The sequence below is a fragment of the Manacus vitellinus genome, unplaced genomic scaffold (genome assembly GCF_001715985.3).
Source record: "Manacus vitellinus isolate BGI_N305 unplaced genomic scaffold, ASM171598v3 scaffold_0_pilon, whole genome shotgun sequence".
Classification (NCBI taxonomy): domain Eukaryota; kingdom Metazoa; phylum Chordata; class Aves; order Passeriformes; family Pipridae; genus Manacus; species Manacus vitellinus.
In genome coordinates, this window is record NW_021938789.1 from 41,579,873 (window position 1) to 41,651,961 (window position 72,089).

General features: G+C 39.5%; 1 protein-coding gene across 1 annotated transcript; it reads right to left on the reverse strand.

Moving 5' to 3' along the window:
- Window positions 1–8,911: 8,911 nt before the first annotated feature.
- Window positions 8,912–43,232, reverse strand: ENPEP (glutamyl aminopeptidase). Its single transcript, XM_018082437.2, has 20 exons — window positions 42,435–43,232; window positions 37,382–37,523; window positions 34,707–34,838; window positions 30,526–30,646; window positions 28,260–28,414; window positions 27,507–27,620; window positions 25,710–25,844; window positions 22,593–22,658; window positions 21,129–21,194; window positions 19,642–19,793; window positions 16,705–16,784; window positions 14,924–15,051; window positions 14,759–14,814; window positions 13,796–13,946; window positions 13,126–13,199; window positions 12,928–13,029; window positions 12,649–12,819; window positions 10,772–10,912; window positions 9,878–9,956; window positions 8,912–9,631 (listed from the first exon to the last, which is right to left on the reverse strand). Exons 1-20 carry the CDS (start codon window positions 43,064–43,066, stop codon window positions 9,491–9,493), a joined length of 2,838 nt encoding a protein of 945 aa, XP_017937926.1. The 5' UTR covers window positions 43,067–43,232; the 3' UTR covers window positions 8,912–9,490.
- Window positions 43,233–72,089: the final 28,857 nt, after the last annotated feature.

A 72,089-nucleotide genomic window follows, 5' to 3' on the forward strand; every position in this document is an offset into this window, starting at 1 on the left:
CTCAGTTGCTATAGGAGAAATAAGTTAAAAAATACTTGGCTCAGGGTGACGTAAGGGAGTTTATGGGCATTTATGATTGCTGTAAATTACACGTGACTGTTTTTGCTAGGAAGCTTGTTTTAGTTGCAAACAACTTCTTGAAGTAAAATAGCATGCCAGAATCCAGCACACCTGCTGTATACAGACATCTATGTGAGCTTGCTGTGACTGTCCTCAGTTCTGAATATTTGGCTTTTTGGTTCTTCATGGCAGTGCCCACTGCTCTTTGAAACTTAACGTGCATTTCTCCATTTCTGATGGCAAGTGGTGTTCTCCAGTGGTCAGTATTGGGACTAGTACCATTTAACATCTTTGTCAGCAACATGGACAGTGGGATTGAGTGCACTCAGACAGTTTGCCAATAACACCAGGCTGTGTGGTGCAGTCAGAACGCTGGAGGGAAGGGATGCTATCCAGAGGGACCTTGACAGTCTTGAGAGGTGGTCTTGAGTGAACCTCATGAAGTTCAAAAAGGACAAGTGCCAAGGTCCTGTACCTGAGTCAGGGCAATCCCAAGCATAAATACAGGATGGACAGAGAATGGATTGAGAGCAGCCCTGAGGGGTGTTTTTTAAAAAGAAGATCAACATGACCAGCAATGTGTGCTTGCAGCCCAGAAGGCCAACCGTGTCCTGGGCTGCATCAAAAGAAATATGGCCAGCAGGTCAAGAGATGTGATTCTGTCTTTCTACTCCACTTGCATGATATCCCACTAGGAATACTGCATCCAGCTTTGGGACCTCCAGTATAAAAAGGGCTTGGACCTGTTGGAGTGAAATTGGAGGAGGGTCACAAAGATGATCAGAGGGCTGGAGCACCTTTCCTATGAAGACAGACTGAGAGAGTTGGGGTTGTTCAGCCTGGAGAAGAGAAGGCTTCAGGGAGACCTTATAGCAAACTTCCAGTACCTAAGGGAGGCTACAAAAGAGCTGGGGATGGACTTTTTACAAGAACAAGTAGGGATAGGAAAGGGGGAATGTCTTTAAGCTGAAGAAGGGTAGGTTTATATTGGATATTAGGAAGAAATTCTTTATTGCAAGGTACTGAGACAGGTTGCTCAGAGAAGCTGTGGCTGCCCCATCCCTGGAAGTGTTCAAGGCCAGGTTGGATGGGCCTGGTCTATTGGAGGGCATCCCTGCCCACGGTAGGGGGGTCGAACTAGATGATCTTTAGGATCCTTTCCAACACAGGCCATTCTGTGATTAAAATGGCCACATGTAATCTTAAAAAGTGATGTAGAAATTTGTTTTGTGGGTTGATTCTTTTTTTTTCATACCTATAAATTTTAGAATGATTGCAATTTATTCTAGATTAAGTAGTTTTATGTGATGTTACTTAGAAGACTCTATGTGCCTAATGACTGATGCTGTTCATAAGGTCTCTAAGGCAAGTTTGGAGCTATTTTGTTTATTTTTTGAAGCTGTATTATAAATAGCTAAGGAACTGTTTCTGTAACCATGCACGCTGTGTTTAGTTATAATTAAATGCAATGGCTACCAACTGTCACTAGAGGTTGCTCTTAATACACTGTGACGAAGTAAAAATAGGGAAAAATTTACTGCATGTCTCCTGTCTCTTATAAAGTAGATTTTTTTTTTTCCTTTCTTTAATGAGAGGGGGAAAAAAAATTAATCACCATGCTGCATCTGCATGGTTATCCTATTTATTTCCATTGCTAAATATTCGTTTAACCATGAAATCATCCTAGCTATTACAATCCAATACAAGGACAAATCATATTTCCCAGACCACCAATACTCATTGTTTTTCTAGTGCACACAGGAAATAGATCAAAATTTTTCTATTGCATTGTAAGAAGTATTTGAGCAATTGCTCCTAATTATAGAAGGAAATTTTTGGTTTTGGAATAATATATTTCACATAGTAAAAAACTAATGATACTTCATTAATATGTTTTCTGGTGCTTGCTTTTTTCTGTTCCTAATCTTCCTCATCTGATTTGTCTTTGAAAGATTGTATTCATCTCCTACGCGAGGAGTCCTAGCTAAAAGATAAAAATAACTTCAATATTTTGCAAAGAACTCAAATATTTTCTACAGAACTGTTAACCTCTAAGCCAAGTGTGTTTAAATAAACAAAACATACAAGCTGTTTGTGTCACTAGGACATGGGTGTCAACCTGCTTTGGTAATTTAACTGTCTCTCTGTTCCCCTGTCCCATTGTTTCCATGTTCATTTGGACAGCCCAGAAGGTACCCCAAAAATGTCTTTTTCCTTAGTAAACCCACCCATCCATTAGACCAGAATAAGCAGTTTTGGCCAAGTGAGTTGTTCTCCATTCATTGAAAATACAAAGATGTTCAAACTTTTCTTGCCCTGCTCTGTTGTCTTCTAGCTGTGCGTCTGTAGACATGAGTAGGGGACATAGGGAGAGGTCGGTCCAGGGTGAGCAGAGGGTGCTGTATGGGAGTGTTAGTGTAGCACCATGCTTGAATGAATAGTGCCAGCTAAGACATGCTCTTCGGTGTTGTACTTGATTTCCCGCTCCTGCAACCTGATTTTAGCCACGGCTGACCTTCCCCTTGGTTGTGGTGTTTTGATGCTAAATTTGTGTTATTGGCTCTGTTAGCCGTTCCATTTTTGTAATACTTAGTGTCTGACTCAATGTTCATTAAAGCCAGCCCCGTTTGCATCAGCCCTTCTGAAATTGCTCAATTGTGTGCTTCTGTTTTGCGGCTAAGGTGATACCTGAGGGGGTAGTTTGCTCTGGTTTGCCTCCCAGTTTGCACTGGTTGACTTTCACGCCTGGAGCTTGTCTTTCCTCTGTTGCAGTCTGGCTGGGGAGCTGAGCAACTTGTCTGTGAAGCCAACAGTCGTGTTATTTTGGGGCATTCACTGGAGGAGTACAGTTCTGTTTGTTTGTTTTTCTCCTGAATTAGGGAGGAGGGGAGTGAGTCTGTACAGCTTGAATGAAGCTTTGTTTTCTGCTGAGGAAATGAAAAGCTGAAGTCTTGTCTCACCTGACACAGAAATATTCCCTTTTGCAGGAGTGAGCCCTTTGGTTTGGAGTCCTTGAGGTGGTAGAGTAAAAGAAGGGATGTATTTACAAGAGCACTGGAGAGAGGAGTGCCCCTTACATGCGGTGGTTGGAGACCTTGTGTGGGAAGTGGAAGACTTGGTGAATTATTGTTTCTGCTGGAAAGAATTTTAAACCACATGTCTGCCCTTTTAGGCTATTACTCAAACCACTGTACTGTTGAGTGGTGCTCCCCTACACTTCTAAATACTTAGGGCCTATTGATTCAGATCTCAGCTTATTAGCAGCCTCTGTTGAAGATATCCATCTTTAATTAAAGTAATAATAAAATATTCTGTTATAAAGTGTTAATAAAATAGTCTGGCAATCCTGTGTTTTCAGATGCTCATGTGAAGCACCAAACTAGGAAGTTACTAATGTGCTTTTGATTGTGGTTGTTGTTTAAGTACCACGAGAGAATGTGAAAGACCAGTCCCAGTATAGTCATGTGGAAGAGTTCATGTGCATTTCTGTGGGGGAGGCAGAGCTGAGCCTTGATCTGTTTGCTTTCTTTGCAAGTGTTTCAGCTCAAGAAAAAGTGGGGATGATGACTTTTCATCAGGGTTTATGTAACTTCAGGTCCATAGTGTTTTCTCCGGCTGAATTTGCTTAAGGAACCTGGGTGGGCCATAATTTCAGTTTGCTGAAAGTGACTGTTTGCTAAAATAAATGAATCCAATCAGGTTTTGGCTAGCTACTCACCAGACACCTGGAAAATCTGCCTCTCAGACTGCCACAGCAACGCCTTTGGCTTATGAAAGCTTGACCTACAGCTTAACACCTTTTTTTGCCATGATGTTCCGCAGCTTTTGCTCTGGCTACTAACTATGTTAGCTACCCTCCAGAGAGCATCCTGCAGTTGTTTGGTTTCAGGCTCCCTCTTAGAGAAAGACATGAAAAATAACCCCAAGTTGCAGAGCTGCTACAGGTATGAGCTCTGTAGCTCAGTGGTATGCAGTTCCTGCTTGGAGAGGCTTCTTTGCTGACCTGTGGTGCACAAATGGATTTGACAGCAGGCAAAACAGAATGGGAAATCTGGAATGGCAGAACCTCATCATCCATGCTTCGCCTTGCACTTCTTGGAAGAAATCATAGGGATGACCAGTCCCTTGTCCATTGCAAACTGTTGAAAAAAATTCAGAAGTGTTGGAAAGGATATTTAGAAGTCACCTGGCCATTTCATTAATGTCCAAAAGGAAATTAACGTTGATGGTTTAAGCTGGATGAAGGTTTTATGGTGGATATCACATATATAACTGTAACATCTATTTCAAATTTTGATTCTTACTAAGAATAATGACCCTGTATCCCCAGCCTTCCTTTTGAAGAGTTAGGCTTCAGTCCTGTCTCATGCCTGGATCTCTTCCTTTCCCGGATTTCCTGGTTTTTGAGACCATCCATACACATTGTTTCAGCATCGTTAAACCGCTAGCAAGCAGATACCAGCTTGGTATCTGGTCATCTCTTTGTGAAGAGAATATGGAAAGGTTTTCTGCAGGTGAGGGATTACTGAAAGAACTAGTGATTGCTACTTACAAATGGTGTCTCTCAGATACCGTGTCATGGTCAAATTTTTCAGAATTTGCTCTTCCCTTGTGACTCTTTAGAATAGAGGGAAGCCAGAAACTCTCAGACTTATCTGAACCATATACGTTTTAGATGCTTTTATAAATATATTTGGGCGGGGGGGTTTCTGAAATGCATCCCAGAAAAGCTCAGATATTTGGGCAGCCTTATGAACCACTGTAGTCCCTGTGAGCAGCAGAACATTTCCTTAGTCTCATGTAGCTATATCTTTCTGTACCAGTTTTCTACATACAGGCCTACATCCAGCTGCCGTAGGTGTGGATTTGAAAGCAAAATACCTCCAGGTCAACTCGCTTCTGTCTAAACACTTGGGAAAGCAAACACTACCTAATTTGACTAATTTTCATAATTGGATGCATATAGCACAAAACAAATTTTTCATCTGGCAGTATGGTATTGCTGCTGCTAACAACAGGATAAGGTCCTATCCTTTAGACTCTGTTTAAAACACATAGGCTTTCCTGTGCCCATCACAGGCTAGCTTTTTCCCTTTCACCTTGAGTCCCAAAAGCTGCTAGAAGATGCCATCCAAAATGTCAAGAAATGGCACTGGTTACTGTGGGGTATTTAGTCATGTCTTATTTCAACAGACATACCATATGTATAAGGTAGGGGTCATTTCTTATGTCTGCATACTGTGTAGGGATCTTAGCTGCTGTTTTAGGAACTGAGTTAGTTGGCGAGTTGTAGACGCCTTGGTGCTATTAATTTTTTGCTCTGTGCAGTAATACAATGTTTTCAGTTGTTTCTTTACCTGAATTATCAAGATAAAGCATTTTCATGTGCCTATCAGGCTTACAGCCTCCTGAGGCCCATGGGCTCAGGCTCTATAGGACGCACAGCTGTGGCTGATATGAGAAGGATTTACAGAGCTGGCGTAAGGCAACACTGCTACAGTTAGAAGTGGCCCCTCTAACTTCACCACATTGCACTTCAATTACTCAAAGTTTTTCTCTGCCTCACTGTGTGCAATAGCTTTTGCTGTGGTACAATAGGAACAGCAGAGCCTCAAAAAGCTGTGGGGATCTAAGGGGCCAGATGGTTCTGCACTCCCTCACTTGGCTTTATCAGTAGAAATTCCTTCCTCGCTGATCGAATGACCGAGGGAAAATTATCTCTTTTTAAAACAGTTCACATTTCTTTGGATTCAGTTTCAAATTGGCATTCTTAAGCTTATCACAGACCATTTGTAAAAGCACTAGTTCCTGACCGAAAGATTTAGCATGTACCAGATTTGTTATCCGTCTAGGACAAACAGTCTGAAAGAGGCACATGCCATACAGTACATTCTCCATGAGCCATTTAAAGGTAGCAAGAGCACTGCATAATCTAGAGAATATTATTTAAAATTGACAGAACCTTTACCCTACCATAAAAGCAGCTGCCTTCTGGGGCTTTTGGACTTAATTCCACGTTCACCTACCCACTTAAGATCAGTGTGGAAATCCAGCTAACCTTTCTGTAACACCAAAAGTATCCAAGAACTAGTAAAAAGTCTCTCTGATCCGGTGTGGCTCATGCACAAAGACTGCCCTTGGTCCCACTTTCCTTAATAGAATGAAAATCAAATGACAAGTGGCAATTGCTTGGTTCACCATTTAAATCCCTTTCTCTCCCTCATTTACTCAGGATCATGAGTCCTGTAGTTGTTCAGGTTTGCCCTCTGCTTCTCATTCTCTCTTTGCCTCAGTGGTATGTTTCTGTTCCCTCTCTCTGGTCGACCTTTTCTCTACTACAGCGATGCACAGTGCTACCAATATGCATCTTGTCTGAAACAGTGGTATGTCCAATCACTGCGTGATTTGGATGAAGGCTGTTTTAGCTATAGCTTTCCAGCATCATAGAAAACCTTTATTACTTGCTCTGTTTCTTTGACGAAAGCCTACTATTGTAGCCAACAATATTGGCCAGCCAGGGCCCGCTCAGTGGTAGTAGGGACTACATGTAACAAAGGATAAAAATCTCTTAAGGTAACTACCTAATCTTGTATCACTCCCACACTAGTCATACTTTTCTTTCTACAACAAATTATGGCAGATGTGTATGAATAATTAAAATATCAGTTCTTTTTGCCAAATTTCATTAAATCATCTCTGAAAGGGAAAACAACTGAGCTATGTGCCTGGATATTTTCATATTGGTTTTGCATTGTTGCACATCACAGCCACCTGGAGTTAAAAACTTTCAATCAAAACATACTGACAGTGCACAGAAAATTTATTGACATGATTGTACTATTGTATAGTCAAAGTGATATAGTGTGTTGATAGTATTACGGTGTGATGCTACCAAACCAGTTTGTGACCTTGAAACCAAGTTGTTATTTGACTTCTACTCCTTCAGTTCACTCATTGAAACTGTAAAGTGGTGAAGGTGAGTCGTCATATGTTGTACTGAGTAGGCAGCTGCCCGAGGACAGTCTGCTCCCTGTGTGCTGACAGTAGTTTGGATGTGGTCAGCTGCTTCATTTTCACTGTCCTCTGTGTGTGAATCTGAGCGACAAGAAAAACTGGAAGAAATTGCCTGACCCTTTGCCACTCCCTCACCTTAAAGAGCAGCTGGTATCTCTAGCAAGTTGTAACCACTGTTAGTCAAAATCCTACCATATTTTGTTTGTAGAAGGCAAATGACTGACATTTTGACAGGTCTTGTGTTTTAACCCCAGTTGGCAACTCAGCCCCACACAGCCACTTGCTCACTACCCCTCAGTTGGATGGGGGAGAGAATTGAAAAAGCAAAATTGAGAAAACTTGTGGGTTGAAATAAAAGCAGTTTAATAACTAAAGCAAAAACCACACATGCAAGCAAAGCAAAACAAGGAATTCCTTCACCACTTCCCATGGGCCAGCAGGTATTCGGCCATCCCCTGGAAAGCAGGGCTCCATCACATATAATGGTTACTTGGGAACACAAACACCATCTCTCTGAAAGTCCCTCCCTTCCTTCTTGTCCCCTGCATCTCCATATGCTGAGCATGATGCCATATGGACTATCCCTTGGGTGCGTTCAGGTCAGCTGTTCCAGCTGTGTCCCCTCCTAGCTTGTGCACCCCTAGCTTCCTCACTGGTGGAGTGGGATGAGAGGCAGGAAAGGCCTTAACTTTGTGTAAGTACTGCTAAGCAATAAGGAAAACATCCCTGTTTTATCAACACTGTTTCTAGAACAAACCTAAAAAATAGCCCATACCAGCAACTGTGAAGAAACTTGAATCTGTCCCAGCCAAAACCAGCACAACAGGACTACTGACTTGGTCATCAGATTTGTCTGGGCTTGTCTGGGCAGCTAATTGGGTGTCTAGGGAGAGGGCCAAAACAGTACCAACCCTGAATCTCCTGTGGGAGTGGGATAAAATGTTTCCATCTGGGACTGTATAAGCTCCTCTGGAGCCTTCTGTGCTGTACCAAGGCCCAGAGGCAGGCAGAGCCTGTACCCTGGAATTTCTGTACCTTAGGGCTATCTCCTCTACCCCTTGAATAGCACTGCAGGATGAAGAGAAGTGTTTTTCGCCACTTCTGTCCTCCCATCCAACTACAGAGTTTCCTGACAGCTGTGCCTAATCTCTCCCGGGGCTACCTACTGTGAGATGCTCTGTGATCCTGCTCCCAGGACATCCAGGCACTGGCTCTAGCTGGTTATGTTCTGCTGCACCTTTCCACTCAGGAGACCAGGGAGAAGGCAAGGAGGCGCTCACTTTTGCTGCCCATACAATGTCAGGACACAGTACATGGAAATCTGGGAACTCCAAAGCGCCCCAGCTTCCGGCTTGGGAGGGACAGACAGCAGCCCCACGCCCTTCTCCAGCATCACAACAGCACAGGGATTTGGGACTGAGAGTTGTTTCTTTGTGTCTGTACTTCTGCAATCGATTGAATTGCAGCAGTGGGACTCATCTGCTCCCTCTGACTGCATTTACCATTTTTTCTGTTTTCTCAGAGAAGATAATAGATGTTTCCCCTCAAAAGTTCCTGAAGCTCTCTGTACAGCATAGCTGGGCTATGTAACAGCCGCTTTTCTATATATCAGGCCATTTTATCACTTCATTAGAAAAAGACTGAGACTTCAGGTAGATTTTTTAATTTTATTTTTCCATAAGAAAAGAGACAGTGAGTAAAGTATATCTTGTTTGCAGTATTGGCTACCCCATGACCTTCTTTTTTTTTTTTTTTGAGAAGATTTAGAAATAAGACAAAAATAACCAAGACAACCCTTACCCTAAGCTACGGAATCCCAAATAATAACATTGAAAAAGAAGCTGGTAGTATTGATCCTTTGTGTACTGGTAGTTAAACTTAAAAAATCAATGGAGAGGAAAGCTTAACTGGCCTTTCTGAAGTGTCAGAAAGCAAATCTAAATCCCAAATGTAAAATTTTTACAGCTATAAATATAGGGGATGATTTTCAGACAATGTTAAAATTACGGTTTAATTCCCTTTCCTTCAGGAGAAAGCTCTTATGAGGTGCACTTGGAAAGGAATCCCTGAGAGTACTAGATATACTTCTGTGTGAACCAAGAGTAACTTTTCAGAGTGGTATGTGTAAGGAGTGAGATCAGAGTGATCAGCAAGGACTTCAGTTCTGCCATCGCTTCTGCCTTGAGTAACTTTAAACGTTTGTCCTATTTGTTCAGGCAAATTCGGCTTTCAGAATCTAAAGCTATTCCTGCTAAGCAACTACACAAATATTGTTCTGGCAATGGTCTGCTGAGTGTTTGGAGAAAAAAATATTAGGCCTTGGTCCTCTGAGGTACCTAGGTGAGAAATCCACATTGCTAAAAATCTTTGAAGATCCGACTGCCTGGTCTTTTTGACAAAGTAAGACATTGAAGTCTTACTGTGCTTCTAGCCACATTTGTATTTCCTCCTTGTTTTCTTTTACCCATTCAATATTGCTCTTCACCTGCTCAAGTGACTGACTCCTGGGCAACTCTCCTGCCCCAGCATTAGGATATTTTTCAAAGAAATTTTCCATCTGGAAAAGAGAAAAAGTATTGATGTGAAGTAAATAATTCTGTTATTGGACAAGTGACTCTTTACAAGGACATGGTCAAGGACAATTTTGGCTGGGAGAGATATTTAAGCTCATGTTAGTAGCACTGAAATAGTTTTACAGTAACTCCTGCTGCTTTACACAGTGAGAGGATAAAAAGCTAAGTTTCTGGGCCAGAAGAATATTAAAGATATTGACTTAAAGCCAAGAAAAGTGCTGTCACCATACCTGCCAAAGCTGGAGCTCAGTGTTGAAGGTTTGGGTAATAGTTACTATTCGACCGAGGGTTCTGTCATTGATAGTGAATCTAGAAAAATAATTTAATAAATGATACTTCATGCAAAACTATTGAAAGAGAAAAGGCACAACTAATTATCTGAAGCTTAAACTCATAATTGTGCTGCAATAAAACAGATACATTGAAATTTCAATATTTTTTGAAATTCTTGAAAAATAGTACTCCTATAAAATATCTGTGCTGTTCTTTAATATGTTTACTAATGGAATGATCTCTTATGGTGGATTTTTTTCCTTTTTAAATAATGACTTATTGTCTCAAGCTGGAAATTAGGTATATTGCTGCCCAGCAATACAAATACAGTTCACAGCTCTAGACTTGCTGGTATGTGCTGTTTCCATGCCCCTACCAAGCACTTAGAAAGGAAACCTAAAGAGAGTGAAGTCACTCAAATAGGGAGGAGCAAAGCTAAAGGGTTTGCTATTACTTCTACTGCTCACCTGTATGTCTGCTGCCTGGTATTACCATTAGATGAAAATTTTTAAAAAAATTCTGTACACTGTCATCTTGTTATGAAATCAGCAGCAAGAGTGGAGACAAGGCTGACTAATTTCCATGCAATACCCAGATCTCTACGGCCCTGGTAGAACTTTCTATACTTCTTCATCACGATTTACTGGTAGTGATCATTTACGGAAAGAATGGTTTTCAAGTTAGCAACAAACTTTTTCACAGCAGATGGATATAATTGTGTTGAATACGCTTTCAGTTTTCATTTTGCAAAGGCCAGTGATTATAGCTGTATAGTAAAACACAGCTATAAAAAACATGCCTGTAACAAGATTTATAGATGGATGTAGTTTCCAGTGAGTTCATTAGAGTACCTGTCGACTAAGTATTGCCAGTTCAGTCGTATCCAGTCCCAGGCCATTGTTTTCCCATAGGTGTTATATGAGATGTATCTCAGGACTGTGAACACATCTTGGCTTTTGATGAGGTTAGTGTCGTAAATATATTTCAGATACCTAAGGGAAACACCATAAGAATTGATGAGAGCCATTTCCAAACAGGAATATTAGGTTTTTTTCTACAGCATTTTAAAGGTGAAGTACATGTATCTAAAACATTACTGTGTCAAGAGATAATTGTATTGAAAGAAATCTAGGCAGTTAGGAGTCTCTTTAGAAAGTAGGTAGGGTTTATGTTTCTACTTGCAAATAGCCAAATGCCATTATTATTCCTATATTTTAATCAAGTAGGGAAAACAAGATTGGATCAGTCAGTAGTTCAGCCTGTTTGGGCAGCCAAGAGCCAAAAAAGTAGTAGTCCAGGCTATAATGATCTTACAGGACCATGCTGTTTGTTTGGATACTTTTATCCATACAAAATTAAAATCCATTCAGGCAGAGCATGCCTGCAAGTGCTGCAATTATAATTCCAATTATAGCATAAATGTTTTTGACTGACAAAGTGGAGGGATTCCCCCAGCATGCACGTTTGCAGGAATAACCTGATCATGGCTTCACAGCAGCAGCTGCAGAAGAACAACACCGGTTTAAAGTGTCGTGTGCTGGGATTAAGGATTGTCTTCCTTTTTCCTATGCATAAGGGGCAATTTTGTTCAATCTGTTTGCTCTTTTCTCCTTACTTGTTATTTCAGTATTAAATTAAGTGACAAATTTTCCCTGGTTTAGGGGGGATTTTTTATTTTCTGCAAATACAGGCTGATCTAGCTAATTAATTCATGTCTTAATCATGTCAGTTATTATTTATTGAATGGCTTAGATTATGGCTGTTGTGGTCAAAAGAATTTAGGAATACACCTGCTTCCTATCACTATTTTAATTACTCTAACTCTTATATTTACTCTTTGTGAACCTCCTACACTTCCTGATTTCATCTCATTTAAACTTGGAACTCTTTTAGGCAGAGATTGCTCCATCTTATGATATTTAGACAGGGCTCCAACACAATGGTGAATGGCCCCGGTGAAGATGTTTACCTGCATCTCAGCTATGTTATACAACTACATGCATAGTTATCAGATAAGCTGAAAGTAGCAGGTGTGTCTATGCAGGGCAACAGCCTGGTGAGATGCTTGCCCCGTCTGACAGCTGGACTGGCCTGGAGCAGTATCCAGACTCCTCATCAGTGCCACGGCAGCATGAATATGATATTTTTGTTTCTAGCTCAAGTACCTCTGCACAGCACCTCAGGGAGCATTGCAGGTTCACACAGGACAGTTAGTAACAATAACTCAAGGTTGTTTGCTTAATTTTGCCTACTGAGAAGGTAGACATCTAGGCTAAGTAAACTCCCTCTGGAGTCAATGGATGGTGACTGAGAACACCCAAAGGCAATTCTTCCCATTGATTTTAAGCACCTTTCCTGGTCTGGGATAAGCAGTGCTCTGGAGGTCCTTCCTCCCTTCACTGATTATAGAGGAAACAGATGACTAATTTTCTCCTGATGCTTTACTATTAGGCAGCTAAAATTGTGCACAGTGAAGGTGGACGAGCTGAAGTCTGTTGACTGGTTGCAGGAACCACCATATGTTCAATATCTTTCCACAAAATGAAAAAAGCTTTTTTTCTGCTATAGTACAGTCTCAGAGGAGGGTGTTAGATAACTGGTCTTGAAAATGTGTTGCATTTCCTCATGCTGTAATCTGACAAAAATGACAGGACAGAGGAGATGAGAAGGGAATGAACAAACCAGTTGCTTCTGCGGGAAAAGAGAAATCTTCGTATGCTTAAATCACCTGTCCAAAAGGGTAATGTTCTTCACTGATGCCAGGCCATATAGCAGCTTTTCTTTTTCTTGGGCTAATGTTGTTTCTTGGTATTTGTTGAACATGTAAGTCCACGATGACTCATTGCCTGAGTTCTGCATCCCATAGCGATATACTATGAGTCGGAGATTTGCAGCAATACTAAAATAAAGAAACAGTGCTTAAATATTCTTCTCCCTTTCCTGCTTGAAATCAGTGACAAAGTCACATGCTGTGTTCTTCACCACGATAAAAACTGTAAGCACTCACGGTTCTCCTTGTAACCATCTATCGAAGAGTTGAGAAGCATTGTTCAAAGAGTCTGTGTCACCCATACTGCAGGCAAAGTCTAGAACAGAAGCACGAAGAAGCCTTGAAAAGAGAGAGAGAGGGAGAGACATTTTCCTACTGCTTACCATTGTTTGAATCCATCAATAATATGAGAAGGAAAAAATAAGATTGTTCCACCTCTGCAAATGGCTTCCAGAATCATTCCAGCTCAGTTCATCCACAATGGGTTTTACCAGAGAGCGAAAATAACGCTGAGGTAGAAAAAGGGGGTTGGTTACTTTTGTAGATTTCTTTAAAGAATAATATACTTGTGTTCACAGTTTATTCTCCTGGGGTACAGCAAGGACACACTGCCACAACTGTTTTCCATAGATGATGCCAAGTTCAGGACATAATTGTTTTAGTGACCATTAAATCATGTTCAGTATGTTAGGCCAATTAACAAACCTGCTCCCTGCCATACTGAGGTATAGCCATACTTTGTGCTGAGGACAGATGTCAGAGATTTTGCGGCCCTATACATGCTTCTTTATCAAATGCAGGACAGCTTTGACTAATAAATGTCTGTACTCTGGATTATTATGTATTACGGTGATGGATTATAGAAATAATTACCCATAAATTCTTTTATTCAGGTTCATAGTCCTGAATGCAAAATCCAGATGATTCAGATATCACTACTGAGCAGTTTTTAGTTGTTTTTTTTTTTTAAGATTACAAAAAGTAAATACTGATAATTCAGCACCACTGAAAATCACTTGAACTTCAACATTATTCTTGTTACAAATCCTGAACTGTCAGATGCAATGGTCCCATGCAGGAATGGCTTTTTTTATTGTTTCATCACCTGAAAGAGGGGATAGATATTTGTATCATCTTCAAGCATGTTTGCAAGGTAGGTTACAGCTGATATAGCTCTATTCCAAGGCAAATACTCTGTTTCATTTCTCAGGTATTTTGTGAGGTTCAGGGGAACAGAGTAATCCACGAGTCCAGGTCTGTGGAAAGAAAAAACATAACGTCTGTTATTTTAATGAATTTGAAGAACTTGCTTCTTCAAAGATATTAGATTTACTATTTACTCTAGAAGGCCTGAAATAGTAAAGTCTGTGAGGGGAAAAGTAGTCTAGAATGTAACTTGGAAGGTTTTCCAAAGAGATACTGAGGATCAATGTTGATCAATGCCAAACTGTAGGAACTGTCACTGTTATAAGACTGCTCACATTGTGCAGCAGCCCAGTGTGCCCAGAAGTGGGTAGCTCTTAAGTGACTACATTAACACCACACAAAAAGGAATTGATGACTGTAGACATCCTGAAAGGCTGAGGAGACTTAGACTTAGAGGCTGCTACAGAATGTCGCTTAAAATTCATCTGTGTCAGCATGGCTGCGTACAAGAGCTAGAAGTTTCTGATCAAGTTTCTGAATAAGATAACTGAGGTGGTAGATACCTAATGCCTTGGTATGCATTGTGGGCATGCCTCTGGCTTTCTGGATACCTAACTTCTTCTGGAGTGCTCCTATTATTGTTATTTACATGATAAAAACACCCCCTTCTAAGACCTGTGCAATTAAAGCCTGCTTTTTTCTTATCATGTAACTGAAAGGGAGCATTTCTCTTGATTGCATTGGTAATGCAAGCTGGCAATGTAAAATTAGGTCACTCCTTTTGGAGGACAAGGTAAAGCAACAAAGAAATAAGACTTGTAACAAATTCAGAAAACTTCTTTCAACCACCCGTGTTAATTCTAATTATTAGCAATGGAAGGTGAAAAATTTGTGTTGAAATCTCTGCAGGGAGTTAGTTTACCTTGCTAAAGAAAAGGCATCATCCAAAATCCCTGCACGATCAGCAGTTGAAAAGTTCTGTATGAAAAGAGGCATCAAGAGTATATAGATTATTTGCAGGATAAAAACAGCCTTTACAGATCTCTTCTAAGAGATCCACCAGACAGGTTAACATTATGATACTCACTTTGTGGTCTAGGAGCAGAAGAGAGCTTAGCTTGGCCCAGTTTTGACCATCATAATTCACCCGATAGAATCCAATGTGGTCTGGATTGATGTTTAAAAAAGTATCAGAAGAAGCTGATATTGTAATTCCTGCAAAACAAACCAACAAACAGGGATCAGTTTGTGCCTCTTGTATGACACAGAACTCATTGGAAATTCCTTGACTCCAAGAGTATTATTTGGTTTTAATGAATATCAAAATAAGATCCAAACATTAATTTTATTTATTTACTTATTTTTAAATGGCTGTGAGGAAAGATGAGTTATTATAGACTTTAATGAATGCCAGCATCTGTATTAGAACAAGGAATTGTGGTAATTACTTGGGCCAGCTAGTTTGTTAAATTTAAAATGGAGATCATTGTGACTAGGGTGAGGACAGTGAGATTTAGTGTCATTGTAAGAAGTAAAAAATTGCAAAGAAACAGTTCTTGCAAATGTATTTTTAAAAAGTTTTTCATCCTCATGTTTACTGTTAGTTTCAAAGTTATCATATTTTATCCTCCATTAGTTTAATTTTTAAGTTTGCTTCAACCAACTTTTTAAGGGTTTTCTTCTCTGTATTCTTTACTAATTCATTTTTTGCAGTTATAGACAAAGGAATTACGAATTAGTTGAGACTTTCCTCAAGCACTCATGCTTAGGGATTTTCCTGTTTAAAATGAATACTTGAAAAATGTTCCTTTTTCAGAATCTTGGGCTGGTCCAGTTGATGATGGTAGTTATGAAAGTTTTTCTATTGCTCATTGAAAACAGTGGTCTTCAATCTGCAGTTTGAGCGTGGCTGTAGTTAAAAGCACATTTCTCTTTGGGTGACCCGAAACAAGTGTTTCTAAAGGCATTTTTTCCTTACAGTTGCTGTTTGCCTTACTAGCCAAGAATTTGATGGATGTAGAAGTAAGCACGTAATCATGCCTTTGCAGGCTTTTTCAAGTCAATAGCCCCTTGCAGTCCACTGCAATGTCATGTGGAAATTGGAGAAAGAAAATTCCTTTGTGTAAACTTCTGACTTGTATCATGACATAAAACTTTTTTTTGTTTGCTTTTGCATGTATAATAAAAGCAACCAGGCAAAAAAAATAACGACCCCCCCAAAAAAAAAAACAGAGCAAAAGACAAATTACATTTAAATAGATAACATTCAAAAAAATTGAAGAAAAGATGAGCTGATTGTAATATTTCTGAAATTCCAACATGTGATGTTACTGAAAAACTAAACAAAGTTTCCCCCCCATTTTTGTCCACTACAGCTACAGAATGAGAAATACAGATATGACTGCATAATAGAACAATGATCAAAATTACCCACACAGGTATTTTCTCAGTCCTGAAATCAGCATTAGAAAAGATGTTTAATAACTTGTAGATCTTTGACTGAATTAAAATTTCCAGTTTACCATGCCACAGATGCATTCATCAGCCTTCCACTTCACCTCTTTTCCTAGACTCAACAAAGGGCATATCTAAGTCCAATTGATTTTAGCACATTATAATTAAGAGTATGCTTAGATGCTTCTGTGAATAGGACTGTATTTAAACAGATGCTTAAGAACCATACCGTACTGTGCCTAAATTGACATAATGTGTGTACAGGGGGAATAGTAATCTTATCACAGAAATTACTACCAACTTCAGCCCAACCAAGCTGTGTGCTGGTTCCTGGATCTGAAAAGTGAAAAGTATGAAAGTAATTCTGTGTTATATTTCTTGTAAAGGACAATTAAAAGAGAATATGAAGTTTACCTGTAGAATCTGATGCATTGTACAAAGTATAATTTGTTGAACTCCCAAGTCTCCATTTCACTGGTATATTCCATTTGTAACTGAAATTATTTAAAGAGAAAGAAAAATCAAATGACATTTGAAACCAAATGGTGAAAAACCCTCTCCAGTATGCCCAATATGTGGGATGGAGCCACAGCACAGCCTGACCAAGACTGTGGCCTGGCAGTCAGGAAAGTGGGACAGCAGAGTCAGGGAAGAACAGCAGAGCATGCTTTGAGCACACCTGCACAGCCCTCTGCATAGGCCTGCTAAAATTACTGAGCCCTTTTGAGCAGCCAGCTGCTGTTCCATGTTAACATATTATAGTTCATCCCAGGGAGATTTTTCTTCCACCTTAAATCCCTTGGTGACAAGTGCTATGGGAAAATCTAAGTCATCTTAACAATCCTGGGTTAAGTGAATGGTCATTAACTCCCAGAAAATACAAAAATGAAAGTTATGGTATCTCCTCTTGATAGAAAGATCTATTGTTTTGTATCTGCTAAACAAAATATGTTAACAGATTTAATACACTTCTGGGTTTTACTAGTTCTCTTATGGAGCTTACTGCAATGGAATTTAGAGTTGTCATTGTTTGGCCAGAAGCTCCAGTACTGTGTTTCCCCAAGAGAAAGCCCATATATGATTTTTTTAATACAAACTCGATTTTTGTAAATGCATTTAATGAGGGTGTGTGATGATCCACCCTTTACAGGAAGGATTTTATTTAGTTTTCATGTTCTTGAGATTACGTACGTAAGTACTTTTGATATATCAGCTGTGTCCTTATGTGTTCCTAACACGCTGTGCTGAAGCTATGTATTTGCCCAGCAGCACTACTTTGAGAGTACTAGTTTTTGAACTTCCATTTCTTTGGAGTGCCAACACGCAGGAGAGGACTTTTTCAAGCCAAACAAGCTTGGAACAAGCCAGCAGCTCGGAATTTTATTCCTGCAGAGTTCAGAGAATAAAGCATACACAAGACCTGGAGTTTTCTCTGCTTAAATGAAACCCTGCACCTGCACATGAAACAGGCCAGTTCCATCTGGGGTAGGATCTCTTCAGGAGCCTCTCATCCCCATCTGTGATGGTGGAAGGAAGAGGTTTTGATTTTTTGGTGAATTGACCTTAGGCGAGGGAGTCAGTCTGTCACAGCATAGGTAATATCAGCATTATAATATATATTATGGGGAGTTTTTAAAATTAATTTATAAAAATAACATATTCGGAAAAAACCTTCCCCTTTCACTTTGGGGATAGCAGGGACAATACACATCTCAGCTTCTCAACAGATTAAGGTAGGAACAGTGCTAGGATTTCTACTTTAGAAATGGCAAATTGTAATGTACTGTAAACACTGAAGTCAAGCAAAAGTAGGATTCCAGAGTCTGCTACTTCAGAGCATAGTGCAGTAAGTCAAATTTTTTAATACAAAGAAGTATTTTTGCCTGAATAGTCTGTAACACCACCCTTTGGATGGCACAGTGCTGTACTTTGAGTCTATGAAATCTTCTGCTTAGGTTGGGAGAAATGTAATGTTGCAAATACACAGGTAGTTAGTTATCTCATTCCAACTCTTTTGATACCTATCCAAAACTGCCAATAGCATGGGCCTTCTCATTGCTCAAGTTTTTTTCTTTTTAATCAGAAGGAAATAGAGTGGTCACAACCGTTTCTTCTGTTTCTTCATTTTCTCCTTCACAGAATCATAGAATATTCTGAGTTGGAAGGGACCCACAAGGATCATCAAGTCCAACTCTTAAATGAATGGTCCATAGGGGAATCAAATCCAGAGCCTTGGTGTTATTAGCACCATGCTCTAACCAGCTGAGCTAATCTCAGGGTCCTTGTTCTTGTCCTTTGAATTAAAAGAGCTAGTAGAAGTTAATGGAAAAAATGCATTTGGGTATATTTAGTCCTGCTTCATACTGGCAAGTTTTACTGATTTAATTGATTGGTCCAGGATCCAGTTCAAGGAACAAAACCTTCCTAACATGGATTAATTTGAATCTCTTTCACTCAAAGGTTAATGAAGTTGTACTGCCTCAGAACTGGGGCTGGCTATGAAATTACACAATGTCAGATCTGAAAAATTATTCATCTGCTTAATGCCATGGTGCAGCCACGCCATTGTCCTGTACAGGTCCATCAACCCACAGATAGAGTTCATTTCCCTCCAGGTCAATCACCTGTTATTTAAAAAATATGCTCAAATACAGTATCCCACCTGTCTTGAACATGTAGATGTCTGCAGATGTCTGCAGATGTCTGTCTGGTCACATAAGAGCCCAAGATGGCTAACTTTGACTAGACAACTACATTTTAAATGAGTAAAATTAAGCAATACATCCTAAGGAAAATATAAAAAAAATATCTCCTGATTAGGATTAATGAAATTTATACATGACCAGCTACTTCACATTAAATCATGTTTTTAAGACATGCAGAGAAGACCCTGTATTGTATGTGAAGATCCTGTGATATATTATAGATCCTACACCATATAGGAAAGGCAATAAACTACTGTCATGTAAAATACTTGGGTCATAGTATCTGATTTCTGAACAGAGACAATTTTGTATTGGTTTTCTTAGTCTGAGAGATTATAATTTGCAGTGATTCAACAGACAATTTGCAATAATCTGAGCTGTCTGTGTGCAAATAAGATTTTCTGAGAGATCTTGTCCAATTTTATCCTGCTGCATTTGAGAAAGAAAAACCTCGAGACAAAGGACTGATATTGTCCTAAATTTGAAATATTTGTATCTAACTTCCTCCTGTCTTCCTTTTAAAATAAATGCTGAGAGTAAGTTTAGCAAGAATGAGCAAAACACAACCTACATATAAGTCAGATGAAAAGGGTATATGCACAGTATTTCTACCTGTTTTGAACAGACATTTACAGCAGGAACTTACCCAAGATCAGATGGAGGATGAGAAGCATTCGCCCCGGGATCCAAGAGAAAACGTTTCTGTGTGAATACTGAATTATCCCCCATTTCCAAAACAGGGTAGCCCATCTGTCTAGTCCATGTGTCCATGACTTCCTTCACAGGTTTATTACTTGCCTATGAATGATGTAAGAAGGTTGCGGTGAAAATGCAAATTCAGTACAAAGACGAAAAAAAATTAAATATCTCTGGTATTGGGAAAAAGAAGAGCAGAAAGGGGCAGAGGAAAGAACAGGTTCAGTACAAAAAATGCTCCATTAAATCCTTTTATGGTGTCATTGAAAGAGTGAGTTGGAAACTTAAACACAGACAAGAAATGAGAAGTGCGTGGACGGAAGACTGGTCAATAACATGGACAAGAAATACTGAGGAACCTTTGAGGCCCCTTGCATGCTCTAAGATCTCTCCATTTTTTCTGAGGGAATAACTGAACAGGACAAAAAAGACACAGTGAGATTTTTCCAAGCCAGAAGTCTCTTTGCAGTGTGTCCTGTTTTCAGTGTGAAGGAACAGCCAGTATTAACCACCAGCAGCTGCACTTATGTAAAATTTGATCCATTTGATTCATTATGTGGACTGTGAACGTCTGTCCTAGGAACTGGAGCTGGAGAAAGCTGCCACTGCTTCCCCAGGATGCCACCTGTGAGGAAAGGGAGCTACGGTCACTGTTTCCTTCTCAAGATGAGGTAGATGATATGGAGATGCAGAGCACCAGAGAAAAAGTAGGAAGAAGTCCTGCTGAGCAGGAAGAAGTCTGGGGCTAAGGAGAAGATGGGAGCTAGAAAAGAGACACAAAAGTATGACTTGGGCAGTGTGAGTGTCCACAGTGGTGGAAAGAAAGGAAATAATATCAAGGAAGAACTTGGTAGTATGTAGGTGGGGTTTGGGGGTAATGAGATAGATGGAAAGAAATAGCCCAGTCTCAAAGAAAAGCAAAGATCAGAAAATGGTGGCACTGACAATGACCCAGATGGGACTCAAAAGCTAGAGAGGCAGATAAGCACCAAAATTACTTGGGAATTGATACTACTGAGAGCTTTCAAACAGCTGAATCTGGTTAGAGAAAAGGGAGAGTATGGGGTGCACGTGTCTGGTGGATGAATGGTGTTTTCACAAAATGAAATGAGTTCAAGTTGTGGGGGAAATGTTTCAGTTGCAGGCTGTTTGTAAACAAGGCCTCCTTTCTTGTTTCTTATTCCACTCCCACGATCTTATGCAAAAAAAAAAAAAAAGAGAAAGTTATATATATTTGGTGGAACTAAGATATACTGGAATACAGTAGGAGGCTACCTCTATTGTGATCTCTTAGTGACAGGAGAGGTACAGAATACAAAAAGTTTGGGAAACTGAAATCAGTGGGTGTGATTTTATTTATTTATTTATTTATTTATTTATTTATTTATTTATTTATTTTTATTTATTAGCAAGGGTTTGGATTGATGCAAAACATACCTCTTCCAGAGCTTCCCAAAATTGTTGTGTCTTGGCATTCTGGAAATGGTAGGTCTTCAAATATGCCTAGATAGAAGCAGAAGGCTGTGAAAGTACTACCAGGTCTTTCTTTTTTGCCTATGAAAACAGTACACATATTCAGTTGTACAGAGAGTTCCAATCAGTTGTACAGAGTACCCATGGGTGGTAGTATAGTGAGTAGAAGGTTAAATGGATTAATATTCAGCTGATGAAGATCCTTTGCTCTGCAATGCATCTCATAACGTTAAAGGTCAGCCTTTTCCGGTGTGACTTGTTAATACAAAATAAATTTGTAATTGAAGAGCTGTTTGTATTTTGTTTGAAGGGACACGAACATACCCTGTTGCAAATTTCTGTCTAATGTAAGAGGTTGTTTAGCAGAAGGAAGCTAATTCAGGAGATTTCCCTAGCTGTGCACTTGGAGTGGAAGTACGAAAGTCACCTTAAAGATCACCTTTAAGTTGTGATCGAAACAACTATTACAAGGAACAATTGTATCCAACGAAGTGTTTGCACCTCCTAAACTCTATTCCTGTCCTACGTCTTACCTGGCTGCTTAGTGTTCTCCTACGCTGTTACCCGACCCTGGCGAAGTTCAGTCAGTAGATGGTGCTGTTAGTTTCGCTGTTAGCCACAGCTGCCTACGTTAATGCTCGTGAAGGTAGAAGGGGAAGTGTTAGGCTCTTGGGGACAAGGTGGCTGTATTTTCCTATCCCGTGTAACTGTCCCGATTGAATATATAAAAGCGGAAATAAAGCAAAATACAGCTGTCTTGTAGCACCCTATAAATGTGCTGTCCTGAAGGGACGGAAGTAAGAACAAATGTGGTAAACCTGCAAAACTCTGTAGAGACAACGGTTGCTGGTTGGGAGGAAAGGACAGATAAACTTCCTCCTTCTGGGAGGGCTCCTTTCTCCCATTTCTTCTTTCCCTAATTTTGTAGCAACACATTTTCACTCCAAAAGAAAGGACTATGAAGTGTGCAACCCTTTTCTACTCCCTGTTACCTTGGCTTTCTAGGGCTGGTAGTGTCCCTGCATCAGGGCACAGATGAGCTTATGCCTGTTATAGTGTGTCCCTACATAGCAGGCTTGTGTGGGTTGGAGGATACTGGCCATATGAAGCTGCAGACGTGCTTTACAGCTGAATGAGGGGATCCTAGCTGACAACAGGGTAACAGTGGGGTGGAGTAGGTTTCTCCACTAAAAGCTGTCATGAATTTAGGTCCTTGATGGCAGGCTACCAAATCTTAATGCAGTTCACATTCCTGCTTCTGTGGGAGCATGGAACTTCTTCCCCTCCATGTACTCAGTACTGAAATGCATTAAATACTTTTGCTACTAATACCAGGATCTCTGATACTCAGCTTTTGAATAATGGCTTTGGTAGTGGGTATTTTGAATAATGGGCTGTATGTCCAGCAGGTTTTGGTGACAGCCTTACCTGACAGCCTTTCTGGAAGACCTCTGGTGTAATCCAGTCTTGAAGCATTCTGAGGATAGATGCACCCTATGGACAAAGGGAAAGGGGAGAAGGTTATTCCACACTGCTCTAACACTGGATTTCCGTTCACCTAAAAAGCAACATGTGAATGAGTGTTCTATAAGGCAAAAATAGAAACCACCCATGACACTAAAGAAGTGTGTTTTCTACTTCTTTTGTGGCATGGCATGTACCTGCCTGGTGGAGTTTAATTCTGGATGTGGGAATTCAGTTTTGATCAGATACTTGTTTCTAAGTTCAGCTGTGTTTGGTGGAAGGGCTACTAAGCCCTTCTGCTGGGGGTTACAGTCCTGCCACTCTGCCAGTTTCTGTGAGCAGGGCTCCCTGTTTCATTTTGAACAGGACAGGGGTGAGGGCAGCTGGGGAAGTAGCCCTGTCAGGGGAACAGCCTGACCGAGGCAGACACTTCTGCTGAACATCCAACAAGTAGGAAACTCCAAAAATGCTGCAAGTCTGGGGCTTTACATGTTGGGGATGCCATTTCAAGAATAAGAAGGAGATTTTTCTGAGGACTGGTGCAAGAGCTTTGGCCTCTTTAGCAGGGTAGAATTGTGAACAGGGAAGTTACTTGGATGTCACAGAAAAACCCTGAAAAAATTAGGGCTTTGAAAGAAGAGAGAAACAAAAGGAAGACAGGAGAGGGAAGTAGAACACTCATGTAGAACAAAGAACAGAGTAGGCACAAAATGACGGGAAAAAAAAGCAGTGCAAACCCAGTCTAAAATACAAAATATGATTTGAGGATTAGCATGTTTTCATTTTCTGAACAAAATTAAAGGGCAGCTGAGACCCTAGTGCTACAAATAGTTTAAAAATCTAGTTGTCCCATGAAAACAAGAATGTTATATGAATTCTCAGTAAATCCTGTTTCCTCTCTTTACGTGTCTGAGAATAACTACTGCACGAGTCATGGCAGAGGGACTGTTTGAACAGATATGCCTCAAACTGCTTTCCAGGCTATTGTTGCAGAGTCAAGGTGGTCAGCAGAGGACTGTTTTCTGATATAGAAATTTAATGTGTTTACCATGGAACATGTTCAAAAATAATTCAGTAAAATTTAGAACGGATATCCATTAATGGTAATTATAAGGCTGCTTATGATTAATGGTGATCATAAGGCCATGTGTATGTACTAGGGTACCTCAGTTCCTCAGCTTTGTCTGTCAGTCACTTCTCATCTGAAATCACCTCTCATAAACCGTCCCCTCCCATTTATATTAAAAGTCACACTTATGCATGCATTTGGAAACATTGGAGATTTCTTTTGCTTCAAATTGTAATGTATAGTTAGTTCCTTGCATTTTCTACTACTGTCATTCCTTTCTTTCTTTCCATCGTGTCTTTCCCCTACTCTTGTCACTCCTCTGTAGTCCATGATGGAGTGTGTTTGAGAAAAACTCATCCTAACAAAATCACTGATTATAGGAACTCCAGTGTTTTAATAACTTTTCTTTCTTTCAACTATTTGGGGAGGCTCCGGAAAGTGACCTACTCTGACGGGGATGTAAGGGGCAGTCTTTATCAACACCCACAGAACTTCTAGAGAGTCATAGTAATTGCCAAGTATATGACAAGATTTGTTTTTGGCAGAAATATGGAACATGAATCCTAAACTTCTTTAGCTGGGAGACTCAGAAAATATGGAGGTCCAAGAGCAAATTTCTAGTACAACTTACTTAAGTATCTGTTTGCTGAAAAGATTTGCAAAGTTTGAACTCCAAAGACAGAAATTCTCATTGTTACTTCAATAAAATCTTTCAAACTAAAGGAGAAGATTAGACTGGAAAAAAGGTGAGATGCAATTACTTTTTAAGACCAGATTAAAAAAATTATATACATTAATTGTTTAGTCACGAGCTCTACTCTAGTAGAGATTTCCTAAGCATACAATGCTCTATGGATCATACAGCAGTTAGAGGCTCCTTTACAGAATACACTGCAATGGCTCCATAGACCCTTAGGCAATTCATTAGAGTTTTAGGATTGTATAAGCCTTGTAATTGTTCTGGTAAGACTAACAGAGAGCATTCCAAATTATTCTTTATTTGTTTAGTGATGAATATTATCAAGAGAAGATTGTTTTTATAAGAAAAATGTGAAAGAGAAGCCAAAATAAAGCTAAAAAGAAACAAGTTAATTTTGTCACGCATTTATATATAAATACCAACAGTAATTTGAGCTAAATCTACGCAAATACCTTCTCTTTCAAGCCAAATTATATCCCAAGCCAAATTATATCCCAAGCAAACTGTTCCCAAACAATGCACAAGTCCTCAAGTGTTTTCGCTTAAAAAAAAATGAGTTAATGTAGCAATTCTCTAGGCACAAAGAGATGAGTAAAAGCTAGGATTGTTTTTTCTTCAATTGTTTTTTCAGACCCTGCAGAAGTGTATATCTTGCTTAGCTCAACACTGAAATACATTTTGGTTCAGAGTATTTGATTTAGCTCTGTATGTTTCATGACTTTTGCTAGTTTGATTTAAAAACAGTGTTACACAATGCAGGTTTTCACATGGTTTATGATTTGACTGTGAAGCATTTATGATGCAATAAATACTGGTTGTATTGTTGGACAGAGGATTTAACAACTGAGAGCACAAAACTGATGGAAATGGATGGATCAAATCTAGTTAATAAAAGTAGTAACTACGTTTACAGACTGTAGCACAGCTAAAGCGAAAGTCAATGCAATATGTACTCTATGTTTAGCTGATAATGGGAGCTTGGAGGGAAAGCAACAAGCTGGTTTAGTTTCATTTTAAAACCAACAACTCTAGTGGCAGAAGCTGCGGATACTGTGATTTTCCTGCAGCTCTGCATGCTGTGAGCAGGTCTGCATGGTGCACAGTGGCTGACCGAGGCTCTGGCTGCGCTGCTTCTCTCAGCAGTTGCTTTTAACTGCATCAACACCGACAACAGCTGGGAATGTCCCAGAAGAAAGGTTTGCACAGACACAGCTCAAGTGAATCAGGAGTCATGATTATATCTGACTTTTATCTCCTCTGCAAAGCCTCCACTTTCTTTTACATCCAAAGTCACAATAGGAGGATTTCCTACCTTACTGTAGGATATCCCATCAAATACAGAGGTGATTTCAGCTGGAGATGACACATCGACCACAATTGCGTGGGAAGACAGCAAAGAGTCATCCTTCAGTACAGGAAGCACATCGTCAATTAAAACCTGGTCAAGCTGAGAAAGAGAAGACATTAGAATAGAAACAAAGGCGGGAATATATGTCTAACTTCTCAAATAGGTAGCTTGAACTGCAACTTTTTTAGGGAGAGGCATTTGGAAATAGAATGAGATTTCATGCCCTCTAAAGAGGGACTTGCAAACTCCTGCTTTACATCTGAGTGGGGAGGGATAAAGTTTTTCCCTAGCTAAGATAAACTGCCTTTTGCAAATCCTGTTTTCCTGTGTGTATCAACACAGGGAACACACACAACACAAACACACCCAGCCCACTCTCCCTCCACTCCCAGTAAGCAAAAAAAGTAGGCTGTGTTACCAATTTCAGCAGTGTGACAATATTTGTAAAACATTATGGGCTTCTCTTGCAAAAATAGAGCTAGGTAGGAAGGAAAGAGGAAAGAAGGAGGCAGGGTTCCCCATCCCAAAGCTTGTAATTATTTTTAAAGTGATTTTCATTTTTTTTAATATTTGGTGGTCAGCAGTCAAAATACCTGCACTATCTAATAAATATTGACCAAAAAAAGGCTAAATTTCAGTTTGGTTTTCCTCTTCTAATACTCATGAGGATGATAACATTGAAATGTCTCTAGATCTTAAATTAATATGTCATCCAGATACAAAAAAGGGCTTTTAAATTTTAAACTCAGTAATAAAAATGTTTCTCATGTAGTTAGGATAACAGGTCCTCTACTTCAAAGTATAAAAGTGACCCAGGAATGATTTTTTTCTCAGCCTCATATAACATGGATCACAAGAGATATTTATGAGGAGGAGCAAGGGGTGCAGGGAAAGCACCAAATAGGCACTGCCTGCTTCTGAAGTCACTGGGCTAAGGGGATAGTAGATTACAAAACAGACTCAAGCTATGCAAAATCTCCCCTCCTTCCTTCCACTGGCATATGGTGTATATTTCTTAGTAGCCAGAATCTCATTACACCTGGACACCTGGGGGAACTATGCATGCTATGTGCCATCACATCTGTTTGGGAGGGGAGGAAGGAAAGAGCAAGAAGCCTCCCTTTATTCACACACTTCTATCGTTCCTCAGAATCTAATGCATGCTTAAGGCTACTCTCTTTGCAACCCCCTTAAAGTGTCTGGAGTTGGTTCTGCTGCACAGTGTGACTGTAGGCCATCTCACTACCTATTTTTGCACTGCACAGAATAAAGATTGTCTGAGTTGGAGCATTTGAAATGACACTTAAAATGTTGGCAGAAGCTGAATGGGAGTCTGATATTTTCCTTGACAAGTAGCCCAAGCTATGGAGACAGGCCCAGGTTCTCAACCCTGACCAGATCAGATAACAGTCATAAGTCCCATGAAGAACTAAATCTCCTTTCAGAGTTAAACCTTTAAACAATCTTGCAAAGTTGCTAAGGCTCCAGAATCCATCTAGGTGTTATTTGCCATAATCATAACTAAACGCTTGACTCACTTATTAAAAAATAATTACTCTTCCCTGCAGACTAAAACTTTACTAAGTTTACTTTGATTAGGTAAGAGAAAAGGTTTAAACCAATGTTTTCTTTATGTTGCACTGCACTGTGTTAGTTTTCTACAAACACACTTTCTATCTTCCTTAACCTTGTTTCATTTTTATTCCCTTCCGAAATACTCCTCCCAGTCCTGCCAACCCTCTACAAGACAGAAATAATTACCATTTGCCAATCTGGTTCTGTTTCATTTACTCCCAGGAACTCAAAATAACTGGCAAATCCTTCATTTAACCACAAGTCATCCCACCAGTCCATGGTTACGATATTTCCAAACCACTACAATTATAAACATAAAGATGTAGTGTTAGTTAAATAGTAAATGTACATTTCAGTATCTCACATCTCTACACAGAATAGTCATTTGCTTACTTTTTTCTGGCTGCCAGATGAAAATTATCATAACTCTGAGGCTTAAATAGGAATTCCTTAAATAGGAATTAACACACTTGCCTTGTGTTAAAACATCACTTTTATTATAAAATTGCATATTACTAGGAAGATTGCTAATGATTCATGTGCCACTGAAAATATTTTTAGGTTTTGCCTCTTGATTTGATGATTTGTGCTTGTAAGGATATGTTTTCAGACAGCCTCCACAGTATACAGTTGTCCCTATTTGCTTGCCCAAAAGAGACATCTGCACATGTAAATGAGTTCCTTTAAGATATTTCAAACAGATTTTCATAAGCTGGCTGACAGTCTGGGCCCAAGCATCTAACTTCCTGAGAAAAATTCCAAGGCAGTAATTGTATTTTAAAGCTCTAATGGGGATCTGTTTTAACATGATATTTTGCAAGCAGACTGTGAGCACACATAAAAGATCCTGAGATGGAGTTAAAAACAGTATTTTCAAGATTAAATATTGTGACTATGTATTTGAAACACTTTAAAAATTAATCATGTCTTAAAATGTACCTGATGAACGAGCTCATGGGCTATCACAGCAGCTACTCTCTGTTGGTTGGAAGAGGCTGACTCCTCAGGATCATACAGCAGGTTTGTTTCTCTGTATGTGATCAGCCCCCAGTTCTCCATAGCACCCGTCCCAAAATCTGGAATAGCTATTTTATCTGCATTGAAAGAAAGATAACATGATTACCACTGTACCCTTAAGCCATGTAGCTCGTCCTCTCTCTGTGTATTTACAGCCTGTGTTGCTTACCATTTCTGATTCTGGCTTACTACTATGGACTGCAGGCTACAGTCTGTGTTTCAGAAGCAGGGAACTGGCCTACAGGAGCTGATAGCAAGTGCCCTGGCTCTGCTGAGATTCATAGAGCTGAGATCAGTTGCCCTAGCTGAGGATCTGTCCTGTGAGGTGATGCTATGCCAACTTCTGTGAACGTGTGCATCACTCATTACTTACTTTTGGCTCTAGAAATCATACTAGTGTCTGGGGATGTGCTGTAGGCAGTAAACCTCCTAAAACTATTTGTAGCATAATGAGGCAGGACATTGTTTGTCACATTCTTGTATTAAAAGTATTTATTGACATTTTAACTGAAGTAAATCCCCCATGTTGTGAACAGCATCTGTTTCTACGCCTGGTAATTTGTAGGGGTCACTCATTTATGGTCAGTAATCAATAGCGATTTAAATGAGAATTGCAGACTCAACTGGACTGGTATTTTCTTCTACAAGTGATGACCAGAACCTTTCTATGTGGGTTGGTGAAAAAGTACATATGAATTTAAAACTGAATAGAATGAACAACTCTCACCCCACCATAAGAGAAGATAGGAATTACTATAAATTAAACAACTTGATTACACAGTCAAAGCTGATAGTCTGGCAAGGGCTTCAGTGGTAGTCAAAATGAGGATCACAAGGAGACTGGCAATGCCAGAAGCCATAAATCAATGTGAAACACAATTTTTAAATAAAACATTATGCAGAAACATATTTGATTCATCAATTTTGACCCAGATGACTTCTAATAATGAGCAAATGGCATGGTAAGTCAAGATTTGTGATCCAACAAATAGACACTGAGGAAAACAGTACAAAGGTATCTATCTTCTGATACTTCTGATACTGCTGACTTGGGGATACCAGTCCACCCTGTAGTGCAGACAGGCCCTTATACATATGTTGCCTGGCAAAGTCATCAGGCTTTCATGGAAATGAAAGTTTGAATATGAAGCATAGGTGAGATATAGTTCCCATAATTACTGGGGACCAGTGTGTGAAAGAGCAATACATTGTACTGGTTTCCCTATTCAGTTGTCATTGAAATGCAAAAAGATATTTACAGTAAACTCATAATGTTTTGAAAGGAAGAGGTAAAAATCTTTTGTTAAAGTAATATAGGTTAGCCTGATAGGTACAACACGAGTGGCCAATAAAAAGTTTGCATAGCACTATTACTTGTCTTCAAAGTTTTGGGTATTTTTTTTCCTCATTACATTCGCTTGACTTTTTTGCAGTTAGTATTTTTCCATCCTTTTAAGTTCATGAACCTAACTAAATTACCTCTTTGAAGGTCTTAGGAAGGGGCATTTCCAAAATGCTGATTACATTCCCAACTTTATTAGTTCAAATTGCACAAATCAGATCCATACTCCAGATATTCCAAGCTAAAGGATGCCCAAATGCACTACTTTCTCTCTGCTTATTTTGTAACCATGGGCAAAATTTGAGAGTGTGCCTGGTCTTGTTTATTTCTGGGTCTTTATTTAGCCCAGCAGTAGAAGCTACAAATTAAATGCTGGACCACATTCATCTTTCTAAGAGGTTGATACACACCCACTTTGCACTAAGGTTAATAAATAATATGACATACTCTCTGGCAGTTTACATCTTCACTTATCTCACAGCTGAGTTTTGTCCAGAAGTTCCCATGGAAGTGGTACATATTTTTATGAAATTTCTGGCTCTGTTTTAACTCATGATGTTCCTTTGCTGATGACACCAATGCTTGCCCTGTCTTTCCACAAGACACTTTAAAATAACCATGCCAAGACCAGTGCTTCAGTTCAGTAAACTGAGCAACTCTTCCATCGTGACATTTAGGAGCATCTTGGACTACATTGCTACAGTTTTAAAATATCCTGACATAATATAAGCAGTTAGCAACCAAATGCTTTCATGCTGTTTTCCACTAAAAGCACAGAGACCTGTAGGAGCAACATAACCATGACACTGAATTAACAGAATGAAAAATATAAATATTAATAATTACCTAGTTTTGGAAGAGAATAGCTCAAATTAAAGTACTCTTCAAAGAAGTCAAATACAACTTTTGTTACATTTGCTGCATATTGTGCCGTGTGTAGTTGCTGTGGCTGGGCATAAACTCTCAGCTGTAAAATAGAGACAATTAGAGCAGCTTTCAGTTAAAAGAAGCCAGAAGGTGTCAATTGAAAAGGCATTTAGAGTACATACCTATAACACAGGAGGTTTTCTGAATTCTGTTCCCTAACACGTTTATTCAACAGTTTTTCAAATGTTGTACAGAAGAGAGACCAAGCCAACATAATCTGTGCACGCTTTCCACAGTATACCTAAATTGTAAAACTGTCAAGACTCATGTCCAGAAGCTCAGAGTGGCCTAGCTTGGAGCAGGGCCTGGATGCATACCAACCCCTACTCCCCCAAAGGCTGGTTTTCTCCAGAAGGAAACCTGGGCAAGCACAGTAAAAAGGGATCCACTTTTTCTGAGCAGTTAATTCATCTTCACCGATCCCATCAGACCAATCTTTAGAAGCACATTTGTATTGAAATGTGTCTGAAACCCATACCACCTTATTTTCTTCAACTTCTTCCTATCTTTTCTACCTACTAGCATCACAGTTTCCTCTTGGCCTTGTATGTTTGAAGATCTCAAATCCTCTGAAGATAGTGTGTTTACCAGACCTGTCATTCTTCCCAGATTCTGGTCCATGCAGGACCTTGGGCCATACAGCCCCCCAGTCACAGCTGTGGTGCTCGCTGAGTTGCTGTGCCCCAGGAGAACATAGCCAAAAATCAGCTCTTTCTTTTCCCAACAGGCAAATCCAGGAAAACTGGCATGTTTGGTAGCCCTGTGTGTGATGAGCGACCATTTCTGTTCTCCTCTTGCATATCTGAATGCAAAAAAATGGTGTGTTGTATGTTGACCTTTCAATCCCTGAGGCTTGGTGCCTGGGACTACTTTGGCTATTGCTGTCAAGCAATAGAAAACCTCAAACTCTGTAGAACTAGAGACCTTATGGCACCCATATCCATGATGAGGAGGCCTACCTACAGCTTGAAAAAACCTTTCGGGATGTTACCTCCACATTTTGAAGACAAAGTTTGAATTCAGAATTACGGAATTTCTTGAGGGTCTTTCCCTCAATCTCTTTGTCCCAAAGCTTGCAGGAGCTCTAGGCTATTCTCTTCACTGGCCCTAAATATTTCCACTGTGGAAAGTAAGAGATCTCTATATGGAGCGAAGTTTCTGGTTTTAGGAAAAACGATCCATCTCATTTTGCCAGCTCTGTGACTCTTATGAATGGGCCACATTCATCTGGCTATGTCGGTGTGGCTTGTTTACTCCTCAGTGCTGTCTTACAGCCAGGCATTTAGGGCCCAAGCTGAGCAAAGGAGGTGGTCTATTTTAAGAGCTCTCTTGGAGCCTGACTGCACATTGATTTCAATACCATGAAATTACATTTCCTCCAATGAGAGGGGAGGGTGGCAAAGTGGTCAGAAATAAAGCTGGAATGAAAAAAAAACAAAACCAAAAAAAGCTTATGGGATTCAATTGGGAATCCATTCTAGGCAGAGGATTTCCCCCAGGGTCAGTTTGCAATTTCAATTTACAATTTGCAATTTCCACTTCTGTAAGGTCTTTACCCTATTTAGCAGCCTTCAGTCCCCTAGCTGATCCATATTAATGGTTTCCAAAACCTTCAGCATGCACTAGAACTGAGTCTGGGTTTATTTGTATAACCTCCTCTGTGATTTTCCAAACCAGACATTTGGTACCTGACAGGTAATCAGCTCAGGAGCACTGTTTCCAGCTATAGGCACATTTCCCACCACTGATTCCATTAATGTCTTCATTAGAGCTTTCAGAGTGAACAGCAGAGTTTTTAAATAATTTACCATTTAAATAATTTACCATGAGCTGTATGTTCTTGCTGTTGTTTATGAAAGCAATTTAAGGATCACAATGATACTTTTTTGTTGGACTTTTCTGTTGCTATAAATTGACACAGCAAACTATGGAATTTTGTTTTCAGCTGCTGGTGAATCTAAATTCCTCATTGTTCAGCTGGGCTTCAAAGTTCTTGGACATCTTGGAAAGGTTAGAAGAATGACTTTCTAAATATCTAATTTAAAACTCTAAAGATAGTCTGGTTTTCCTAGGTAAAAGGTAATTTTTCTTGATAGAGCTTATGATTCCCTTTATTAAAAACAATCTTACACATGTACTTTTTATTGGTAAAACTATGTCCATGTTAAGAGAAAGGAAACAGTTGTGATATTAACCTCGCTTAAACCCCAAGTTTTCTAGTGCAGGCAAGTCCTCAAACATTGTTTAGTGAGCAACATTAATAAAATATGTAGTAACCGAGGCCTGAATTAGAAGATGTTTCTTCAGGCAACCTCTGTACTGACACGAATACCCCTGCTTCTACACACACACGCTTTAATTACCATGTTTCAGTGAGCACTCCCTTCTATTTAGAAAAGCTACAACCAGTCGGGAACATTGTGGGCTTTACTGTTTTGCTTGGGGAAAAAAAACAAATATTGACCTCAGAGCCGTACTCTGGAGTGTGGTATGGACAAGCAGAGAATACTAACTTTTGCAACTAGAAAATAGTGTAAAACACTTCTTTTCTTTAACCTACCACATTATTTTCTGCACAAAAAGCTACACAAATTCTGCTTCTTAAAATAACTAAACTCTAGAGAACACCTATTGAGGCCAAATAGTTAAAGTCCTGTCCCTGATAGTAAGTGGATCAGCTGCGTTGAAGAGCAACTGGTAAACAAAATTGTGTGACTGGGTGGCTTAAAAATGTGCTCCTGTTTTGCAAATTATTTAGCCAAACAGCAGGGAACTAAGCATATTACATCTCTATCTCAAACCAAGCTCCATTTGCTTGTCGAAGTGTAATTTAACCTTAGCTATCTGTCAAGAAACAATACAAGCATACAGCATGATAATAGTTAGGGCACAGAGGAGAGAGGTCTCAGCACAGCACTATGCCGGGAAGTCTTTGCTAAGAACTGAATCTGAACCTTGGAGATTTCTACAAGACAGATTTTCACATCAGTGAACAATCCTAAGTAGGCAAGGATTTGCTGAGCTTTTTTGGATAGGGAAACTCAGGAAGAGCTAACTTGCTAGGTTAATGGTGGCCCAGCTGGGGCTTTGTTATAGATTCCTTGTCCATTTGTGTCACTATCTCCAGAAAAGGAGGGAAGCACTGCTGGCTCAGGTGAACCACAAGACCACATTTCACATAGGGGGAAAGGAAGGGGAAGCAGCAATAGCATACAGCCCTGGGATCATCCTCTGTGTCAGATGAAGAAAAAATCTAATCCAATAACTAATTTACAGCAGGTTGAGCATCCCAGTCTAGGTTTAGGCTAAATGAGGAGTTTATGTTGAGGGGCAAATTATATTTAGGATTCCAGTTTGTGAATCAATGTAGTGTCTTGTTATTTCTTTATCTCTAATCAGCTGTACCTTCAGGAGATTTGAATCTAAGCAAGAACTGGATGGGACTGCCTACTGCATCTAAATAAAGGAGCTATTTTAACTTTATGGATTCAGATTCAAACCCATGCACTTCATTAGGGCATCTACCAAATAGCTAGCTCTTTAGGCAGACACTATCACTTCTATACTTATTTGTAAAGAACTTACACTGGGTAGTTACCTGTAGCAGCTGTTGTAAAATAAAGAATATTAAGGCCAACACATAATGGCACATAGCACTGTAGTTCTATGTCTCCATGGCTGTGATAATATCAAATGCATGGATTCATATCTTTTAACCCACAGAAAACTATAAGGTATTTGTATCCATGGCCTGTGACTCTCCTGCACCCCTTGACTTGTACAATCCTTCAGACACTGAGCTTCAAGTCAGGGACAAGGTTAGAGAAATAGTGCTTCTTCCTCACCTGTGTGCCCATATGGGAGGTACTGACTGAGATCTCACAAAGATGGGAGACAGGGAAGGACTGCAAAACACTATATGTAGTTAAGGTCAGAGGGACCACTGTGAACACCTAATCTGATAAAATAGGCTGCATATAGTAGGCTATGGGAAATGGAAAAATATGTTCCTGTTTTTATAAATTGAGATTTTTTTGTTTTAAATGCAAATCAAGGTACATCTGTCATCTGAAGCATGTTCAGGTTGCAGCAGGACTTACAGGTTTTCCACTACGGGATATTCTCTCTTCATAGGAAAACTGGTGCACTGCAAAGCATACCAAGTAAGTGCTCATGGGAACTGACTTCTCAAAAGTTGTTCGATTCCAGCCGTCGCCGAGTTGTACAGTTTGCTGCAGAAATGGAAAAATAATCAGTTTGATTTTTGGAATTGCAAACACATGCAGAAGAGGGTACAATATTTATATGAAGGCTGCAACTACACAGGAATGATAAACCACCTCTTCAGGTTCACCGCTTCTGACATCTCATTGCTGAAGGCATGAGAACAGACATGGATTCTTCTGCGATACTGCCCTACATGAAGTGGGACTTTGTTTTTCTGCACTAAGTAAGTTTACTTAATTGTAATTTTCATCAGAGATTTGAAATCATTCACATGCACAGGAATTTTTCCAGTGTATGCTACTGTGTTTTGTTCTTGCAATGCTTGCATAAAATAATATCACTTTGGACAGATCAGAGAAGAGACTGAATTCTCTCCTCTTTTAAATATATGCATCATGGATGAGTCAGGCATTGTAGAGACGCTACTTGGGATAAAGACCAATGTAATGAATCTATCCTGAATTCATTCAAATATAAATGAACACTGTTAACTGGTGGGTTGCTTCAGTTTACATAAAATGTAGTGCTTTCTTGATTTTCCCAAATGTCCTTAACTCTCAAATGAACCATATGACCAAACTTTCGTCCTGTTGTATGTGATTTATCCCATAAATATTTATTTCTGTTACTCATTTTGTGCTATTGTCTGATAATCTTTTGTGCTTCTGACTGGATGACTAACTTAAAGAGGAAAAAAGCAAAAAGAATATAAAAGACATTAGCTTCCTAGAGATACAATACTTCATGAGATTTTTTTGTTATAAACACAATACAAATAAAGCTCAGACAGTGAATGTTACAGGTAATATGATTCCATGAGAAAAAACCCTTTTCACAGATATTCATAACCCACTTTCGACAGAGATATTCACAGTCTACTTTTACATTATTTGACTTATCTTAATATCTCTTTTTCTTTCAACAAACTCAGGACTTAAGCGGAAAAAATTTTTTTAAAAAATCAAATCCAGTGAAAAATGCAAATGAAATGCACAAGTTTCAGTTTTGCTGATCTGATTTTGCCATGCTGATTATATAGCTCCACATCATGAAAACTGCTACAAGACACGTAACACACAACATGCCTTGCATTTACAAACTACTACATTTCCATCTGTTGAAAGGATGTTTCCCAAAGATCTTTCACTACTAAGACCAGAGCTACTCACCTTGTGAACATATCAGATATAACAGTGCCCTACTATAATCCCTCCATCAAACTTGAGTATGAACTCAGCATAATCTGCATTTTCTTATCTGTACTTGTTTTTTAGTAAATTAATTAAGAAGCTGTAGCTAGCCTTTAAAAAGCTTATTTTTGTATGTCCATTCTAGAGGCAAGGGCCACATGTCAAGGTGTAAAGTAAATCTCAAAACCCACTAAATCTTCATACTATCTAGTCTTATCCCCTTACCTTCCTTGCTGGTACCCTCCCTTATCTGAGGTCTGTGAGGAAAGGTACAGCACTCTCCTTTCATGTGTTATTCATCAAAGTGCTTGGTCTCTTTTAGGTATCACAGAAATATCTTTAATAACAATGGGTCAGATCTTTAAATTTGCAGAGGGTATAGAAGGCATCTGTACTAGAATGGTAATAGTTTTCTCCACTGCATTGCTAGGGGAAAAAGTTTAGGGGACTCTAAATAAAACAGTACACAGTAAAGTAGACCTTTGTTTTCTGGGTGGGGGAGCAATTTGGGAAGATGAAAATGCCAAAAGCCTAGAGGCTTTTTTCTTTTTTTCTTTCTTTTTTTTTTTTTTTTTTTTTTTTTTTAACTTGGCACTTCATCTCCCACTACAGAACATATTATTAGAAATTACACAATGGACTACACATTCAGCTGAACTATTCATTAGAAAGTCTCTTATCTGAAAGCCATTCAATCTTCTTCCAGAAAGCCCAGAGGTAGATAATTGATGCTGTTGAATTTCATACAAAACTTGGAATTTGACACACTTGGTCCAGAAATGGATTATTTATGAAATTATAGACATGATGGAATGACAAGTGCCCACACCCATGAATTGACAGATGGGATTTCAGATCCTGTATTATTAAAAATAATAATCCTAGACTTCCTTGCTAGAAGGATTCTTTGCCATTAGATTGTGATCAGCAGACCCTTGCTTTGGACCTTATTTAGTTTTAGTGATTATTTTAGGCTTTCCACCTAGGAATAAGCTGTCTTCCAGAGTATTCCTTCTCAGAGTCCACCCAGTTTGGCTGAAGACCCTGCCATTATCTATTTATAGTTACTAGAGGACACTCACCTAGAATATCTGAATACAGGATCAGCTAGCTAAAGACAGAAATACATTTCATTTCTGCTTTGGATTTGATTTTGTATTGCCATGTTGTGTCCTGGCGGACCACCATGAGTCCTAACAACCAACTAGTCCTGTTCTATGGAATATTTATTAACCATTAGTTTTACAGTGTCCAGGTGCTAGAGTCTGTGAACACGCAAGGACCTTGCAATCCACACTACTATTCCAGTGGCTTTATAGAACCATTTCACTTAGGCAGCAGAGCTGGGAAATACATACCTGTACAGGCATGTTTGAAAGTGCTTGATATGTATCTTGATGGATGATAGATATGTTGTAAGTTGCCTTTTTGTTTGGCTCGTCAAAGCAGGGAAATGACTTCCGTGCATCTGTTGGCTCATGATCAGTAGCTGCAATGCTCCTTAGACAAACAACACATTGGCAAGTCTTCATTATAGAGCTTTGAAATCTTGTCTGTAATTTCTAAACATTTTTTTTAGCAATTTCACAAACTAAATTCAACTACAAGTATTTGTGTGTACTTGCCCATTCATAAAACCAAGTGACAGCAGAAATGCACAAGCTGACATCACATAGGTATATGTAACATAAATCAAAGTCTGTCATCAGCATCCTCTAGGTTTCAGAGCAAAAGCTAAAGCAAATTGCTTATCATCAAATATTTTTAGGAGCCAGGCAGTAAGATAGGCATGACCCCTCATGGATGGTAAAAATTTTGCTTACCTTCCTAATGAGCTTTTCCACTGAAAATACACCTAAAATAAAATACTGATGATATCACCTGAAAGGAAATCAAGTCACTCCATGCATTATTTACCCACTACAGCATATCTTGGGATCAGAGTTTTGAACATATCCTGAGACACCACTTTGAAATTGTGTAAATGCCACTAAAATCTCATCCTGCCTATGTGTTTCTTTTTTTGCATTTACCACATACAGCTTTCTGTTGGTGCTGTTATGCTTCCCTGACTCCATTAGTGAAACTGCTGGAGAAAGCATGGAAAGTTCAGATGAATATCCTAGTATATAACTGATGCTATGCAAGCTGTATTGGGGGTTTAGAAAGCCATCTCAGCTGTGCAAAAACAGCTGGAAGTGCTGAACAGTAGGGGTCACATAAAAACATAAGGTGAAGGTTGTGAATGTTCATATCATGTGCTTGCTTCTTGCAGTGACATTGGGCTTTCCCATTAACGAACCATACAGTGGCAGGGTGTGTTCTCAAGTGATTGATGGTGAAAGGGATCACAGATGCTTCTTCAATTAATCTGGAATGTCGAGCATTTTCTGACAGCACTTCTACAGCTGCTCCAACTATATTAAGGTAGTTTTTCTTTCCAAAAAGTAATTAAAAGTGTACACCATAAATTACAAATCTGCAGCAATCCTACAAGCTCACTTGACAATCAATTTTTCAATGTTTCTGTTGCCCTTGGCATTTCCCTGTGACGGTTAAATGCTAAACTGGTCATTAGGAACTTGTAGCAGCAAGAGTCATTTACCAGTCTGATGGAGGTAATATATCTGGGTTCCCTCCATTCATGTTCTTTGGAATAGTAACTCAAAAGTTCATGGGCAGAAAGCATAATGAACATTCACCTTAACATAATTTCAGACTCAATAGAGTTTCTTTTGCTTGGTGCATTGTTTGCTTTCACTCTCTATTTCTGCAGGATTTGAAAGCTATTTCACAATTAAATTAACTCCAAGCCTCCAGGGCAATGCTTCACAGCTATTGCTTAAAAAATTGGCTATATATTTTGACACATTTATGTCTTGTTCCTACAGACTGATAACACTGTGATATCTCTGTTGATTTATGAGATGATAATCCATCTATCCTCATATGCTTGTAGAGGCATACAGACATTACAAGTGCAAAACCTTAGCGCTGCTTTTTCTATAGGCTAGACAATGACAGCTCCAGACTATGGCATGCATAAAAGTGGCATCAGAAACTCAAAATGTTGTCATTTCCTTTCAAGTTTCATAATGTAGTTTTTAGCTAAGATTTTCTTCAGTCTTTGGTGGCTTCTGCTCTTCTACTTGCTGTTGATGTCCAGATCTTTAAATGTGAACTAGAGGTGACAGTTGTAAATCATACCTAATAAGAAGTGAAAATGTGACTGAGACTGCATCCAGCTGTTCTCAAAATAAAATAGTGATGCATTTAAGAACCATGATGGATTTTCCTCCCCACCCCCCCACAAAGTACACGGCGTTAGTGAAAAACCTCTCTTCCCCTTAAGCCATTTAAAGCATTTTTCTCTTAGTCTTTCCTAAAATTCAGATTCATTGTTTCTTCTGAGGAAACTTTCTCCTTGAGGAAGAAAACTAGGAGTGTTACTTCCGTACACTAAAAATTTTGTCTTTCACTATTTAACAAAATCCTAAATGCAAGTGTCCCTGTTAGCCATGTGCCAGACCTCTTGTTCTTTTCTTATAGAAAACAGAATTCCTATAAAAGGGAAGCCATACCTTATCACTAATAGTTGTGCAAAATCCAAGCCAGCTGCTGTGACATTTGTATTATTTGTAATATTAAGGATAAAATACAAGAGGGCTTTAGCACATTTCTTGTAAGAAATTAGTGAGTTGAAATAACCCATTACACCAGGCAAGGACTCTTCTTATACTTCTTTCCCTAATATCTGAAAATAACACAGTTGTGATGTAGTTATGCTCACTGCGTCATGCAAAATAAGGAAGAACTGTTATTCACTTTTCATCAATGGGGAAATGGAATACACAAGGAATAGTTTCACCAAAGGACTTATGTGCTTACTGCTGGATTCAGGAACCCACAGGACAATCTAGGCAGGTCTATGTCCAAAACCTACATTCTTAAAGTTTCTGCTTTCCTGTTCCCTACCTGCATGTGCACATCAATTTAAATAGTTGTGTTCCAAAGTATCTCAAGATCTGCTTTAGGGTATGTCCAAAAGCACCTTTGCCCTGATGGGAATTGTGTGATCTGTCTTAACAGGATTCCCAAATGAGGTGTTCTTCTCCTAAGCCTCTCAAGGATCCCAGACTTATAGGCATGTTCAGCACATGTCTACCTGTTTTCCACAAAATGTAGTGGGAGATTTGAATGTAAGCAGCAGCAGAGCCTGGATATGTGCCCAGTTTGTAAACAAAAGGCATTATAGAAATGTTTTGGCAAACTTTTGCCTTCACAGATAGATAGCTGGGGAGCAGCTCAGTTCTGGGAGCTGACTTTCCAGTTGTTCTTAATTCTCTCAAAAGGTCCTATTGCTTCTAACACTGCACAGAAGGGAAGGTTGAGTAGGTTAATTACATGTTGGATTGCATTTTCACCTCAGCCCTCTTCAATTTAACACTCCCTATTAATAGACTTGATCATTGTTCTTACCTAATCTGATTTTTATTTACTTGCAACATGATAAGAATGGAACTATTTGGGTCAAAATTTTTCAAGAGTGATGTCTACCTCAGGCAAAGACAAAAAAGCCAATTCCATTCAGCATTGCTCTGAATGGAAAGCCAGGGGGAAAATGCAGTTTTACTAAATAATAAAACCTTTCTCTTGTCATCCTTTCTCACTCCATCCTATCACTTCCCCTCATGCCACAGAGCAGCAGCTTGGCTGGTGGTTGTTTTAATTTCAAAGCCGTACTTATCACTATGATGTACATCACCTATTCCACCCCCACAAACAATCTGCCCAAACTCAACTACATGCAAAACATTTCAGAAGTCACCATTCACTCATTCTTATTAAAGCCCTTCTCAGGTCTAACAAACAAACTCCCATGCTCAAGTTCCTTTCTGTACTGAGAGTTTTCAGACTGCTGGCTAGGATCATCCCTGCAACTGTAGCTTCCAGCCAAGAAGTAGCAACAGTCAAAGTGAGCCCACATTTCATATTTTCTTCAGTTTTTGAAGTTCTCCTTTTCTCCTGACATCAGATGCTTGGCCCTTGTCTACCTCTACTGTCTGGATCTGAGGGAAGGGCACTCACCTCTTGTGCTCTGCAACTCAGGAGACCTGTATTCTGGTCCAGCTGTTCTGGTATTGTGACAGGTCTGGAGCTATTACTTTAATATCTAGGTACCCTTCACCAATAAAAAGGAAGTAACATACCTCAACTCGGATGTATCATAAGAGGTTGCACTTTAAAACTGTTGTGGAGATGTCAGATACTCAAAGTATAAAATCAAAGCACCTTTCAAGTCAGAGCAATACTGAGGTCAGAGACGGAGGAAAAGAAGGGAGAAAGAGCCGTCTGGTGTTCAAGCTGTTCACTACATAGATTCTTCACAGATCAGATAACTGTGTTTAACTAGGAAAAATCAATGCTTGCTTTATCCTCTGCCTCTTGGATTTGCTGGTGTCAGTGCCAGTCACTGCTGCTACTCCTGGCATTTTCTGTCAGTGGTTGAATGGAACTGATGTGATTCTCACTCATGACACCATTGTCCCAGGAGGGCAAACAAGTGACATGACAACACATCGGTGCTTGTCTTCACGTTCCTGCTACAGGGCCTTGTAAAAGTCTAGCTAAGTTTATCTTTTGGCTGTAAAGGCTGGAATGAGTCACTTCAGAAATGTAAATATTGGAAAATGGATGAGTGTCCTCTCCATACATTAACTGTGAAGAAAAGCCTTTGAATGGTGGGCAATGGCTTTTTCAAGCTTTCACTGTAGTGCAAATCTGGCAAATGGAATGGGTTAGCTGAACTGGCAGAGGCTTTCAATAACTATTGATATATTAATAAGGAAGAGATGGAGCACAAAAAACCCAAGTCAAATATAACCTTAATTGTTTGGATTTTCCTATATAATTTAAACCATCTGCAGGAGGGACAGAGAAGTTCTGGTTTGAATATTCCTCAGGCTTACAACATCACTGAGGCATCATATCAGGAAACATATCAGAAGAGTATTTTACACCAAAACTGTTACCTTGGGGAGTGACAGGAAGAGGGTGGTAATAGTTGTATGCTATTTATTGTACTACAGAGATAAAAACAGGCCTCAATCCTTTCAGCTCTCCGACAGAGCAATTCATAAAGTTCAAAGGTAATCTGGGACCAGTAGAATTTGAAAAGGTTTTTCAGAAAAATAATAACAAACCCTTGTCTCTCCAGCCCAGATTCACTAGTCAGCAGCCAAAGGGTTTTGAATACAGGATCTTCCTTAGGGGAATGAGAAAACTAAAGAACAGCCCAGAAATGTCAGCAAATTGGTGAGAAGCAAGACTGAAAAGCTGAAACAGGAATAGAGCAGGCCTGAACAAGTAGAAATAAAGAAAGTTTAATAAATAAAAGAAAAACTGCTTTACTTGATCTCTCCGTTCTCAGTATAGGTGGTCCTATAAAACCCAACCAGCGAACCATTCAGCCAGCCTTGAAACTTCAGGGTGAGCACATAGGGATCACTTTCATCAGTGACAGAGAGCTCTGCTGCTGCCTTCATCACTATGTATTCCTGTGGGTCGTATGCAAAGCAATCATTCAGAGCAATCTGCTGTCCTGAAGATTTCTGGAGTGTGGGCATTTCTGTAATCTTGGTCTCTCGCAGGTGAAGCCACAGGGAGCTGGTAGGTTTTTCCAAAATAATAGAAATATTGACTGTCCCACTGTAAATGTCTGCCTCCATTTCAGGCTTGATTTCCAGATCGTAGTGGACAGGTTTGACATAAGTGGGCAGCCTAAATTCTGTCCACTCTCCAGTCTCATCTTTGGGAGGACAGGATCCCAAATCCACTGGAGGACGAGGCTGATCTGTTGTTGGTTGATCTGTTGTTGGTCGATCTGTTCCCTCTGGAGTTTTCTGAGATTTAGGTCTGCTCAGTCCCACACCAAGCCCCACGGCAAGACCTACAATAACCACAACACCACAGATGATAGCCACATGCTTTGTCTTCATGCAGTACCTCTTGGACTTCTCATCCTCAAAATTCATGCCCTCCATCTCTGCTCCTGGGTCCGCTTTCAGAGCAAAACATTAACTACAAAAAAGGTTATTAGTCACTCCAACACTTGCATTCAGTAAACTCAGCAGTCTTGGTTTGTATTTTAATTGTGTAGCTATAGCTGTTCTCTGCCTGTCTCCTGCACCTCGCTTTCCACGAGACACTCAATTAATTAAAGACAACATGCTCTTGGAGGAAATGTTAGTGATCAAAAGAAGTGCAGCTGGGCTGAGAGAAGGAGGGAACTGACACAGAAGAACATTGTTCCTGCCGTGCTACCCTTATAAGCAGTGCAACCCCACCCCCAGCCCCTCCTGTTCTGGCCTGAGTTAAATATAAAACAGTGCTATGTTAATCAGCAGTCAGGACATGATCAGATGCCAAAGCTCTGTCAGCAGCTTTCAGAAAGAGTTTGCAGATAGAGGTGTAACTGCTCCAAATCCTCAACCTTCACCACTACCTCTTCCTTTTTTTCTCTGCTATGTCTTGTTTAGGGTTTTGAGGTTTGGGTTGGTTTTTTTTTCCCTCTTATTAATAAAGATTTCCTTGAACTTCCACCCTATATGTTGTGAAATGACATCTCCAAACTCTCAAAAATCCAGGAAAAATCACATACATCTTTCAATTGTTTCCCCTCTTTTCTAGGCTCATTTACCTTTGCCAAGTAATTCAAGGCAGTCACGGACAGATGAATGCACAGTGGAATGATAAATTTTGATCACTGACTTCAAATTTTAAAAGATGTCTAATTCCTCTTCCCCTCATAGGGCCAGTTTTCCAGGAGATTGATCATAACCATGCATGCAAGCTGGTAGCCTCAGATAGCATTGCTTTGTGGGTCAGCACAATTACAGTGCTGCCTGTGAACCCTTGCTGTGAGGGACACTTCTAAATATGCTATTATATGATTTGAGCACTGAGGATCTAATTTAGCGTTTATTGCTTGTCATCACAATGTGGCACTTCATTGAAACAAATTAAGTGAATAGAGCCTGATTCTGCTCGAGGGAACTTATTGTAAGTAAGGCCTTACTAAGCCTGCAAGCAAGATGTTGCTAATGCAGTATGAAACTGAGCACAGCAGTAGTCTTGGCCTTGTTGTTACTGGGCTAAAGGAAGATAGTATAGAATATAAACCTTAGTCCCTGGATCACTCAACCCTTTTACTCCACTTATGTAGCCCACTTGAGTAGATTTTTAATCAGGCACATCAGTTTGGCTTCACGCCTCCTGTTTTGGTTTATAAGGAGACAGATTATTATCACCCTTTACATTAGTTACAACTCTGACTAATTAGTCTTGACATTTTTAATATTTTTTTTTTTTTGAGATAGATGAAGTTTCACCTGGATGGTTTAACTTAGGCCTTAGAATTAGTTAACGCATACTCCGAGTGAGATGCACTGAATCGGGGAAGGAAGTTTTCTAGAAAAGACTTCACCCAGTCTGTTTAGATCTTCTCATAAGTCTCACTTTGAAATATTGTCAGCCACCACAGGGAACTTAAGTCACCCAGTTTGCATCAGCATTCTTCCAGCACACTGTTATTTATATAGCATCTTGTTTTAAAGGCAAGGATTTCCTACAGGAACTGAGAAAAGAAAAGTTTTGGAGTTTTTTTGCAGAGCATCAAGTTAACTCTTACTCAGATATTTTCAAAAGTGAGAAACTAATGTAAAAAAAAAATCAAGCAGAAAGCTAAAAATCTGTTTCACATTACGTCTGTTTTTATTGTTTCCCATTTCTCTGCTGTGATCAAAACTAGATATGACATGGGAAACCAGTGCCCTTTAATGGATTGGGTAAGAATTCAACTTCTAGCAACAGAGCCAGCACTGAAAATCATGGTCTTAACATTAAAAACCACTTCATCTTTTCTTTTGTTCCGATTGGACAGGACAAGGAAAAAGAGCTACAATAGATTTTAAATAGGACATCTTTAGCCAGCACAGACCATAAGTGATGAGACAGTAAATATGTCTTGATTTCAGACATGCTTTTTGCATCACTTCCATTTGCACTCTTCTTAGCCATGAGCTTTTCTGTAACATTTTTAACCTGAAGATGAAAAATGCTGTTTCAGTTGAGAGACTGAAGAGCGGGTTATTTACTGTAGTTTTGAAAGACTTGCAGATTTTTTCATCGGTAACAATTACTTCCTTCAGGAAGATCTAGAAAACATATGTAGATGAGCTGGTCCTAAAAGCAAATATCTATGTATTTCTTATCCTAAGCCTCGAAAACAACACTAGCAGAAAAATCCATTACAAAGTGTCAGTCAAGGGAGTAGTGTGCACAAGCTTTAGCATTGACCTCTGTATAACCAAAGTTCAAACCTAGTTGCAGCCAAAACTAGGTATATTTCTAACAGTGGTAGCTATGAGCAGACTTACTTCTCCCAAATCAGAAATGTGCTTTGTTGCTAGCTGACACTAATGGAGTCAGTGCTAAGCAGTGCTAAGAAGCGGCCCAGCTGCCAATGACCCAATATATATGTCCAAGGGCAAGCAGGCATCAAACTATTACTTCCTCTACACAGGAGCAATGAAGGAGGGCAGAGCTCCCAAACGCAATGCCAGTGTTCTCTCTGCTTGGCCCTCTCCAGGCAGAAAGGGGCAGGGAACAGGATCTACCTCTCCAGAGAAGACAGCACCATGGCCTTCATCAACAAGATATAGATACTTTGTTTCCCTTTCCCCTCAAGAATAAGATGATGAATCTCCAGAAGGAAGGGAAACGGAAAAAAGCCCACCCCAAGCTGCTCCAGCACAAACCACAACCGTGACTGCAGGCAAGTGCTGGCCAAGCTTGGACAGGTTTAGATTGCTTTAGTTTGATTTCGAAAACTGAAAAGAGATTTAAACACTTCTAGCAGTCATCTGGCCAATGATAACACCTGATATTATTTGTTTGGTGTTGATTTTTAACTGAAGCAAATTTCATCTGAAGTTAGGATTTAGTTTTCAGTCTGCACCAAGTTACCATACTGGCTTAACCCTTCCCCTTCAGCTAACTAAAAAGGAGGGGGGGTGTGGAGTCACCCCGCTCTGTCATGACATTGCTGGTGGGGACATGTACATGCCTGTAGAAGCAATACAGGTATCCTTTCAGATAACAACCAGGAGTGTGATGAATCCTAATTTTTATTCACAAATTGTCAGTCATTCATTTCTGATATAATTTCCAACTCTGATATAATTCCAACTTTAAGTATGCAAAACAGAATAAAATTTCTGCAGCCAGGATCAACATTAGCAAAGGCCTGCTCTAGGCATGCAGGAAGATGTCACATACTCCCAGGATATCCTCAATTGAAGATGACAATGAGAAAAGAGCTGCTCTGGAAAGCATCAAAGACATGAAAATAAATGAAGTATATTAAAAAAAAAGAGAGAGAGAAGAAAAGAAAAAACTCTGCTGCAACTCACAACAAATGAAACTCCTATGAGCCAAGTCATCTTTGGAATAACATGAAACACTTACCAAGCTTATGCCAAGGAGGTCTTTGTCTAGCTGTGCCCAGGGACTTTAAGGCAACATGAGGGCAGCAGAATCTGAGGACATCTGATTCCCTTCTACTCTCTGAGCTGCCCTTGCAACAAGACCTAGGGATAATAAATGGATTCCCTCTGCCTCCATCAGGAGGAATTTGTCTCTCTTTATGCTAAAATAACACTCCTTGCTAGATTTTTCATTGCAAGAAATGAAAAAAAGAAGGCATGAAGCAATCCATTGTAGTGACTGCTTTCTGGCAGAGCTGCACTTGCAGATTTCTCCCTTGTGGCTCCCTGAAAAAAAAAAAATCTTTAGGACATTAATTTGAGAAACAGGAAACTGGTTAGGCTGTTGTTCCACCAGGTCACAAATGAACAGTGTCAGAACAAATTCCCTTGTCCAGTGTTTTCCTATGTCTGTAATGACTGATTTTGTCTCCGTCTTTTGGCTTTGATCATCCTCTAGGAATCATTAATCCCCTGGAGTTCACAAGTCTTAGTAATTACTGACTTTCAGTGGTACTTGTTCCACTCACAATCTTTTCTATGACAGTTTTTTTCTCCAAAAGAAGTTATTTTGGGTTTGTCTTTTTTGGAAGTGCAAATGTTTTGAACCGATTTGAGAAAGACAGTCAGGACTTCTTCAGTCATAATTGTTTACCCATTTAGATCTTTAAAATCTGGACTCAGCTGTGGGATACCGTTGGCTGCAGTGCCTTGGGAGGACTGTGTTATTTCCTGCTGCAGACTGACAAGCTCCGTCTGTAACACACTAGTAGAAGTGCAGTGCAGTCCCACCACTTACTGTGGGTTCTGCTGTGTTCCCAGCAGGTCAGTGCTAGATGTTTTATTTATCACTAGGGTCGAGGCTGAAGGGAGTTACCTCAAAGCCTGATCTCAAAGAAGTATTGTGAGTTACCTGTAGTAGAGGCATTATTTCTTTCCTTTTTTTCCTGTTTCAAGTTCCTGGATGTAGATTCTGTACTTTGAAATGTGAATGTCATCTCTTGTACTATTTATGTAAACAAAGCAAGACAAACTGTATTCATTTGTTTTACTGTGTTATATCATGTCCATGATATGATATGATATCATATATCAAATCAAATGAACTCTTATAATAAAATTATAAAATGGTTTGAGTTGGAAGGATAATCTAGTCACAACCCTCTTGTTATGATAAGGGACATAACAGACCAGGTTGCTCAAAGGCCCTTACAACCTGGCTTTGAACAGTTCCAGGGATAGGGCATGTCTTACCACCCTCATAGTGAAGAACTTCTTCTTAATATCTAATCTAAACCTATCCTGTCAGTTTAAAACCATTACCACTTGCCCTATCCCTACAGGCCCTTGTAAGAAGTTCCTTTGCAGCTTAATCATGATAATATGGTTTGATGTCATATCATATCATATCAATCATATCATTTCATCTTCCACTGCAGTGCTATCAAGATACTTGTGTTCTTTCATTCTAATCATTAACCTTTAATAAAAAACCAGAATAGTCTGAATCCTGGTGAACAGAGTTCCAACTTTCCAGTTCTATCATGCTTTATTATTTTATGTTTTCATATCCTTTTTCTTGTCAACAGAGGTCATTAAAATAGTTACAGTTTATGGCTCTGCACTCTTCAGCTTCCAGTGTGAAATTTCCCTTTTGTCTTTAAAAACATGCCTGATGAGAGTTCTACTGTATTGACCAAATACAATTTTACTTATACAGACACTTCTTTCAAACTCACTCAGCACAAATCATATTTAACAACTTCCTCAATGAAAGTAAGAAAAGCAACAAGTTCTTACAGTGTAACTTCCAGGATATGTTGGAACACCAGCTGGCCCACAGGAAAACCAAATACTGCAGTTGAGAAATTCCACATGAAATTCCTTGGTGAACTTTGGGACGCATTTTATCCTCTTAAAATGAAAAAACTTGCTTTCCACTCTCTTCACTTTGTTTTGTGAGCAAGGGTGATATCTTACAGGACCTCCTCTCTCCACTTGCAACTCAGGGCACAACTTTTAATCTATCTGATATGAGTTGCAGTTCCCTGAGGTGCCACCTCTGCCCTTGAGCACTGCTGTGTCATTTGGTATGCAGTTATATTGATCCATTTCTATGTCTAGATAGCAGAGCACAAGAAGAAAGGCATTTTGATGGAGAAGAGGTGTAAAATTTCCTTCCTACCTTAACTAGCACCTACCTGAAACTTAACTTTCAGGGCAGGCTTATTTGTATTTGCTCTCTGCTTTAGAAGCAGGGGGAAGTTCAGAAGCCAAGCGAGTGAAAATGAATCATTAGTCAGTCCAGTAATGGTGTCTGCTCAACATGCAGCAGACAGTACATCATCCAAGCATGATACTACCTTCATTGAGCAGGTAATGGAGATTACTGTGGAAAACAGCATTTTCAGTTGATGTTTTCACTTACAGCAAAATTTGGGTTTCTCATACTACTCAAAAAGATGCAGTGGAAATAAAAAGGTCATCAAACTAACTAGCAAGGCAAACAGAATGGTAGGATCAATCATCCTTTTAATCACTAAAAGAGATTAAGACACCGGATCTCGCACTCTTAAAATTGTGTGTACTGGGAGCAATTTCACAGGAGTCAATAGTAAAGTGCTTGAGAATCTGAAAAAAGAGCAATAGCATATGATTACAGAGTAAAAATAATGACTAGTTTAGGTTAAGATAGTTTGCCTATGTCATAATGTAATACCAAGGAAACTCACTGGACTTTCAAAGGCAATAAATTTGGCACAGATTAAAAAACCTTTCATCTTAGTTTCACATATATTTCATTCATAGTGAGAGGCCATTGATTCTGTTCATGAAGCATCTAATGCAAGCCATTGAGATGCAAAACAGTGGACCAAGAAGATTTCTGATCTGTTCTGCTGTATAAATTCTTGTGGTCCTTTGCTGTTGAAGGTGAATCAGAAATCATTCCAAGTCACAGAAAAATAATTGTTGGTGTGATTTCCAGCACTAAAAAAGTCTCTTAAATGAAACCAAGTTAATGGAAGAGGATACAACAGTTAAATATTTTTGCTCAATTAGAGACGAAATCTCAGGGCAATTTTCTGTCAATGTGTATTTAGGTTACTTCCAAGTCTGTTATCTTTTTAATTTTCTTGACCAGGGTGATGAAGATGAAAAAACAAAAACAATTGCAGTTGCATAAACTCTTTCATTTACTATTACATATATATAAAAAATCCTCTTTCCCCTCCTTTGCAAACAGGATTGTAGTTATATTAAAACATTTCAAAATTAATCAAGAGATTGGGGAATGAATGAAAATCAAAAATTATAGGTCTGTCTTCCTTCCCTTCCACTCTCCCAATTGAATCTCTTTGGCTGCAAAACAGGAATAGAACAAGCTATGTCTTTGGGAATTCCACCACATTTACTTCATCTGTTTTACCCTTCATGCAACATGTGTCTCTTTTGAGGACTAGCTCTGCTTTCATCAGTCCTTACCTCCCCACACCCTCTGCCAGCAGGTGCTGCAGTGGTTGGGTAGAGCAGGAGATAGACAGAGAGGAGTGGACTGATTCCCAGGCAAGTTCCTAAATTGCTCACTGCACACACTTTCATAAACAGGTGTGTGTGTCAGGGGTGGCAAGGTATATACACTGGAGTACCAGTTAGCAAGTTTGCCTGAAAGAGGTGTTGCATTAGGAAGAGGGCTCTGAAATGAGCAATATTTATTTAATGTTATTTGGGATTCACGTCCTTCACTGAATGCTGAGCAGACACCGTCACTGGATGACTAATACTTAATTTTCATTTTTGACCTCCGAACTACCCCCTGCTTTTAAAGGAGAAAGCAGTCCTTCAGAGCAAGAATCAGCCAAATGTTTTCACACAGAGATAATACTATAAAATATTTTTTCCTATTTTAGCAAGCCCAAGCTGATCTGGGAGTAGGATTTTTTGGCCCATAGTCAGTCCTCATATCTAAATTAATTTTTATTATGACCAGCAGCAACCAAAATAATAGGTGTTTCCACACAAGGATGAGGACATCTTTATTCTTCAGGTATATAATATGTTATTTTGAGCTTGTGTGCAGCAGTACAGGTTACCAAGGACATAAATAAACAGCAAAATTTAGCACTGAAAAAAAAGCAGCGTAGGCAAAATCAAAGAAACACAGGAATTTCAGACCTTACAGATGATCAAAGCAATATTTCATCTTCCTTCTAAAACCAAATGAGTCACATCCTTTATATCCAACACCAAATGGAGCCAAAGAAGCTTACAGTTAGGGAAATAATCAAATAGCATCTTGGGCTATCTGGATCAAGTTCAAGGTTTTAACTCCTTGTTCAAAACCTTCTCCACTGATAATCAGATGTCAAATGAGATTGAATCTTATGCACCAATTCACTTTTAATTTTGTAGGATCACTGCCTCTGCTATGCCTGGAGAAGTTTAAGTACAGATGTTTTACAGGATAAGCTACAGGATGGGATACTGTACAGCCAGGTATTTCCTGCAGAGCCTTCTTTCCTTTCTCAATTTAATTCACTTTTTTATTTTCCTTTTCCCTAAACCTCAATGATAGACTTTAACAGGAAACTTTCTTTACTAAAAAGAACTTTATTCCAAGAACTTCTGGCAATACAAGCCACAGATATACATCTGTGATATATATCCTTGATATATATGAATATAAAAGACATTCTTTTCAGCCTGTATCCTGGTGTCTTTTAGAAACAGACACAACAACTTGTATATGCTGTTCTCAGGCTATTTCTGGTTCCTTCTGAAGTCAATAATACCACTTCTATCCATTGCAGAGAGACCAAGAAGTGCAGGCCTACATTTATTACTGCATCTGAGGGCTGTGTTCAGACATAGGGTGTTTGATGCTTCTTCCTCACAGAACTTTTTTTCTATTTGTATACATACATTCGAGAGCAGCCTGATGGTTTTAGACAGAGTAGAGGCTTGATCCTTGCCCAGAGACTGTATCTACCAGTATTGAATGCAAGAAAAAAGTTGGTCACTAAAAAGTGGAAGGGGAGTATGAAATTAAGTGATAGGACCATTATGCTATTCATCTTGATTGTTTGCAATCCAACACATGTAATTTGTATTATGTGTAATTCGCACTACGTGTAATTCATATTACATGACAAGCTCTCATTCTGTCATCTTCCTTCTCATAATGACACGACTTTAAATGAAGTTCTTTTAAATTAAATAATTCCATTAAAATATCTGCTCAGTAGAGAAGAGCACTTCTTGAACTCTCAGACAAAGCAATTGCCAACTGAATTACCAGAACTCATATCCATGGTGCAGTCAACAATGTTTTTCAATTCTGATGAGTTAGCGTAAAGATTAAAAAGTCAAAGGACAAACTGCTCAGCATAGTTTTACAATAGTCATACCTTACTTTTCCAAGATTAGAAAGTTGTTTCTGAATCATATACTTAGGATAACAACAAAACAAAGTGCAATGTATTGAACTCCTTCTCGTACCTTTAAGTTCAACGTGACTTTTATAATGGAAATAACAATTTTTTGGAGGACAACACATTCCTAAAGGGATACATGTCAACAAAAAGCTATCTCAGAGCCAGAAATTTAATAATTTTCTTAAGGTAATGTAAAAATTTGTACATCAAGTTGACTATGATATAAGGGCACCTCTGTACAAGATCTGAGGCTGTCTACTCCAGCTGGAGGGTCATCTGTTTTTTTTAAAGCTTTGCTACCCTCTTCCTTCCATGTAGTTTGGTCTGTAATACTTCTGTTATTGATGGAGATGTTCAACTATTCAGATATGGACTGTAGGAGGGAAAAAATGGGAAAAGGAACTAAAGCTAATCACAAGTTATGGAGTGACTCAAAACGATACTGTCTTTGTAACAAAGTTGTTAATGTAAAAGGACACTGAAATCTATTTCCATCCCGCAGTCCTTCCTTCTTACTTTTCTGATTGTCAATTGTCCCAGTCCAGGACAGATATCCAAATTGCTTCTGATTATATGGAACATTTTAACAGTGCTGTTTTACCTACCAGGTGAAACCCCCTAAATGTTCTAATTACAGAAATAGGCCTTTTTCTACTTGGTTTTCTTACTTATCCTCCTCTAAGAGAAAGCTGCACATTAGTACTGGAAAGAAGAGTTCAGAGCCTTATCTTCGGACAGACTCACTATAGTTTAACTTGCTGCACAAGCTGTTCCCTACCGTCCTGTGGCAATATTTTGGCACACACTCAGCTGAGGCACCCAGATTCACATGAAACATTTTAACAAGCAGCCCAGTTTTTCACGTGCTTCCTAGTGAACTCAAGCATCTAATTTAATGCTGAATCTCCAGAAAAAAATTGAATAACTAAAAAATACCAAACCAAACAAACCACAAAACCAAAACACCAGAATTATAATTTAATTTAATATTTTTGCAAAGAAAAAGCAATAAAATGTAAGCAGTAAAAAGTCAGCACCTGCTCTTCATAGTTATCCTGAAAGCTTCTATTATTACATGTTGCAGTTCTGCACTCCTGAAATCCTATCAAAACTAGTATCATACCCCTGACTATATCTAGGCTTGCAGACAGAAACACAGCCTCATTTTAACAGAAAGATTCTGGTTATGCTTCCCTGATCATTTGGATCATTGCCACTGCCACATTGTGCTGGTTGTCTGCACTCCCCTTGTGCCAGCCCTTCCCTACAGTATATAGCAAGACTCAGGACTTTCTGTCTCCTGCAATATACTGAAAAAGTCCTGCTGACAGGAAAGTTGTTATGTTACTTCAGGTCTTGCACGTGATCAGTAGTGGTGTCCAAGCAAATTATCTCTATGGACTATTAGTGCCTTTTATTTGATAACTGTACGTGTAGGGCTCAGAGGATCACTCTGCTATCTGACTCCATCATTCCTCTGGAAAATAAAATTCAGCACTAATCCCACAGCCTCATCCAGGCCAGGGCACCAGCGATTCTCCCAAGCGGTGTATCCCACATTCAGGTCTGTATCATAGCCCCTCTGAGTAGCTAAATTGAGTACCGTCTGTCCCAATAAGGAATGCTGTCTGTCAATACTGTCTGCTAAACAAGTCCTTGGGAATTAGCTCAATTCAGACAGACCATCGTTTCTACTGTCCCTGATTCGTTTCTGCAATGCTAAATATAATGTCTCCTCAAAGCCTTTGCACTCTTCTTTTGGGGTCACTAAAGACCCTCACACATCAATGCCTTCTTCCAGGGGGAAAACTATAAAATTCAGCTTCTCGGGTGTTTTCCAGCACACATCCACAGTTTTAGGAGTGTTAGAAACAGTTGTAACAAGGGAAAGAAAGTACTTTTATTCAGCAAATCACTAAAGCCGCCTTCCCCTGGGAACAGCATGAACTAGTCTCTTAAATACAGTTCTAAATCCTTTGATCTGCTGGGATTTACGACCTCACCCAGAAAGCAAGAGGTGAAGCCAGGCAATGACCAGGGAGCAGAGGAAATGGCCTCAACTGCTCTGAATAAAAGCACTGGGAAGAGAGTGGTCAAAGGAGGTGATGGCTAAAGGAACTTGATGACTGAGATTTCTATGTATGTGCTGTGGAGGTTGGATATATGTAAAAATATTTCCCTGATTGGGCAGTTAATGAGGCAACCTGGTTGGTTTTGGTTGGTCTATTTTTGGCACCTGTGTGACTCCATGACAGATATGTAACACTTCAGATTCAATTTCCTCTTACACGTTCAGCCTCTCATGTGCATCTCCCGTCAATGTAAGAGCAGCCACAGGACCAGACCTGTGCTTATGCCTGTCCCCAAAGCTGTGTGATTATTTCTACACTCTGCACAATCAAATTCCAAAAGTTGTGAGCTAAAGTTACCCAGCAGCATTGGAAATGTGGTGCCGTGGAACTTTAGTATCAGATTATTATTTACCTTCCTGTTCCAGAATATGGAATCCCATGCTGCTTTCCTGAATTGCCTATCTTGAAAAGGTACTTTTGCTATTCTCACGAGGACAAGCTTCCATTGTCTTACTCTGTGACAACTTCATTGCCCATTCAAAAATAGGAACAGATGTTTCACTTATATAAGAAAGAACAGGTGTGGAGAATAAAATTATTTCCTCCTGATTTAGTATTGTTTCCCTTTCTTCACACTAGCTTCTCTGAGAAGATAATCCACTCCACTGTTGGCCAGTCACTCAGACTGGAGTGAAAAAGCCAGGCTGTGCTCCCTCCCACCCATATTGCCCTGAAAACATCTGGATTTAACACTCCTTTTCTCTTCATTGCCTAGAAGCATAAAGCAGATGATTTTGCAGCTGTATGAAGGTGGCAGTGAGCAAGCCATAATCAATGTGCCTGGCTATGCAAACTGTCATGTTTTAGACTTGTGCTGATAGATTTGCAGTATTTTGAGTACAGGTAGTCACAGCTGTTGGTTCTAAGTGCAGCATATTGCTGAAGTGGAAACTGAGTACTCATTTTCAAGGGGATTCCTGTACTATAGTATTGCAATTAGTCTTCCAGCTAAACGTGTTAATAGTTTACTCAGGACTCACCAGTACATTTTGAAATGCTAGAAATGGTTCTATCTTATTACATGTAGCTGAACTTCATTCTTTCACCAGGAGTGGCTCTAATAGTTGTCAAATTGCACAGAAATAGCATTAGTGTTCTCACATATGAAAAGTGGAGCTAGCATAAAAAATAGACTTATATGAATGCTTATTACCACAGAAAGATTTTGAAAAGAGACCTTCAGCTAAATAACCTCAAAGTTGTATAAACAAGGCCCTAAGTTTCAAATGCTGTTTTGTTGGCGAGATTGTCCAGCATTGTGACTGTTAAATTCTGTGCTTTAGGTACATCCTTCAGTGGTGGTTTTTGCTAAAAAAGCACCAAAAGACTAAAAGGACAAGCTCTTACTCTTATGACCTCTTATGTAACTCACGTTGCTCATGTAAGCAGCAGAATGATATTTCTCTGCCATCCTGTTCTGAAGTTAGATGTGCAGTCTTGCTAATACTTAAGGTGCACTCAATCATTCCAGTTCCCAAATGTACTTTTTATGAACTGTGGTACTTCTTTTTACCTAGTCATTTTTAGAGCTAGACTGTGTTTCATTACTACATAACTTAAACTGTTCCATTGCTTGCGCCTGATAGCTACTGAGTTACTTCTCTGTAATGAAAAAAGAACCTACTCCATTAAAATGCTCAAAAGGACTGGCAGGTTTTTCCTCAAACCCTAATAACTTCCTTGGCTACAATTCTGGACTTCATAGTAGGCTGGTTTTGACGTCAAGGAAGAAGCTACCATTCCTCAGAGAGAAAGCCATAGACTTCCTTGTTATAGCCCCAAAAACTTAAACACCCCTTGAGGAAAGTCCCCACCCTTAAAAGGGAGATTTCTAACAGAGCACCAGGACACCAAATGGGTGCTAACAGTGGTGAGGCAGGGCTCAGGTGTAGTGGAAAAGTCAGTCCACAGTGTGAGAGTCCTTGACCAGGTACAGCCTGTGACAGAGTTTGAAGAAGGGAGTAAAAGCCCACCCTGACCCTATATAATATCCAACAGGTAGGGATGTGTGGGGGGGTACCAGGTGAGCCTAGTCAGGGCCATAAAGACCAGTTAGTGCACTCAAGGCTTCACACAAAGGTGAAAAAATGGCTTGTGTTTATTGAAAAGCGTTGAAATGGCTACTGTGTGTTGAGGCACGGGAGGGTAGGTGAGATTCCACATTTCTAACGCTGCCAAGAGATCTTAAATGAGGACTTTGAGGAGGAATAGAAAGAGAAACTTTGCCAAAGTGCTGATTACCGTGATCAGCAGCAATGATTTCAAAACAATGAAGGGAAAAGTCAAGTTGCAAATAGGAATGTGCTTAGCAAGAGATTCCCTTAAGAAATATAAAGTACCTCTAGCCATGCAACAGCTGCCAAGATCTAAATTACAGATGGAACATGCACCAGAGATAAGAAAATGCAAGGGCAGGAAAAAGTATGATATGCAAATTACTTTGATAGCTATTTGAAAACTGTATGATTGTTATAGCAAATTCTGCATGGCTATTGTGTATGTGGAATATATATGAATCAGAAAAGGATTCAACTCCTTAACAACAGTGTGAATCAGGAACCTTGCATTCCCACTTGAGTGATATTTTGTGGTGGATTGGCCTATACAGCACTGCACACAGCTGCATAGGGACACTGAACAACCTGGTAGGCAGAGTCACCTACCTAATATGCTGTATTGTCCTGTTTCTAATGAACTACCTTGATTATTCACCTGTGTGGGACAACAGTGGAGAAATGTGTCAATGGCAATAAGAATTCAGGATTCCTTCAGTGTAGCCTTGCCACCTTTGCAGATCTAGAAACTAGAACTCTTGAACACTGCCCTCTGTCTTATACTAGACTAGCTGAGGGATGTGTTAACCCTGAATCCAAACATAAGGGTAGCAAGAAAATCTTCTGGAGGCAGAGCTTTGAGTTTGTACAGTTGTTGTCATACTAAAGCTTATTGTTAGATTCTTTAGACACTCTTACAGCACAACAAATACAGAGATATTTGCAGATGCAGAAGGATATTTCCTATATGTTACAAAATAAGATATATACTCATAGCATCAAGTCAGTTTTTCTGTACTGTCTAAACCAAGTAATATTCATATAGTACATATTTATATCAGAAAATTCCATTTATTTCTTTCATACTTTGAAGACATATAGTCTAGGTTGAAAGGATGCAATGATGTTTAATTTAGTCAGAGTATGTCCTGTTTCTTAGATATTCTCATGTTAAAGATCAGTATTATTGCTAATACAGGTCAGTCTTACAAAATTTAACACAGACACAAAAACTTTAACAGAAGCACTAGAAGTTCATCTCAGGAATAGCCTCTACTATTGCAGTACTGAAATATGGAGGGAATGGTGAGATGAGGTTAGAGATTCTGTCTATACTGTAATTTGGTGCTGACATCAGTTGGCAGGGAGAGAATCATTAACAGGATTAGTAAAGATTATACCATTTTTATGATATTTTATTACTCTTCCCCTCATGTGCAGTAAATATTACATCATGTATATGGTATTTATTACTCTTCTTCCCTAATGTGACAACCTTGAACTAACTTCCCCTGGTGAAGACCAATTTAAATAAAAGAGGAAGATTGCATGAAACTTTCTGAGGCAAGGGTCTATTTCTTTGTCAATCCACTTTCTTCTTTCCAATCTCCGATTTTGTAGTGTCAGGGCTCACACAAGTTTAGTTCACATCACTCTCAGTATACAGCCACTTTCTTTGTGGTAATGGCCTGGTGTAGAGGCCAGGCTTCTGATCATCAATCATGGGTTAATCTAAAAACCTGGAATCCTGATCACAGGGGTATGAAAGGGACAGAGAATAAATTACAAGGTAAATATTCTTGTTTCCAGGGGCCTCAGTGAAAAACACTCTCCTTATTTTTAGAGGGGTTTTTAGTACTTGCTAGTCTTCCACATCTTTAGTGGGTATTCCAGATGGACTCATAGTGAGATCTTATTGAAACAGCACTGACACCTTGCTAAGAAACAACCAGGTCCTCTAAACAACGAAGAGGAGCCAAAAACTGATGGTGCATTGTTGCTGATTTTTTTTAACAAGGTTGCCAAAAATTCGGCGACAACAGTCACATTGACTTGAAGAGAAAGAGTCAAGAAACTCTTGTTCAGAGAGGTCTGTATCCCAAGAACAAAAGCTGTTTCAGTGATGGGAGACCTGTGTGTCTGAAATCTGCAAACATACAAATGATACGAGAATTTTCCCAAGAACTCTGAAAGGCTCAGAAAATGCAAGATACTTTTATCACGGATAATGCCTTTTCCTTCAGATTAAGCATGTCCTCAAGCAACCCTCTATGGCATACAGTAGTGGTGACACATATATAGTAACATTCTGGAAGTCTATGTGGCAATACATATTTAGCTGTTGGAGCTCATGGGAATGGGCTACACAGCCGTACCCCTGGAGACTGATTAACAATAATTATTTGTAATAATTATTGTGGCCACAAGTATGAAGGATGGCACTGAGTATTCCTAACTGTTCATGCAGAACAGAGCTGTCATAGACGTTTTATGGTCAGTATACTTTGAATATTATGTATCTTGCTATAATTGTAACATAAACGTTTCCACGTGAATATTTAAGAAACTGCTTTTCTTTGGTTTTGCATGACATTTGCATAATTATCACTGAAATTCATGGCAGATTCAAACTGTCAAGTGTATTTACATTGCAGTGGAAAAGTATTTACTGATCCATACAAATGTTGCATTTGCATCTGCAACAGAAAATGCATACCTCTTCAGTTTACTGGTGAGAAAAACTATACATCTGGTTAAAAAAACTTTCAGAGGCAGAGCTGGCATTTTCCATATCCCATTAATGTATGGGAAACTCTTCTTTCCCCCCTGGAATTTCAGTCAACTCTGAGAACATGTTGTTGAGGAAATTGAGTGGTGCCAGAATTTATATGAAGTATTAAACCCCAGGCTTCCAAACCGTTGACTTATAATAGTCACAGTCTTATTTGGCTGGCCAAGTAACAAGTACAGCATTAATACAGGATTTAAAACAAGAAAAACAAAATAAATGGGACATTGTTCTGTTCTTTAAAGGGCTGGACATTTGGGGCCTCAAAAACAGTGTCTGAAAGAGGAGGTGCTGAGTACCTGACTAGATTTAGTACCAGGACACTCATCTCTCCATTGTAACCGTTAAACCATTGACTGAAAAACTGGAAACCTGTGCAGAGCAGTTAAGGTCCCACTGGGCTTATTAGCTTAGCCTCAATAGAGATCAAATGAAGCATCACTGGCCCAAAGCTGGCTTTGAGGGACCATAATCTCAAACCTGGGGAAAGATGGTGGAGCTATAGCCAAAGAGCTCTGCAGAAGCCAGGACAAGTCCAGATTGATTTAATATGTCTAGGTTGGAGCCGGCCATGTTGGCATGATTGGAGCTCTCAGCTGTTCCTTCAGAGAGATTCAGAGTCTTTGGCCTGTGTTCTTGTGTTAACTGCACAGGAGAAAAAGTCAGAGCACTTGGCTCCCTGACAGTCCAAAAAGTGAAGCAGTGGGGCACTTTCTGCAACTCAGTCTTGCTGAGTCCCGCTGGATGCAGAAGGAAAGTGACTCTTTATGTAACTGCAAAAAGAAACTGAATTTGAAGGATTAGCCTGAAGAGGCAAATGTTCAAATATCAGGGTTCAGACTAGTGTTTTGAGATATGTTAGGTTCTCTTTGTCTTTGGAAACTTCCAGGTGTACTTGATGAAATTCCAGACTAGGAAGGCTACGGGTTTCCTTGTCATGCAAACAAACTTGATGTTCTGTTACCAGGAACTGGGGTGCTAAGTAATGCATCAGTATCTATGAGACTTGGAATCAAACTAGCACCACACACTTCTGAACTGATAGGCCTGCATAAACCCAGACTGCATGCTCTACTGGTTGTCTTGAAACATTTATAAGACACCTTTAACTAGATAGGTCAAAGATAGTTATCAAAATACCTTGCTCTATTAATACAGGAGGTGTGATATAATCAGAAATGCTTCTTTGTCATTAAACTACTTCAGAAAAACATTCTTATTTAGGGGGTTTATTTGTACCAGCCTCTATGCTAAACTGAGATGATTGATCATTTCACCTTCACTCTCTAACATTTAAAATTATATTGTTAAGTATTCTTCCCCATTCAGAATAGTGGCCTTCAAAGTAACAATGAACTCAAAATGTCCTAGAAGTGGATAACTGAACTGTGAAAAATGTCTTTGTATTAAATACATAGAAGAATAAAGCTGCTTCTTGGCCCCAAACACTTAAAAAATTCCTTTCTTTCATGATTTTTTTTTAAAATAAATTAAACTAAGTCATTCTAGCCACTCTAGCCAAGTCTAAGTGAAGCATTAGTTCTTTTCTATACAAGAATATATTATATTTGTCTTAAACTATTCTGTTGCCTATGAAACATCCTAAAATTTTATTCTTCCTTTCCTGGCTAATAGGGTTTTTAAGTGCTCTTGACAGTTGCACACTACACCACTATATTTTTATCTTTAAATGGTGCCTATGAAATTGCATATAATTCATAGAATCATAGCATGTTTGGGGTTGGATGGGACCTTAAAGACTGTCTAATTCCAACCATCCTACCATGGGCAGGGAACCTTCCACTAGACCAGGTTACTCAGAGTGACATCCAACCTGGTCTTGAACGCCTCCAGCCATGAGGAATCCACAGCTTCTCTGGGCAACCTGTTCCAGTGCCTCACCACCCTCACAGTAAAGGATTTCTTCATAATATCCAATCTAAACCTACCTTCCTTCAACTTAAGGCCATTCCTCCTTGTCCTAGCCCTACACGCCCTTGTAAAAAGTCCCTCTCCTGCTTTCTCAGGCCCTCTTTAGGTACTGGAAGGTGCTATAAAGTCTCCCCAAAGCCTTCTCTTCTCCAGGCTGAACAACCACAAGTCTCTCAGTCTGTCTTCATAGGAGAGGTGTTCCAGCCCTCTGAAACAACTTAGTGGCCTCCTCTGAACTTGCTCCAACAGGTCAGTATCTTTCTTTTGTTGGGACCCCCAGACATGGATGCAGCACTACAGGTGGGGTCTTACTAGAGCAGAGTAGAGGGGGAAAATCATGACCCTCAACCTGCTGGTCACCCCTCTTTTGATGCAGCCTAGAATGTGGTTGGAATTCTGGGCTGTGAGCATTCATTGCCAAGTCATATTGAGCTTTTTGTCCACAAACAAACCCCCAAGTCCATCTCCCCAGGGCTAGTCTTGATCCATTCTCCATCTAGCCTGTATTAGGGGATGAGACTGCCCTCACCCAGGTGCAGCACCTTGCACCTGGCCTTGTTGAACTTCATGAGATTATTGATTATTAGGTTATGAGTTTACTGAACTTCCTGAGGTTATTATAATTGCCTCTTAAACACTTTTCTGGGCTTAAGGCATTTCTCATTTGTTGCCATATTCACACTATGAGCCTGTCTTATTGTTGTTTTTAAATCTTCCTTTGGAACCAAATTAGTTTTCCTAATACAGATGCAGTGGCCTAGGGTTTGAACATACATTTAAGCTGGAAAATTGACATAACCTTTAAAATCTTAGTCTGAGTTTATGAAATACAATGTTTTGGTTTGTGTCCTCTATAGCTCAAACTGAAACTTCATGGTCTTCTCTGCGTTTCCTCCATTAAAAAAAAAATCGACTTTTACTAATCTGTGTAAAAACTCAGAATGATAAAAAAAAAATCGACTTTTACTAATCTGTGTAAAAACTCAGAATGATTTCTCAGTTCTGGACTGGGGCCAGCTACAATCTCCATAGGGGAGGAAAAGATGTAATTGTAGAAATTTGGCACCTGAAAGCAGGTGCATCCTGCAACAGGGGTCGTGCAATAGGGTGGGAACTTTTTCTGTTCTTTCTGCGAAGTGTCCAACTTTCAACTTTAATTTCCTCTTTTGCTGTAAGCCCTCAGACATCTTTTCTACAAAACCTTCTCCTCTCCAGATGTAATTGACAGCTTCCAGCTTCCTCGGTGGTGGAGGAATCCTGGGTCCAAGTTTTCACCTCTTTCACATCGCAGACAAGCATCTTGATCATCTGGGACTTGTTTCTATAATCCAGTATTTCTATAATCCTCCAAAGGAGGCTATGTGACAGCTTTGACTTGAAAATGGATAAAGAAATATCAATACTTCCAGGGGTTCAGCTTATTTTTACAGCATTGTGTCTTAGGGCTTCAGAGAAAACTTCTGCCAAAATCTGTCCAATTACTTTGTGCAGAGCACATTTACTTCAGATTGTTTAGTCAGTAGCAGGTTCTCCCCTCATGGCACAAAAATTCTGTGAAATTTAACCTCACAAAAAGAATCTCTGGCCTCTTTGGCTCACAGTGTTGGACCACTGAAGCCGAATATTTGCATATATAATGCAGCATACTAAGCTACAGATGAAGAATGAATGGCATGAAAGGAGAAGAAAGTGTGAGGATGAGCTCTGCACAGTGGACCCTGATGTGTCCATAGAGGTTAACAATTGACTCTTTGTGGGGGTGGGCGGCTGAGAGCATGATCTGAACATGTATGAAATGGGACAGGGCCCAGACTTAGATGCACACAGTACATTTTTAAAGAACATGTGGTAACTGCTGTCCAAAACCAGAAGGTAGCCTGCTCTGATTCAATTGTTCTTTGTTTGTGTTAGCAACCTAAGAACCTGACAGAAGAATTCCAGGTGCTCAGGGCTTCTCTCTTATTATCCTAGATTTCCTTATTAGCTTTTCTTTGTAGGGGATCAAAGTCCTTGTTTTGTTTTGGTTTTTTTTTTTACTTGGAAAGTTTTTCTTTTGTTTCATTTGTAGGGTCAGTATTAGTGCCATCTAATATGTAGACCCCAAAAGAGAAGATACGGGAAGGACCTGAATTGTAACATGAGGAAAGTGGAAAGCAATTTCATCAGATGTAGGTTCTAGAGAATTGAATGGCTCAGCCGTGCTCTGGGAAGCAAATTTATGCTGAGGTTACAGAGCAAGGTTTTGTTTAATTGACTGTCATTATTTTCCCACACCCTTTGGTCACAGAAATCTGACGCAGTTCTCTGATGCCTGCGGCATCAAACCAGACATGGTCTGAGGTATCTGAGAGCAATCGAAGCTCACTAATGGAACTTTGTGGTGTGCAGAACAAATGTGTCCCTCTTAACCAGAGAGTTACAAACAGCCAGGCAATGTACAGCACTTCAGGCAAGATTGTGAGGATGTGGTTTATCTTTCCTTTAATTGCTTGAGTGACAGGTGTCTATACCTTTGAGTAGCTGACTGATATGGAAGTAGAAATGAGGCCTAGCTTGAAAAACATAAAAATTCAAATATAATTTTCATCCACTCTTGCAAGACTTTAAAAAAACCCAATGATTTAATACATTTATTCCATTTAAATATCAAGATTGTAAGTATTTTTTCTGGAAAGGTTAATGGTAGAAAATGATGAAAAGCCCAATACACTGTTGTTTTGCCTAAGATGCTGTTGTACTTGTACTAATATAGACTTGCCAAAATTCTTTGAAATTTAAATACTGTACTACAGTCATAATAAATAAACAAAATAAATCTGGAGCTACACAATACTTTGAGTCTTCAAATTAATGTTGTATGCTTGTACATACAACATATTTTCTTTTTTTAATAATTTAATTTCAGACCGTTTCAGCAGAATTTTAAGTCATGTTACAAATGAGCAAATTTCTACCAAAGGGAGAATCCTATCAAATGTAAACCATTTATAACTGCTCTAAAATGCTTAAGACAAAATACTTAATTACAAAGATTGCAAGAATGAAATGATCTGAAAATACTGAGTAGTGACATTGAGCTTAAGTTGTATGATTATTATCTCTCTGTCAGTGAGCGAAATGTGTATAATCTACTACTAAAATGGAGAAATAAAGTTTTACATCAAGTAATATGTTCTGTTAATTCCACAGAATTTTTCTTACTTCTACTTATTTTAGTGAATACCATTATTTAAGCTTCCTTACTTCTCATCTACTTGAAATACTTTGGGGAAACAGTTCAATAAACTCACCTTGCACTTAAAAACCAAAGCCAAGAAGGTTCAGTCACCTTTTCAACAAGACAAAAAATTCTCTTTCCCATTTGTCTGAGCAGGTCAGAATACAGCAGCACGTGAGCCAGGGCACAGATCCCAGGTTGTCTTCTCTCACTGAAGTGGTACAGTGCTCAATCACCCTACTAACTGGAAAGAAATTAATATTTTCATAATCTCATACTTCTTACTACTTTTTACGTCAGCCCAAATTATGGCTAGGATGATACTGTGATGTAATCATGCAGACATAATATGGATGTGCCAGAATATATTATTTATGGAGAAATTGAGGTGTCATTGACAAGTTATTAATTTTAAACGTCAGCAGGAATGCATCCTGCTGTGAGATGGGGGCCACCTCTTACATATGTGTTGACCTCATTTTTCTTCTCTCCCTGCCTCCTCCAAACTCAGCAGAAAGTCTGTGAATTCCCTTCAAATATAAATTGTGATGTAGACCCAGAGGCCAACATTGCTGTATTTTGTTTCTCAAGCCCAGGAGAGCACAGGGGCCCTTGCGGGCTGCTCAAATGCAACCAGCAGCTTCAAAGTGCCACCTGAGATGGAACTCTGCTGGACCTCAGCCTCGGGAGCATGCCAAGTGGGACACACTGAACTAGTGTCACCCTGGCTCTGCAGCCTCCCAGCCCATCTGCCTGCTTCTGAGGCACCATGGTGGGCAGGGAATGGCAGGCCTACTGCCCTCCTTCCCCTCCTGACCGCTGGTCCTCTCTTACTTCCTCTGTACATCATGCCTGGAGAAACCCATAGCCTCAACTGCTGCTTTTTCTCCTGGTGAGGAGTCAAGCCCTTGGCATGAGTAGCCTCACAGACACCTTTTTTACAGAAAAGTAGCTCAGAGCAGAAACCTAAATGGTCAAATCTACACTCTCCCTCAGCGAAGGGGAAGAACAGGGCACAACACCAAGGCAGCAGAACCACCCCACAGGAAATGCTGCTGTTAGTGCAGTGTAGACCTGTCCCAAGGCAGCATGGACTGACACCAAGAGTCAGAGAGGCCCTGAGGAGAGATTGAGATGGTTTAAAAGCACATTGTCTTTCCCCAAGCCCAGGACTCACCCTGGTGCAGTCCCAAGCTGACAACGTGCTGTGTCCAAGAGCATTTTCTCAACATGCTAATGTCTCCATGCACTTGTGCCTGTGTTGTGGAAACCAGGACATCCTGCTGTGCCACCAGTCACCAGAATATACAATCCCAGTTACTCTAAGAGATATGACTGCTGCTAGGCACTTCCTTCTTGGTGACAAAGCTAGCTTTGTTCGAACTTGCTCTCTCTTGAGGATGTCAATTAAATTCTTCCAGGTGCCTCTAAGAAATTTCTCTGAAACCCTGCATTACATGGCTATGAATTTGTGTGCTTCCATCCTTACCGTATTTAGCTGTCATGGACTTCTTTTGACCTGCAAGTGGCAGTATGTGGCTTAAAATGCTTCCTTCTTCTATTGGCTTTCTTGTCCAGCTCAATGACATTTGAAGGGAAGGATAATTGGAGGACTGACTGAATTCTCCTGATTAGGAGTTTACTTTAAACAACCTGTTTGTCTGAATGATGTCACATAGCTTTCTATTATTCCTGATGCTGCTCAAGCATAGGAAAAGATTTTTAATTGCTTTCTTTTCTCGAGTTTTTAGAGCTGTTTTTTGTAGTAGTCAAAAGATTTCTTTCTCGGCATATTTTGAAAGTTTTTATTTCCTACGTGAATTTTAGAGTAGGGCTGCATAGCTAATTTCTACATAATGCTTGGGTATCATCATAAATATACATAGAGAAATAAGTACATTCAGTCCACAAAAGAAACTTAATTTGTGCACATGATTTTATTGGCAAAGCTGGTGTTAAAATTCTCAGCAGGGTCTAATATTTGTGTGATAGATTCTGCTAAAGGTTTCCTGGGTTTAATATCAAAAAAGTGGTTCAAGTTTACCTGTGAATGGTCAAGGACAGAAGAATAGTCTCCTCTACTTTCTTCCAAGAGACTTTACCCTGATTTGTTTATTTTTTGGTTGTCACCCTAAGTTTGAAAATAGCTTGAGTGACACTCTACAAACTTCTGTTTTACAGGCGGAGTAAGAAGGCAGAGTTTATACATATTGGAGGTTATTCTGCTGTCTCTCCCGTGAGTCAGCCCTCCTGAGGACTGTGGGGTAATCATAAGTGATATTCTTCTCTCTGTTTCCCATCCTCCCTCTGCTTTATGTGTAAAGTTGCAATGCTTCTGCCTTGTCAGCTGCAAGTCTGGTGCTCTGTCACAGGCTTTAAAAATAAATCTTTAAAGAAACTATTCTGTTCTGTTTGGCTATAAAGGACACTGAAAGTTTCATATACAGCATATCATGCATAAAAATAATTGCTGCAACTGCAATGTACAAGTACTTATCGTTCTGAGGTAAAATCAAGAAGTGTCACAAGTAAAAAATATTACTCTAAATAAAAAGGTCCTTGCTTTAAGAAGTAGAGAAAAACAGCTATATCAGTGGAAAAGCAGAACACAGAGAGAGTTTTATTTGTAAGTCAGCCTTTTTATGGTACTCATCAGAATCCCTTTAGTACCTCATAAATATGAATTAATTTATGCCCATAACTCTTCTATGAAGTATGGAAAAATTATTTTCTTCAGTTTAGTAAAGAGAAAATGGGCCAAGACAAGATCAAATGAATTGCCAAACATCATAAGGATCACCTGTAGTAGAGCAGAATACAAAAGCAGATTTTCAGAGTCCTGGGCCGCACTTTTAACCACAAAACAATCTTTCTCTCAAAGATAATTGTTGGTATCTATCACATAGGGAAAAATGTCAACCTCACTTCCAGGAAAATAAAATACTCCATCAACAATAGGAATTACAGATGAAGAGGCAAATAATGAGCTTAGAGGTTTTTTGGTTTTTCAAATACATGTTAATATCCTATTTTTAACACCAGGGATCTCTCTCTCCTGTCAGTTTCATAATCCTCAATTTCAGAGATGATGTAAAACATACTCTTCAGTCAGTACGCTGCTAGTTTCGTTCCCGTGCTAGGTCTGCCTAAATCCCACAGTTCTGAAACCAGGAAAACCAGCCCTGAAGCCTGGAGATTTTTAGAATTATAAATATTTCTGATTCAATTTTCTCCAGGAGTACCAGGAGTTCTCAAGTAAGAGATGGCCTACACTGTGTTAGATAGAGAGCAGCTGATGAGAGACAAAGTCCTGGGTCATCGTTTTTGTCAACAGTCTCCAACTGCAGTTAGACCAAAGGTACAGTGAGGAGTCAGTGACACTGTGACAACTGCAAAGCCAGCAGAACAGCCCAGAACCCTGCCTCATTTAATAGATCATGACTGTATTGCATTGCAAATACTGTTAATGTATTTTGTCTTTAATGATAAGTAACGAGCTAGCAACAGGATGCTAAGAGTCCGGAAGGAGTTAGGTGTGCATCCAGCTGCATGACACTATATTAAGTAACATATATTTCAGTATGCTTAAGATGGGAATGGCTTTAAAATAAGTATATGTATTTTCTGGCCTGTGCCCTGAGCTCTTCTTCCACTTTAAACTTTTCCTGCATTTTCCCACCACAATAATGTTGTTAAATCCTGGTCTTTTGCACAGTTTACTATTAAACTGAAAATTTGGGTTGAGATGCTACATAGGACTTTTGGACTGGTTTCTTTCATCTCAGCCTGATCACTTCAGTGGTTTAATCTTGTATATGACAAAGTTTTAGCTCTAAGACTTCTTCTGGACCTGGAATATATGTGCCTATGAACAGAAAGTCTCCAGGTTGATATTAGTGGGGAAATTAAGTAGAATGCAAGGTGTGAGAGAACATGTATCTCTATGTAAACACATCCAGTGATGTCTGTGATTGGAGTAGATGGGGAGCATGTTACACCAAAAAGGAGCTGCACTATCACTGTAACAAAATGCTTCTTTGCTATGAATTGCACAAGATGTGGTGCCTGTCCCTTGGTGAGAAGTGCTGCAGGAATTTGCCTGACTGGCCAGTCACAGGGGTCACAATTAATCTCTGGCAGCTACATCCAACAGCGCTACTCTGCTGATCTCTCTGCTCCACCACTTCAGCTGAAACAAACGCAATAGCAAAATGCTTATTGCTCTGAACTTCTCTCAGGCATGTGTGTGGTGTCACATTGCATAAAACACTGTTCAACAGTCGATGCATAAATACATTTGCCTTGTGTTACTAGGAGTGATGTTAGCCTACAGGTATTTCTCATGTGTGTCTGTGTGTGGCAAGAGAGACTAATAGATTAGGAAGTCTGTTTGAAAAAAGCTGTTCATCCACAACAGTGCAGTACAAAGCCACCCAATGTCTGCTTGTTTTGCTTGTTTCTGCACCTACCTCTGCAAAATGCTGTTACCTGACAGCAGGCAGAAGGTAGACTTTTAAAGTGCTTCTTTTCCACCGAAACCTGACAATTCAGACTCCTGCTTGAAGATGGAGTTGTGCTCAGCACCCAAGCGGAAACTCTTTTGAAAGCAAGAGGCAAGAGGTCATATGGCTGATTTCTTGCAGTACCAACTGCTCAAATCTTAAAATAATTAAGTCAGAAGCAGTAGATTTAATCCCACTGTGTTTTGGTTTTTTTTCCTCTGACCATCTGTGAACAGAAGTATTTCTTCCCTCAGTGCTGAAGTGAGGGAAGATTTAGCAGGTAGTAGAGACCACAAGAGAAATGACAAAGACTTGGGGCTACTGGAGCCACTGCAGAAGAAACCCAAAAGGTACCTGTTAGCTCTCTCACTCTATCTTTCTCAAAAAAAACCCACCAAAACACTCTGTTTTGCTCCTTCTCTGAAGGGGAATAAGAAAAGGCCCACTATGTTCTGCATCTGTGGGGAAATTGGGAGGATGAGGATAAGAAAAGGAAAGCCGTCTTCTCTCAGACAAGGATGATCACAGGCACACTGAACTGTCAGGTCTTACTTTTCAGGGTGTGAGCAGCCTGGAAGAATAACCCTCAAGGAGTCTTAAAGAAACATAAAAATGCAAGGAGAAGGTGAAAATAAAAGAAGAAAAACTAAGTGACTAATAAGGGGAAAGTATGTCACATAATATGGAGCTTAGCAGTAAACAAAATGATGGAAAAAGCTACTTACTGAAAGACATGCAAATAAGCAAGAAAGAAAAGAGTCATGATAATCCTTGAAAGAAGAGTAGAAACAGAAAGTCAGTGTCTCCCACAAATATTTTTGGAAGCTTTTTTTTTTCTGTTCCATATGCTAAGAGCTGATCCCATCTTTAGAGTTGATGGCTTATGCCTTTCTATCAAGCATTTTTTTCTCAGCTGTGCTAACAGGTTTTTGGGTAGGAATGCAGTTCTGTGTTTAAGATGTAAAATAGAAATGTCTGCTTTAAAAGCTTTTCAAGCTTCCTGAAGCTCCTGCTTTTTGAAAAGCAATTTGTTCCAAGATAAAATCTATTGAAGAACAATAAACTAAGGCCAACTGCTTGCTGTTCATGGCTGGTTTTATAGTCAGGACTGGTGTATGGGCCTATTTGCTGAGAAGTGTTAGCTATTGCTCAGGCTCTTTTTTGACAAAAATAGGATTCTGTGCAGATTGTGACATAGCACTTCCATGCCAAAAGCATAAATAAAAACCAAGCAGTAATAATATATATACACATATGTTTTGAAGTAATAATCTTAGATTTTGCTTTAAAGCACATCTGAAAACCCATTATCACAAAGGAGATTTCTCAAAATTGATACCACTCTCACCATAAGTAATATTCTTTAATGAGGTCTTCAGCAAGTTATTCACAGTGTATTTGCAATAGAGAATTTGCAGTTTACTGCTGCTCAGAGAACTTTTAGGGCATGAGGTGTAAAGCGATGATAAGCAGCATTAGCCGTCACTGGAAAACCAACTAAAAGAAGCCCAACATTTCAGCCTTATCATGGATATAGATGTGAATATTTTTGCAAGTGATAGGATGGATATTGCATCATTGTGGTGAGTTTTGTTCCCATTTAGCAGGTGTTGAAGCTGACAGTGTGTGCCTTGCTCACTCGCATGCTCAGGGAGCAGGATCTCTGCCAGCTGCAGTATCCTGCCAGCTCTCCAGATCACAGCCTGCAGGGACTGGAGGGATGGCACAACACAGGAACTCATCTACAAATGCCTGAATTTCCACATTTCCCAGATGAGGAATCAAGAATTTCTCTTCTCAAGATATTTCAGGGTCTTTTCTGAACTAGGGACTCAGATAACCTTTGCAAGTAGAAGGGAAGCATTTTAATTGCAGTAGACTAAAGTGATCTACAACTAGGGGTGACATCAGATTTCCAGGAAGTGAAGTTGGTCCCTTCTAACTCAGGATATTATATGATTCTAAAATACGTGTTTACCATGTGTACATACCTACTGTTAATTTTACAAATACTGATGTATTTTTTCTGACTTTTCCTTTCTTCTTATGAGCTCATAGGCATTTCTCCTCCACATTGCAAGTGACAACTTCAACAAACACAAAGGATTGTCTGTGCTCCTCAGCATGAAAGTCCTATTTCATAGGACATAGGAAATATCATGGAATATCCTGAGTGGGAAGGGTCATCAAGTCAACTACTGGCTCTGCACAGGACAACCTCAAAAATCACACCATGTGTCTGAGAGTGTTGACAAAATGCTTGAATTCCATCAGGGTTTGTGCTGTGACCACTTCCCTGGGGAACCTGTTCCAGTGCCCAACTACCCCCGGGTGAAGAACTTTTTCCTAATATCCAACTTAAACCTCCCCCTGACACAGCTTCATGCCATTCCCTTGGGTCCTGTCACTGGTCACCAGAGAGAAGACATCAGTGCCTGCCACTTCAGTACCTCTCAAAATAATCTTCTCCATAATTTTACCAGTCACTGAGGTGAGAATGTCAGGCCCGTAATTTCCAGGGTCATCCCTCTTGGCCTTCTTGAAAACTGGGACAATATTTGCCAGCTTCCAGTCCACTGGGACATGTCCAGATTCCCAAGACTGTTCAAAAATCATTGAGAGAGGTCTTGCAATGACATCAGCCAGCTCTTTGCATACCCTTGGATGAATCTGATGAGGCCCTATAGACTTACAGAGTTCAAACTGGAGCAGCAAATCCCACACAAGTTCAGAGTTGACTAGGAGTTTATCATTCTGGCATTGTATTTCTTATCATTGCTAAATTCAGTGGGATGTATTTCACAAGAGGATAGCTCTCCTAGCTGCAGCCTGCAATCTGACTCCATGAAAAGCTTTGGCATCAAACCTGATCTCAGTGAACTATGAGCCACCTGAGTACCTGAGTTACCCAGTAAATTTGGCTCTCAAAGTGCAGGGTGGGATTATTGGTTGGTTGGCAATAAACATGTGAGTTTCTAAAGCAGCAGATGGAAATGCAGTGTAAAGAGAGAAAACAGTTTGGAAGCTCAGTTATTCTGCAGTGTTTAGGGTTAAATCCTCCTGTCCTTGCTTCTGCTGAATAGCACTAATTAGCTTCCCTAATATGCCTTCAGGAGTATTTGGGTAGAAGGAAAAAACAAGGATGTTAAAATCACTTCTCTACATTGTCTTGCACCAGAGTGCTGGTTCAGCACCAAAGCTAGTAGCAAGGTATAAAATCTTGTGTCCCTTCTGATGCTGGGAACCTCAAGATAGGTGTGGCATCAGACTGACCTATGGTCAGGGCATGACATGCTGCTCAGACTTCCTGTCAAGGGTGAGATTCACTGGCATTGAGGTCTTCAAAGTTTTTATAGGACTTTCTTAGAAATAAAATAAGCTGCTTCCTTTCAAGATAAAGACAAGGACATCCTGGTGGCATCATCGCTGGTGCCAGGTGAGAGTGATCATCAGGCTTTTCCATTA

Bases quoted from the DNA above. Each gene is read 5' to 3' on its own strand.
- ENPEP (XM_018082437.2), bottom strand. From the start codon at position 43,066: ATGGAGGGCATGAATTTTGAGGATGAGAAGTCCAAGAGGTACTGCATG. The intron at 19,794-21,128 runs GTATGTTTTGCA...CATCATTCATAG, and splicing joins TTTGGGAAGCTCTGGAAGAG to GCAAGTAATAAACCTGTGAA. The intron at 13,030-13,125 runs GTGGAACAATCT...TCTCTTTTCAAG, and splicing joins TCTGGAAGCCATTTGCAGAG to GCTTCTTCGTGCTTCTGTTC.